This window comes from Rhododendron vialii, chromosome 1a, assembly GCF_030253575.1.
Source record: "Rhododendron vialii isolate Sample 1 chromosome 1a, ASM3025357v1".
Classification (NCBI taxonomy): domain Eukaryota; kingdom Viridiplantae; phylum Streptophyta; class Magnoliopsida; order Ericales; family Ericaceae; genus Rhododendron; species Rhododendron vialii.
The window spans coordinates 13,152,981-13,216,815 of NC_080557.1; the positions used below are offsets into that span (position 1 = coordinate 13,152,981).

A 63,835-nucleotide genomic window follows, 5' to 3' on the forward strand; every position below is an offset into this window, starting at 1 on the left:
TAATGTAAAAATACACATGATTTGGGTCCCTGCTGAGTACAAATCCTGCATCCGCCACTGATGACTGGTGAGAGGAAAGATAAATTTCGTATAATGAAAATTTTGAGTTATATTCAGATTTTGAATTGGTTAAGAGAAAAAATATACTCCCTCCGTCCCTTTATAATAGTCCAGTATTTCATTTTAGGCTGTCCCTTAATAAGTGTCCATTTGGTAAAGTTAGTGGGTAAAAGTTGGTATATTGTCTATTTTGTCCCTAAAAGTAGATTCCATTTTGAAAAGTTAGTGAGTAAAAAGTGTAATGATGATGGGTAAGTAGGGAAAGTGGAGGAAAAAGTTGATGTGAAAGGTATAATGATGATGTTTTTTTAATAAGTTGGAGTTACGAAGTAGGACATTTAAAAAGGGACGGAGGGAGTAGTACATATGATAAGATAGAATTATCTTCGCCAAATTATTATTCATGTATAGCTAAACAAAATAGTATTATGTAGTTAACATATAAGCATGGTACTTTTTATGTAGTTAACGATACGAATCGTCATTTTGTAACTCCGACAAAAATATGCGGGCAAATCCGATTAGTGCAAAAAATAATGGATGGTTCGGGTAGATATTAACTTGGGGATTGCTCTTAATTTTTACACACGTGATTATTGAATCGGATGCTGAATCAATCATCAAGAGTTGTGTTAGTTCGAAGTACCCACCTTCTGATATCGAGGTTTCGGTTCATGATTGTTTATCTCTCAAGGAGTTTTTTTTTTATTTTATGTGAGTTTAGTTTTGTCAAACGAAACTGTAATAGGGCAGCGCATATTTGTGCTAAACAAGCCATTTCTTGTGGTTTGTCAAACATGTGGACTTCTATCTTGCCTCCGTGGGATTCGTCACTTTCTGATTTATAGGCGTTTCTGCCTGTCAGATTAATAAAATCTTAACACTTTTGTAATAAAATAAAAAAGGGAATCTTCCTCCGAGCCATCAGATCGGGCATCCGACTCCTCGGATCTCATCTCGATAATATGCAGCTCTCGATCATTGGTTGCCGATATGAGATCCGAGCCGTCGGATGCACGATCCGACGGCTCGAAGGTGCGCAGCATGGTACTGCACACATCATTGCACAACACCATCCCCAATTCAGTCCGAAACTGGACCGAACTAGATGAATGAAAAGTCTAGTCCAAAACTGGTTGGCGAAGGATTATCACGACAAAACATGATCAGAAAAAAAAAAGGATCGTGACCAAAAAAATAATTTTAACATCTCAAAAGAGTAAATATTATTAGGATCACAGCCAAACAGAGTTACAAGATCAATTGGGGATGGTGTTGTACAGTAGTGTGCGCAGTACAGTACTGCACACGTCCAAGTCGTCGGATCATGCATTCGACGGTTCGAATCTCATCTCGACAATAAACAGCTCTCGATCGTTGATTACCGATATGAGATTCGAGCCGTCAGATGCACGATCCGACGATTCGGAAGTGAACAGCACCTACCCGAAGGCCGGCCATACAAGATGGAGGATAAAAAGAAATAGAGTAGTTACAAGCCAATGATCTTTTGCTTTGGTTTCTGAACAAATGTATATAGAGTGGGATCCACAATCTCTTCACAAGATTCCCAACTTTTCAAGGCCCATAATCAAACAATTAGAATTTTTTTTTCCGAAGAGCAAGAAAAAATATTGATACTATTACAATTCACTGTGTGCATTTAATACAACTGCAAAAAGATTTATTGCACAAAAATGAGACAAAAATTACACATTCATAACAAATGAAGGATAAATACTAGTGATAAATTGAATAGACGGCAAGAAGTCGGAGATTGCATGCAAGTTGTCGATGATCAAACTGTTATAATCAGTGACAGATCCAAAAATTTTGGGCAGAGTGGTCACCTTTCGAGCATAAACTTAATAAAAATACTCACATTTTATTTCACTAAATCATTTATTACATTTTGAAGATTTTTTTTTTCCCCAAACGCAAATCAGTTAAAAAAAAAAACCAACCAAAGGGCGGTCCCGTATTTCAAACACACAATCACTCACGTGGGAAACAAAAACCTTACCACTTGATCTAGGCATCCATCGTGCTCTATTTTGGGTATTTTTATATATAATACTTCTTGTTTCGATTCACCCACACAAAAAAAATTGATAATTTGACCCTCTTATGCCTACATTGAATCCACCCTTAGTTACAATAGTTCTACTATCGACGAGGCTTCCTACAGAGACTAACCGATACCAACCAAATGACTGTAGCACCCCATGTAGAGAACTAGCACTATGTGCACAGGAAACACCTCATGCAACTAGATGGCCGAGAAACCAACTCCAATGCAAAAATCGATAGAAAAAAAATGCAGAAATGAATCGCAACCGTTGGACTCCGGAGTGTAAAAAAATTATGAGGGGATGATGTTAATTGGATGGTTGAGTATTCCAAGCTATTTGCATAAAAAATGATGGTTAGTTGGGAGTTAAATACTGTGGCTTCTTTTTAATACTCCATTAGGGCTTAAAATAGTAATTAGGGCTCCTGATCATACAGATTTGGTTTATATATTTAAAACGTAGGGTTCTTCCAGTGTTTGTCCGTTTCCTACTAGCTAAGGATAGATTTATAAATCTAACTGGAATAGGAGTATTTGATTTGGTTAGGTGGGTTATTTGGATTGATTATTACTAATAGTAGTATTTATCAAGGTTAGATAGATAGTACAGGTATATATTCTGAATTAAATAGGTGACAGGTTTGAAACCAAAACCTGTTTGGAATATTGGTTCAAGAAACTAATTTTTTTCATGGATGAATATTAGTGTTACGAAATCTACAAAACTACAGGTTTCAATCGCTATTGTAGTCGACCCGGAAAGGGTTTCAAAACTGAACCGAACTAATTAAATGAATAAATCGCTATTGGCGAAGGATTACGACTAGAAAAAAAAATACTTTTAATGTCCCGAAGCGCAGAAGATTATTAGTATCACACCCTGAATAGAGTTGCAAGTCAATGATGTTTTTTGCTTTGTTTTCTGATCAACTGTATGTGGGAGTGGGATTAACAAGATTTTATAACTTCAAGGCTAATAATCAAATACTAGTAAGTTCGATTTTAAGAGTGTAACAAGATTCGGAGAGAGATATAATTTTATTTAGCAAAAAACAGAAAACCAAGATTCGGAGAGATGGGGATTGATGCTTATTCGATTTTTAAAATGATGGTTATTCAATTGGGATTAGTTATTAGGGTTTTAACAATTCCAGATTTTAAGGCCTTGGGTTTGGCTTAATAGGCCAGTTGGCTTACTCCTACTTTTTTTTTGTCTTTATTTAGTAATTCTTTTCCGCAGTTGTTAGTTACGCATCAATTTTTTGTGAATTATTAGTTCATCTCGACTAAAGGAATTGAAAAAGTAAAAAAACATGATCCAAACTCCATTTTTTTTAGTAAAGACAAAATAAGATAAAAAAAGACACATTTTTTGACTTATTTTTGTCTTTATTCAAAAAAAATTAAGTTTCGATCATATTTTTTCACTTTTTTCGTTACTTTCGTCGACAAAAATCAATAATTTGAAGAAAAAAAATTAACACCAAAATAATAAATAATAAATAATAAATTAATAAATAAGACACACAAAAAAAAAAGGGGCGGGGGGGGGGGGGTGGTTGTGGAAAGTGGCTTATTTAAACCAAACCAGGCTTATTTGGTTCCATTTGTTAATATTTAAAACATAGGGTTCTTCAAGTGTTTGTCGTTTTCCCACTAGGATAACTTATAAATCTTCATGGAACATTTGATTTGGTTAGGTGGGTATTTAGATTTATTTACTACTAGTATTATTTATCAAGGTTAGACTGGTATAAATTATGTCTCTATACAGAGAACTTATTATTGTACCTGCATGCATAAATGAGTTACAGGTTTGAAACCAAAATCATCTAAGCCCTGCCAATTATGTTAATTTTTGAATCTATTACTACCATCTAAACATTTTAATTTTTGAATCTATTACTACAATCTAAACATTTTCCAAATTGGCAATGGAAAATAAAACTAGGTCAGAGATGTTGCCGAGCAGCTCCTTGCCAAGCGGGTGCAGAGCCGTCGATTCGGCCGTTCATATCGGCACAAACGGCTCAAATCTAATCTGAGCGCATAGAAATCTAAACCGTCCATCGATTGCCGAGATAAGCGGCCAGATTAGTCGCTCCGTACCGCTCTACAGGGAGATCCCCCATTCCGTTAGGGTACAGTACTTTCAATTTTATGTCAACCAACCATTAAACTGGTTTACACAAAACTTTCCTACTTATAACAAAGGTCTCAAATTCGAAACTTCGTACGTGCTATCAACTCATTTGGAGTCGACCAGTCCATTCAAGGTTGCTCGGTGATTCGTCGGATAAATAAGGCCAGTTTAGCTTATTAGCCGAACGGGACAACCGGCCAAGTAAATCATCATTTTGAAAGGAAATTTTTTAAAAAGCATTTGATTGGTCAATAATCACATGATTGGACGACATTTGTCATCATCGGCAAATTTGTTGGTTTAGGCTCGATTTGATACTTGTTGTCCGTTATTTTGTAGACAAATGTGATCCGTGACTATGATTTTTAATTAAAAATGTAATGTCGTGCATGGATGATCTCTTTTGCGCTCCGGCCGCAGGAGTGAACAATTCGACAACGAATTCAACTCGGGGTAAGCCATAGAAGCCTGCAGTATCTCTCCTACTAGATCAACAATCGAAGAAAAGTTACTCCCTCAAGTTCTATTTGTTTGTCTCCTTTCACTATTTCGGACACTTTACAAAGTTGTCTATGTTTTTCAATTTATTACGCTTTTCACATTATTTTTCTTAGCAGAACGGAACCTGAATGTAACAGATCTGCCGGTACAAAAAAATTTAATCTGCCACCCCAAGTAAAGGTCAATGTACGGCCAGTAATTGCAAAGCAAAGCCAAAATGATAGAGTGTATCTCTCAATTAGTGCAGTCACAGGACTCTTGTTGCCTTTTGCTTGAGTTTTCCCTCTTTTTGTGCACATATTGATTGTCTACCTGATTCTCACAACCCCTTGCTTTTTCTAGTACCTTTTTAACCAGCTGCTAAGATAAAATTAATGTGACGTTGGAGTGTCATTGTTTCTCTGAAATCCCCACCTGCATCTTTTACTCTGGAAAAAGTTTAAAATTTTGAAAGAAATACTGTATGAGCCAAACTCAGAGGTAATGAAATTGAATTACCTTCGGTGATAACTCAGGTGTTTGGGTCAATTTATGTGCACATCAATTAATTTTGGGAACCCAATCTCACTGCCCACTTGCAGGAAACCCAATCTCACGCCTTGACCACTAGTACTGAAATTTGAAGTACCTGTGACTCTATGAGCTTTTTTTTTTTTTTTGAGCAACTATATGACTCAAGCAAATAATGCACTCCAAGTGATTATTGTAATTGATATTCACACCGTAGGTTCTTATAATTGTACTTTTTTGAGTCCTACTGTAATGCAATTTTCAATCTTGCCCTTCCAATTGTAACCAAAAAAAAAAAAAAAACCCCCCATAAATGAAGACTAATATTGTAAATTCGCTCATAAAAGATCCTAAAGAAGAACGTGGTTATAAAAATAGGAAAATGCCAAAATCAGTGTCCTTAAAAGGAATTGCATTCTATCCGATCCTTAATTTGTATTGGAGAAGGCAGTCCAAATCTGGATTGTTAGTTGATGCAAACAATGATTTGGATTTGCTCAAAGAATCTTATCGATAAAAGGTTCAAATTTGCTCAAAGTCTCTTGGCAAATTCGAACTTTTTACCTAAAAGTGTCTTTGCACAAATCTGACCCATTAATTATACCAAAATTTGATCCAGGTTTGGACTCTACGTGGATTGGGAAAAAACAACCCTTCTTATAATTACACTTGCAATTTTGTCCTCTATAACTTTTTTTTCTAATCCGCATCCTTAGTATTTTTCTTTGCCAATATTGTATACATTAACGGGGAATAATGGGGAGTTAGTAAGTTAGTCCATAGCCCTAAACCCCAACCAACTGACCCTCATGAAGCTCGGACCTAGACCTCCACTAAAAAAGACGGTGGGTGATGCCAACTGAGCTAAGAGTTCATTGGCGCGTCCTCTATAGCTTGTAATGTGTAAAACGTTAAAACTGATAATAAGGCCCCGTTTTCACTAACAAAAAATTATTAAAAACTTCACATTTTACCATCTCGTTTTCACTGATAAAAAAGTTTTAGCATTTTACCATCTCGTTTCCACTAACAAAAAAGTTGTCAACAAAAACTATTTTTATATCAGTAACCCTACTCACAAACCTATCAACAACTTATTCACGGCTGGAAACAACGTAACTTGACATTTCTCAACAACTATTCACTCCCGGAAACACCTAACAACTTCTCAACCACAAATACAAATCTACAATTTTTCACTACCGAAAACACCTCCTAAGTGGTCCCACTTTCGTACCGTCAAGTCCACGTCATCTTTTATGTAAATAGGTGTAGTACTTTATTACTACTATTATAGACTCTAAACAAATTCAAAACCTCTACTGGTAAGAGTATCTGAGTAAATTTGAACTATTAATTATATCAATATTTGATTTACTTTCAATCCAAAACTTGGACTATCTTTTCCAATTCAAAATTAAACTTCAACCGGAGAAAATCTGAACCATTCTTATAATTATAATTACACTTGCAATTTTGTCCTCTATAGCTTGTACGTAAAACATTAAAATTGACAATAAGGTAGCTTTCGTACCCCAAGTGGTCACACTTTCGGACCGCAAGTCCGCATCATCTTTTATGTCAGTAGGTTGGTATGGCTGGGATCGATGATGGGGTATCACGTTTGTGGTATCCGCCTAATGCCCAAAAGCTTCTCATTTGGGAGAGTTGTGTGGTATCTGCCTGACGTACAAAAGCTTCTCATTTAGGAGAGTTGCAAAGCTATATTCTAGAAAAGTTAAAAAAAATTGAAGGAAATATGAGCCAAACTCAAGGGTGATGAAATTGAATTACCTTCGGTGATAACTCAGGTGTTTGGATCAATTTATGCGCACATCAACTAATTTTGGAAGCCCAATTTCACTGCCCACTTGCAGGGAACCCAATTAAAGTTGGAGCAAAACATCATATAGAGTCATAGACTAACCCCAAGAGAGTTGACAATGGCTGTGGGGTTTCAACTTGAGATCTTAGGAGAGAGCAAATTATTAAGTCTCACACCTTGACCACTAATTGTGAAACCTGTGACTCTATGAGCTCTTCTTTTCTTTTTTTCTCGAGCTTTTTTTTCGAGCAACTAGAAGACTCAAGCAAATAATGCACACCAAGTGATTATTGTAATCAATTTTCACACCCTGGGTTCTTATAATTGTACTTTTTTGAGTCCTATTGTAATGCGAATTTTCAATCTTGCCCTTCCAATTGTAACGACAACAAAAAAAAACCCTATAAATGAAGACTAATCTTGTAAATTCGCGCATAAAAGTACTAAAGAAAGAACATGTTTATAAAAATGGGAAAATGCTAAAATCAGTGTCCTTACTTATAAGGAATTGTATTCTCTCCGGTGCTTAATTTGTATTGAGAAGGCAGTCCAAATCTGGATAGTTAGTTGATTCAATCAATGATTTGGATTTGCTCAAAGACTCTTATCGGTAAAAGGTTCAAATTTGCTTAGAGTCTGTTGGCAAATTCGAACTTTTTACCTAAAAGAGTCTCTGCGCAAATCTGACCCATTAATTATACCAAAATTTGATCCTGGTTTGGACTCTACGTGGATTGGGAAAAAACAACCTTCTTATAATTACACTTGCAATTTTGTCCTCTATAGCTTTTTTTTTTAATCCGCGTCCTTAGTATTTTTCTTTGCCAATATTGTATACATCAACGGAGAATAATGGGGAGTTAGTAAGTTAGTCCATAGCCCTGAATCCCAACCAACCCTCCATCATGAAGCTCGGACCTAGATCTCCACTAAAACAGACGGTGGGTGATGCCTACTGAGCTAAGAGCTCATTGGCCCGTCCTCTATAGCTTGTAATGTGTAAAACGTTAAATTTGACAATAAGGCCCCGTTTTCACTAACAAAAAATTATTAAAAACTTACTCCCTTCGTCCCTTTTTAAGTGTTCTGCTTCGTAACTCCAATTTATTAAAAAGACATCATCATTACACCTTTCACATCAAATTTTTCCTCCACTTTCCCTACTTACCCATCATCATTACACTTTTACTCACTAACTTTTCAAAATAAAATCTACTTTTAGGGACAAAATAGATAATATATCAACTTTTACCCCCCTAACTTTACAAAATAGACACTTATTAAGGGACAGCCCAAAATGGAATACTGGACACAAAAAAAGGGACGGAGGAAGTAACACATTTTACCATCTCATTTTCACTAATAAAAAAGTTTCAGCATTTTACTATCTCGTTTCCACTAACAAAAAAGTTATCAACAAAAACTGTTTTTACCTCGGCAACTCTACTCACAAACTTATCAACAACTTATTTACTACCGGAAACACCTAACAACTTCTCAACCACAAATACAAATCTACAAAATTTTCACTACGGAAAACATCTCCTAAGTGGTCCCACTTTCGTACCGTCAAGTCCACGTCATCTTTTATGTGGGTAGGTTTAGTACTTTATTACTACTATTATAGACTCTAGACAAATTCGAAACCTCTACTGGTAAGAGTATCTGAGTAAATTTGAACTATTAATTACTCCATATCAATATTTGATTTACTTCCAATCCAAAACTTGGATTATCTTTTCCAATTCAAAACTTCGACCGGAGAAAATCTGAACCATTCTTATAAGTATAATTACACTTGCAATTTTGTCCTCTATAGCTTGTACGTAAAACATTAAAATTGACAATAAGGTAGCTTTCGTACCCGAAGTGGTCACACTTTTGGACCCCAAGTCCGCATCATCTTTTATGTTGGTAGGTTTTGATACTACTATCATATCATACTAAAATGTAGCTTTGCAACTCTCCCAAATGAGAAGCTTTTGGGCGTTAGGCGGATACCACACACGTGGTACCTCATCGGTGATCCCAACCATCCCAACATGTTTTGGTCGGTCTGAATTTTAGAGGAAAAAAAAGAGGAGAGAGAGCAGTCGGGTGAGGAGAGATAGAGAGGGAATAAATGTGAACCGTCCAAAATACGTTTGGATGACTGAAATTGCCCACAGGTACTGCCACGTGGTATCCACTCGGCACCCAAAAATTTCTCCTCCCACATGAGCTCGTGAAGGGATGTCATTTGGTAAACCAGAAAAAAGTCAATCCGGGCCTGTTCGTCATTGGACTAGGCCAGGCTGATAAAAAAAGACCCGTGAATATTCCGGCTATGGGCCTAACCTCTCAGCCCAACTTTTTATGGGTATGTACTAGCCTATTGCTGGCTCAGCTAAAGCCCGGGCGGGCTAGGCTGTGACGGGCTTAAACAGACCGTGGGTTGGTGGGCCATTTGCACCCCTTCATTTGGGGTTTCATTGCACACCTAGCCTACATTTTGGATTTTTTCCCCACACACCCATTCAAAGAACTAGGGCTACAAACAAGCCGAGCTTTGTCAAGCTCGAGCTCGGCTCGTTTACTAAATGAGCTAAAAATTTGAGTTTGAGCTCGGCTTGAGCCTTAACAAGCCGAGCTTAGTCATTTACTAAACAAGCCTCTTTAATCGAGTCGAGTCTCCCTTAACGAACCGAGCTAAACTCGCGAGCTGCTTGGTTCATTTGCAACCTTACAAATAACCCCATAGAATGGGCCTAGTGGTTAAGATCTAAAACTTAGGAGTATTGTCACTTATTTACAGAGATAGTTCATGAGGAGCTTTTCCTTGACTTTAATTGAATCCCTTGCTAGAGGATATTGGAATAGGTCTCCTCGAGATTAATCTTTGATATGCATTTAAGTTGTTTGGACAACTTTATTATAAATAACCAAAAAAAAAAAAAACAGAAACATATCCGTGCAAACTTTCGATGTGGCCCAACAAGACAGATTAGGTGTGTCAGACAACCAAAGTGCCAAAATCATTAAAAAAAATGCCAAAACTATTTGGTCTTGAGCCAATGCCCCGAAATCAAGGTGCCAAAATTACTTTGGATTAGAAAGGAAAAAAGTTCCATGCATACCTGGAAAATTTGACTTTCCAGAAGAGAATGACCAACAATATTGTGCCTTTATCCTTTTGTGTAATCTCTAACTTGAGGCTTAAAATTGTTGGAAGTGTCTTACTTTTAGGGTAAATTTCACTGACCTCTCCGCTCAGGTTTCTGACAAATGCAAGAACCTCTCTTGAGATTCTAACTATTGCAATGATCTCCCTTACTTTACAAACTATTGTCTACACCCCCTCCCTTCCCTGTTAAGTAGACACTAACGCCATTAGATTTTTGCTACTAAATGAGCAAAATGCCCTTCAATATTAGGTAAAATAATTTAACTATTAAAATAATTGGATATTAGATAAAATAATTAATTAACTAAATGGATACATTTGAATTTTTTTCTTATAATGGGAGACTGTAATTTAAAAATAAAATTAACTAATCATATTTCATCAAATATGGGTAGTTACTAATAAATCTTTTTTTTTTAAATTATGTTTTACAAACCTAATATTTTTTGCTTCATGTATCTCGTTCTTCTTCGTTTCTTTATATTTTCTAGCGAAAATGCACTTGTATCTTCCTAACTCATGATTTTGCAAAACAAGAAAAATATTTTTGTTGGTTTCTATGTATTTTTTACGGAAAAAAGTAAATGTTATTTATCATTCAACTATTTTTAAGACTTTTTTGTTATTTTTTTATTTGCAATTAATGTTCAAACAAAATTAGACTCGAGTTATACATACTTTGCTTGACCTTGTATAATACTTATGCATTTTAGATTTATAATCATGGTCCATTGTTTATCTCTCCTATGTGTATTTTGAAAAATAAAAGGCCTCTGTTATAAAATAGAGGTCTAAGTTTTTTCGATGTTTAAAACTCCAATTATAATAGAAAAAGAAGAAAAAGACTTGGTTGTTAGTTCACCAAATATCTAAGGGCATTCCAGTCATTTAGTAGCAAAATCTAACAGTGTTTGTATCTAGTTAACGGAATGGAGAATGATAGACAATAATCTGTAAAGTAAGAGCGGCCAGTGCAATTGTCAGAATCTCAAGCGAGGTTCGTGCATTTTTCAAAAACCTCAGGGGAGGTCAGTGAAATTTACCCTTAATTAGTTTTATAAGGAGAAAAGCTAGGGGGATAGGAAAAGTTAGTTACTTGTCCAAGAGAAAAAAAACAGTTATTTTTTTTATAGAGAGATATAGTTGTCATTGTATGTCTTTCCCAGACTTTTCAGCAAGCATTGCAAAAATCCAACCATTCATTTCCAAAAACAAATCCAATAAAAACTCCATCTGCTTTGTTTATCCTTTTTTCCTCACACAAACCTCACATTCCATAGCTAAAAGAAAGGGAAAAAAAACCAGGAAAAACTCAAGAGAAATCCAGAAAAACCCTTGTCCATTTTCACCTCCAGCCTTTCATTCCTGAAAAGGGGTTCCCCCATTTTCCCTTTTCTCTTTCAGAAACATTAGATTTGAGGTATTATTATTGTTGAGCAAATTTGCCATTGCCCATGTTCATATGTTGCTACATTCTTGATACGTAAAAGTAGTATAATGGTTAGAGAAGAAAGCAGTGTCCAGAAAGCGAGGTCTTTTCGATTAAAAAAGATGTTTGAGATTCCAGGAAGACAAGCGCATAGTTATGTGCTCGATGGAAAAACCGGCGGAGAAGCCATTGACGATAAGCAATTTAGGAGCCACGGCGCAAGGGTTGCGCCGATAGAGTTAATAGGATCTGTGTTCAATCCATGGGGGGAGAAGGGTCCGGTTTCGCGGTTGAGCAAGGAGGGGGGAAGGGGATTGAGTCCCCATAGCAAGGACCAACAGCCTTCAGGTATGCCTTTTGGCAATCCAAATGTTTCCTTCAAACTTTATATCCGCATTTGGTACCTTTTTCAATCTTTATCCAATGTTTTTGTTCCATTTAAGCGTTGATACCTCTCGATGAGAAACCTATAGTTTTCACACAATGCATTGAACACTTTTCCTGCTTTGATGTTTGAATATATTTGATTGGAAATGTTGTGGCCTTGGATTACATCTTCTTCAAAATTTTGTTTTGGCTTAGACATGGAATTGATGAAGGAAAGGTTTTCTAAGCTGCTTTTGGGAGAAGACATGTCAGGTGGTGGGAAGGGAGTTTCATCAGCTTTGGCTTTGTCCAATGCCATCACTAATCTCGCCGGTAATTACGTTTAGCTCCTAATTCACCGGTAAAAAGTCTGTCAATTTGTTCTTCAAATGTTTCCTTGATGGGGGATTTTTCCAAAATCATGTGAGATTCAGATTCTAATTCATGCCACTTTCTCTGGCCTTTTTTTGGATGGGTTGCAGCTTCTGTTTTTGGAGAGCAAAGGAAGTTGGAGCCAATGTCTCCCGATAGGAAAGCAAGGTGGAGAAAAGAAATAGATTGGCTTTTGTCAGTAACAGATTACATTGTTGAGTTTGTTCCTTCTCAACAAAAAGCAAAGGATGGCACAAATATGGAGGTGGACTCTCTCTCTCTCTCTCTCTCTCTCTCTCTCTCTCTCTCTCTCTCTCTCATGTGTGTGTGTGTTTGTCCCCCTTATCTAAATACCAAAAATTGTAGAATCTTATAGTTCCTTAATCTGGTTCATGTTGTTGACAGATAATGGTGACACAACAAAGAAGAGATCTGCTCATGAATATCCCAGCCTTGCGCAAGCTCGACGCGATGCTCCTTGTAAGAATAAGAAATAGTGCTAAGAGCTTATCCAAAAAAAAAAAGAAATAGTGCTAAGCTCTGTATGGTGATTGTTTTCGGATTCAGTTTTCGGAATATATTTCTAGAAGAAGTTTGTTTGACTGTTTTCTAACCAGGAAATAACCCATTTTTTCAAAAATCATTTAAAACAGTATCCTCTTCAAATTATGTGTTGCCATTCAGTTTTGAAAAGTTCCTACAAAATTGATTCTGAAAACAGTAACCGCTAACCATGCAGGGTTTCCTTTCGTATCTTTCCTGCTAGAAAGGATTATTGTTTCTTCGGTACTAGTTTTTTCTATCTATCTGATCAAAAGAAAATGAACAGGACTGCCTAGATAACTTCAGAGACCAGAATGAGTTCTGGTATGTATCAAGCGATGCTGATGAATCAGAGAAGGGCAACGACAAATGGTGGCTACCGACGGTTAAAGTTCCACAGGATGGACTGTCAGATGTATCACGAAAATGGCTGAAATTTCAGAAGGAATCTGTAAATCAAGTCCTCAAAGCATCAATGGCCATAAATGCTCAAATTTTATCAGAAATGGAGATCCCTGAGAACTACATTGAGTCCCTCCCTAAGGTAAAAGAAGAAAATGAAGTAAAATGATATGTACAAGAAGAAGTCTACAGAAACATAATAACGCAAGGCTAGTTTGGATGGTAGGAACTAAGAAGCATGGACACGTCTTCAAACGTGTCGCACATGCCTAAATACATATCTAATTTTTTATTATATTTTTTTAGACGGACACTATGAGGACACATTAAGGACATAGGTTAAAGTACAATTTTTAAAAGTTGATCCAGAGTCAAAACTTCCATGTATGTTGAGTTTGTGAACTTTTGCAGGGGTTGCTGATTCGTACCCTTGTAAGTTGATACATAATACAACGGCGTTTTCTATTCTAATTTGGTAGAGAGAATGTTTCTTTCTTCTACTTGAATTCCTAAAATAACTCTATAATATGAATATATGTTATATTCCACATGTCCGTGTCCTAATTTTTACGGAAATGAAGTATTTGCATGTCTGTGTTGTGTCACGTCTGTATCGTGCTTCTCAGGGTAGGAATCCTGGAAAAAGTAATTTGATTGCAAGTCCTCGTAGTTCCGAGGTATGGATGAGTTGGGAATAGGAAAGTTAATCCCACATATCCAAGCCGGAATAAGAGCTTGAATCTGATTCCCACACTTCCTCCTAGTAGTCTCATATCGCAGCTCAATCCATGACACAACTCTACACAGAGAGCTAAACTGTGATAAATTTTCTGGAGAATTGTTTCTTCTCTGAGAAATCTGAATGAACACAAAATAAGAAATCCACTAGACCAACCACTCCATAATGCTATATTCTGCATCGGTATACTGATAGTTGTGAGTAAGCGTAACAAAATCAGGCTGATTTCCTCAATTTTTTGCTTGGCAGAATGGGAGATCGTGCCTCGGTGATTTGGTGTACAAGAGCATAACAGTTGAGTACTTCAATCCAGTTGAATTCCTCTCAAACATGGACTTATCAACGGAGCACAAAGTTCTTGACCTTAAGAACAGGATTGAGGGTTCTATCGTGATTTGGAAGAGGAAGATGCACCTTAAGGATGGAAAATCGTATTGGGGTTCGGGAGTCAGCATGGAGAAGAGGGAGCTATTCGAAGAGAGAGCAGAGACCATCTTGCTCCTGCTTAAACAACTGTTTCCTGGACTTCCTCAATCCGCGCTTGACATTAGTAAAATCCAATATAACAGGGTACGTCAAACATTTATAAGCCTTCTATATGTTTTATCTGCATGACATTTATCGGAGGGTTGATGTTTCTTTTCGAGAATGAAAATGCCGTGGAAACCTTAACAAAATAATGGTAGCACAAACCATAAACAGCTTAAGTATCTCTAAATCACTCAATTTGATTAAACAGAAGTGTCGATGCTTCTAAAACAGTAAAACACAAACCAAATAACCAAACCAAAATACAAACCAAATAAGGTTTCATATTTCTTTTGACAGTATTCATTCTATGGTTTCGTACGACTTACAACGTGGCTGTACTGAGCTATGTTCTAGGGTGTTTCACTACATTTTCCAATATGTTTTGATGGAAATAGTAGAATTTCACATTCTGTTAGTGTTCGTTTTCTATTACGTGGGAATGCAAATATTTCTATCGTTCTTCTGGAAATAATTGGAAACTTTCTACCTTGCATGCAACTGTCCAAGCTAAACTAATTAGTCTTTTTCTGCATTTCCTGCCATAGGATGTTGGACATGCTATCCTAGAGAGTTATTCAAGGGTACTAGAAAGCCTAGCCAACACGGTCAAGTCTCGTATTGAAGATGTCCTCTACGCAGACTCAGGGAGTCGTTCCCCTAGCCCCATGGAAGATTCAACCAAGCCAAACGCAGCAGAGACGCCCACTTCAATGACACTATCAGATTTCATGGGGTGGAAATTGGACAAAGGAGATCCAGAGACGAAGAAGAATAACACAACGGGAAATTTAGACAATTCTTTCAAGGATGAAAATGAGAAGATGAGCAAACCTCCTAAAGTTGTGACAGATAAGAAGTTTTCCCACATGGATAAGCTTGAGGCCCTGGCAGGTTTAAGTCCGATGCGGATCTAATGGCAGTAACTGTGGAAACGAAGCTGGAACAGAAACCGAAAGTGAAAGAGAGGAAGTGTTGAACAAGGAAAAAAGCAAAGGACCTTTAGTTTTTATACTTGTGGGTGTAGATAGCTCGGACCCGGTAAGGAGTCTAGGGAGGGGGAATTCCTTTTGTTGTTCTTCCATCCAGTTAGGGATAGGGAAGTACGAGGAATGAATCACCCCTTGGTGTTAGATACATTTCAGAAGTATGCATATTTATTTTTTTTTTTACATTTTTTTGGGGTAGTTTTGAATCATTTATTCCCTGTTCTTTGATTCCCTTTCCTTCCATGTACCTAAAGAAACAGTTTAACTGCAATACCGGAAGGTGAGAGTTCAAGAAAAAGCAAGTAACATCTGCATCTGCACAGTCTTTTTTTCGTTTGCCAATAAAAAAGGGATGGAGGAGGGGCATCTGCCTTAGGTACCTCCCTGGGCGTTATCGAGTTCAGACTCACGGCAGATCCCTAATGGATCAGTCACCCCTAGGTTTCTACCGCAGCACCAAGGTGGGATCAAAAGAAAGCCTCTCTCACGCGTCATCTGGTTCACAGGACTACTACCGCAATGCAAGGAAAAACTTAATTTTTTCCAGCAACCGGTTGGACCTCTGCTTATTTGACAAAATTCATGTAAAAAGGATTACATTTCCATTTCTGTGGTCTCCGTAACTGTCAAAACCAAATCATATATTAGAATGCGAGAAGGTAAATTTTGGTCGAAAATAACTACAAGATTCAGTGAGACAAAAGCACATTCGAAAACTAAAAATGCAAAGCATCGACTATGTAAAGCAGGGGCTTAGATAACTGGACCGTTGTAAAGATTTCCATTTCCTCTTTTGCATAAAAAATTTAAACCCGAAAAGAATGGCAATTTAAGAACATCTAACTCCATCTACATTTACCGAACACAAACTGGATTCACATACACTACAAGCATGCTTCATTATATCAAAGGAAGTTCATCTCCTTCAACAAACTTTCTACTTACACGGTGCCTGATTATCTTTACCTAAGGTAATTTTCATGAAGGGAGAGAGAACCTGAAAACGTCCATTTGGAAAAAAGCAGTATTCCAAGCCTCCATATATCATCTACATTGCTCGTTTAGTTTTCCGAATGAGTGTCGCAATGTCGCTGTTCTGCACTGATTTCCAATTTAGAGTGTTGCGTTTGGGCTTACGCTGGAATTTGGGGAATTGGCCTTCTTGTGGGGCCACACCAGTCGACGAGGAAGAGGGGGCCGGCTTGGTTGGCTTGCTCTGAAAAAAAGAAGAAGAAGCTGCGTATTAATATAGCTAGAAACAAAAAGAAAATTGGTTCTATAATGAATTCAGAGGGCTAAAGGGAAGGAAGAGGAAAGTAAGTTTTACCTCAAAATGAAACAAAGGATTCGAAGCTTTTGGCAGTGCAGACAGGCCATCGCGAACAGGCAATACTGAATATAGCCATACATATTAAGAGGCATTCAATATTAGATGGAGTAGATCAAGGTTTAAATCATTCTTTCATAGGTAAATCTCATGTTACCTGATGTTGAACTTTGGTTATCTGTTTCTGTACTTGAATCCTTAACTAGAGATGGCTTCCGGTTGCTTGTGTATAAGAAAAGAGGCACCTCCTCTTCTGCCACAAATTCATGCTTACTAATAGTTTTAGCAGCAACTGGAGACCCGCCTTTCCTGCACGATATTATCAGAACAATAAACATGCTGTAGGAGTTTTTTTTACTTATTTATTGGAATTTTGTAGTTTCTGAAAGAAATTGGTGAAATACAGTTCTTTTAAGACAATGCATGAGGACGGGGTTTTCGAATGAGTTTTGTAGCTATCAATTACTATCAGAATCTTAACGAAATCTGTACTTTGTTGTCGTTGAAACGTTCTTTGAAGATACTTCAGTGAACGTAGGATGAAACTATCAAACATTTATACATGCCATCGATAAAGTCACAGCATAACTTAATTCACACTACGTTTGAACATACATCAGTAATCTTAGTGGTATTACATCAAACGCACAATGATGCAAAGTTGCAAACTAACAAAGACCTACATGTCCTCATCAACCATGTGGTAATTAGACTGATATTTCTGGTTTGAAAGAACTTTGTTGCGCTCATTGTCTGTTACTTGTCTTCCGCTCACGCCTGCATATTTGTGGCAAGTTGTAGCACATAACAGCGACGCACATTAACAATCTGTTGTTCTCCTTCTCAATCCTCTTCATTGCTTGTTCATAGTCGGTTACTTTATCCCTACCTATTGCTAGTGCTCATGTGGAATTCTAACACTAGGTTATGCAGGTCGTCAACCAATCTCTCATGTTGCTCCGCCGTGAACTTCCACTCCAGCCAGAGACTAGCATTATAATCCTTAGAGATGAGTACATTTCAGATCAGTAATCGTCCTTGAACTCATGAAGTATCCAAACTCGGGGATGTTGTCGACCGCCTACCTGCGGTCAACATCCTCCAGGTGCCATTTCGGAGAACTCCACTATCGATATACATTGTCTCAATTGCCTATTTAAAGTCAATAAATAGAACGCTCGCAGTCTTGAACTGTGTCAATTCACACGTCCACTGTGACCATGCGCCACTTAGCACTTCAGCCGTCAAAGGGGCTACATGTAGGTGTCCACGATGGCAGGTTTGCCACGGTAGACCACAAAAGGTCAGAACCGGTACACACTCTTCTTGCATGGCTAATTTGCAAGTTCTTTGCAACCGTGATTTTATAATGAGTTTCAAAAGACGTTACTTTGCCAAATTCTTTCAAAAACTACAATGATCCAACCAGAAGGCCTCGTGGTTTAGGTGTTTGGGTACATCACACAGTTCATTTTCAGATGGACTAATCCAAAAATAAAGTTTTCATTTTCTTGGTCCTCAAAGAATTATTACATAGCCACATAGGTAACATGTAAATTTAACCAAAAGAAAAGATTTTATTTTTCGCAACACAACACTTGCTACTACTTGAAAGTTTTTCATGAATCATAAGCCAAAACCTCCCTTGTTTTAACTCTAACTCAAGGGGTTGGCTTGAGGCCAAGGCCTGACACTCGAGGTTGCTTCCTCTTAGATCTCTACTTCAAACCTCATAGCTGCTATCAATACTTGCGGGGTCAACCAAAGGGGAATTTCTTTTGGCGTTAAATGGTTCCCCAGCTAGTGACACGGCTAGTGATAGTGGGATTCGTCCAAGGATTAGTCAAGGTGCACCTAAGTTGTCCGAAGATCCAAAGTTATTAAAAAAACCAAAATGGATTGGATAAAAAATAAAAGAAAATTTACCTCAAAAGTTCCATTGATATCTGGCGATTTACCATTGCTGATCAAGAGAGACAAATAGGTTTATCAAGAAAAGGTAAATGAGTGCACTAAATCAATTTGTTTTCGGTTATTCGAATAAAATCTCAACCAGAATAGAGAAATGAGGCAATATTCTTACGAGGAAATATGTAACGGGGGTTATATCTGGGAAAGCTTGCGTTCCAGCTTACTTTGGTGAAACCAAGTTGGTGACTGTATTGTTGGCAAGCGACGAGTCTCTGTTAAACACCAAAAATACAAAACACCCCAGTTCAGTAAACAACTGCTCAACTAGGGCTGATTGAACGAACCAAATTGCTCATGTTCGCTCATTAGAGCTCAATTGACATCAGTCTCTTCCGTAAACAAACCAAGCATGAGCATTTTTATGAGCATTTTTTGAAGCGTGTTAAGCTCGCATATCAAGCTCAACAAGCTACTGCTCAGCTCATTTGACATATGAGTGGTAAAATATTCTAGCTAGTTGAGGTCGATGCATGATTGATAATAACAACATTGTGTTAATACTAACTTGTTTCAGTCCATTAATTCTGAACTCTGTTTCTGAAAATGCGCAGTCGTTTGAAAGCCGGTAATCTAGATTAGCTGAGACGCTTCCAAGATGATCAACGACTGTGACCACTGCCCTGCATAAGTACTCTTTGGTGTTTTGCACCACACTGGACATAAAAAGAATCGAAATCTAAACATGTCACCAATTTTGTTGTAATGGGAAAAGATAAGAACACAAGAAAATGCAAGAAAAATGAGACAGAAAAAAACTTGGGGTTCCATATTTAAACTGGTGAAGTGGGTACTTGTTAGTTTTAAATCGCGGTATCGGGAAACAAAACGGTACCGGTTATACGACCATATACGTAAGTAAATAACAGTATCAGAAGTCTGAAATCCCATTACAGGCCAGCTTAAGAGCACATCAGCTCTTAGTGTAGCTTAATCATAATTTCAACGATATGGTAAACATGTTTATCTTATTCTACTAAAATCTAGAATTTGCAGCACAATTTGATACTAGAATCTTAAATTGGTATTCACAGCAATCGCAAACACGCTAAAAAAATCCACATATGGAAGGGTATGTATGCAAAATAGAAGAGGAGAATCACAATCCAAAAAATGCAATGAGATTATGAGAGAGATTTTAAGAATACAAGAAAGACAATAAAAAATAAAATGATTTTCGCACTCACTTTTTTTATTAGTGCACTCATTTTCTTGTATTTTAATTAAAAAATACACATGAAACTTTCACTTTCACTAAAAGACAAAAAATGAGGTGCCTTTATAAAAAATAAAAAATAAAAGTGTGAAAATTATTTTCCAAAAAACATGAACTAACCTTTTTTTGTGTGCATGGTCAGCACTGACGAATGATGTTTCGCAGTAATCGGCGGCGTAGTGAAGCTGAGAACACAAATCCTTGAGCTCCTAAATACATCCAGAAGCAAAGAAAGCTACAATGAAACAACTGAAACAGAGGGAGAGAAAACAGAGCACACAAAGGAAAGGAAAAGTTGGAAAAGTTGAACACATTTACACTGACCTGGAGAGATTTGCTAAAGCGTGTGGGATCATCTTCCAATTTGGCTTCTGGGTTTTCATTTTCTGATGATTTGGATGAGTCCTCCATTCTCTCCCCCTCCTCTCTCTCTCTCTCTCTCTCTCTCTCTCTCTCTGTGGCAAGGTAGAAGCAGAAATGAATAGAAAATAAACAAGAAAACTGTCCGTATTTGTATATCTTATATTAAACTAGTGACTTCTATTGGGTTGACTGCCAGTGGATTTATTATTTTCTGAAGTAACAGAGTAACATGGTTTACATATAGTACTATCATATAACTATCATATGTATGCTAGAGATGGGGAAGGAATGAGTGATTATTCAGTGCGCTTGGAGCACCTGTGTGTTGCTGAAAGGCTTCTCCATCGTACATTTACGTGGAGTTCATCGTAAATCTATATAGAGTCGATAAGCTTAGTTACGAAATCTGCGTGAATTTGTGGTGGTAAATGTTTGGTGGTGGTGGTCCTTGTAGCACCACTTTGGTGATGCGTGATGCTCCAAGAACAACTAATAATTTTAACTCTAAAGGGGTTTGGCTAAATTTATGAGAAAGCAAAAGGAGCTTGTTCTCCAAAAAGTCAGAAATTCGAATCCCATGAAGGATAAACATCCCAAATCTTGGAGCTACTGGAGGTTTGCCCGGTCGTTAACTTTAAGGTTTCGAAAACTAGCCTAGATGCCGGCAAGCTGGCCAGGACATCGGCTTTTAAAAAAAAATTAACAATTTTTGCAAGAAGTGATTAATCAGTGGTGTTCATGGAGCACTTTCACACAAAGAACTCTGCCGAGAATCCCAAGGGGTTTGGCTTGGGACTTAAAAGGACTTAGAAGTTTACTTGCTCTTTTTTAAGGTTACATGTTCGATTCTTCTTGTCAGCAATTCTTAGGACCACTTCACTTCCACAGCTTGTGAAACTGTTATGGGAGAGGTGGTATGAACTGAAGTGTGCGCAAATTAGGCCAGAACACCCTACATAATAAAAAAAACTCTACCGAAACACATTCACGTGAAGCATCCTATTTAAAGAATAAAACCATTTGAAAAAGCATGTTCTGTACATCCAATTTTCTCCTTACAACAATTATTAGTAGTTGTTTGGTAAGTAATAGATAAAAATAAAAAAAACTCTCCCCCTCCCATGTTTCTCTCTCTCTTGAAAAATCTACACTCATATTTCTCTCTCCCCCTCCCCCACTTCTCTCTCTCTCTCTCTCTCTCTCTCTCTCTCTCTCTCTCCAACATGGAGGCACAAACACATTTGCATAAAATATATATTGACTGATACACTTAGAGCACCTCCAACACTATTCTCTACTTTACCAAGTAAAAAGAATATAAAAAAAAAAGACAATATCTATTAACGAATTCAACACTACTCTCTATCCAAATAATTATTTTATCATCTACCCATAGAATTGAGTGACAAGAGAGAGACAGAGAGTAGCTAGTGGAAGTAGACAATGGCAAAGTGTCTAGCAAAAAAGAGAGCCTCTTGGAACATTGAAATTTGAGTTTGATTAGATATAGTAAGCCAACAATGCCCAAGTATTAGAGCCTTTATTTACAAAAAAAAAGTATTAGAGCCTTTTGGATATGCTCGGGCTAGGTTTTTCCTATTTTCTAAATGAACAGAATAGACTAAAAATCTCACAAAGACAAAAAATTTTAGACAAGTCATTCTCCCCACTTACATGAATTAAAAGTCCATTTAGCAGAAACAACTTATCTAAATTCTTACGCTATAGATAATCTTTTTAGGAGAAAAACCCACATTTTGTAGAGAATTTACAAAGAGGGATGCTGTAAAGCATCTCCCTGCAAAGTGGTATCGAGCGGCCGATCAGGCCGTTCGTCTCAGCACAAATAGCTTAGATTGAATTTGAGCGCATACAAATTTGAACCTTTCATTCTTCGGTTAAAATTCAAGCCGTCGATTGCCAAGATGAATACCTCGACGTCCGCTTTGCATGGAGATGCTCCGCAGCATCCTCATTCCCAGCAGTCAAGTAGTAGTAATAATTTTTCGAAACGAATGGGGCCAGGTGAATGGAGTCCCGTGATTCTCCGTACTCTGTTTTCTGTGAAAACGAATAGAGGAGGAGAAGTAGGATTTGATAACACATTACTGAAAAGATGAAAGAAACCAACGAAACAAATTAAAGAGATATTTATTCTCTTTTTTATGGCACATGTACAAGACCAAGACAAAAGTGTCTCAGAATTGCTTCCCAGCGCCCCGTGAGTCTTTGTTGGTTCCTTCCCTCTACAGTTTATTAGGATCCGTCGACCCTCTAGTGAGCAAAGTCTAAAAGCATTGACAATGCTCGAACAAAATTTGGATAGTCAAAAGTTGTCGTAATACCTTTCGATTATTCATTTAAGGGATTGCGAAAGTTAATGATATAAAGGTTCAAAATGATATAATCAAAATTGAATAACAAAAATTTGCCGTATCACATTTTCAAGTCACAAGAAACTAAAAGCTGTGAACAAAGAAAATATTTTTTTTGTAAAAAAAATAGTTTTCAAACTAATGAAAACATTTCAAAATCGTTTAAAAAAAAAAACACTTTTTCGATATGAGTTTTTAAGACAGAGAAGAAGATGTTGTGGTTGGAAGCATAATTTTCAAAAGGATTGTGATTTTGGCACTTCAAAAATTGATGGAGAGGCTCTAAAACTGAACTGTGTTGATACACAAAACGACGTCGTTTTGGAGCCCCTCCATCAATTTTTGGAGTGCTAAAATCAATTTCCTTTTCAAAATTGTGACACCTTGGGACGCAGTAAATTGGAGGGCGGGATGGTGCAGAGCTCATTTTCACCATCCAAAAGTGTTTGGAACGGTCTGGATTTTAAAAGAACTCTTCCAGACTGAAAGAGTTATTTTAAATTCTAGATCATTGATTATCGAGACAGACGATCCGGATGACGCATGCTTGGGGCGCTACATGGTCCCAAAGTCCCAGTAAATTTTAGTGCTTTTAATTAATTAGCTCTCAATCCCAAAAAGAAAGTTGACACACACAGAAAGGACAAAAGAAAAGCCAAAAGAAATCATTAAGTTTGAGCCAAAAAAATTGAGCACATGACGGCTTTGTAGTTCCTAGGACAAATTTTCTTCTACAGCTCTCTAACTAATATAAAGTGTAAAATAAGAAGTCTTTTGGTCTTTATTTTGAGAAGCCATGAATAAGTTTTACGGTGTTCAATTTTGGCCGTCCAAATTGTACGGTCCGAATTAAAAACAATCTATTAACATTATAAATTATCTATTAACGTAATAGATTATTTTTAATACGGACCGTCCAAAACACTTTTGGAGGGTTAAGATTGCACAAAACCGTAAATAACTTATTTCTCTCCTTTATTTTATTAATGTTATAAAAAGACAACTTACAGTTGGTACACCGACAAATTAGTTTAGATAATATATTAGACTCCATTTGTTTGACTTCAATGACAATGAGAAGATCTAAATTTAATATATGTAAGCATAAATTTTATCATGGTAATGCCGATGGAATTGAATCTTGATAACATCACCTTCCTTACGGCTCCAAACGAGCCAAGTCGAGCTTTGAAGTGTTTGAAATAGGCTCATTCAAAACGAGTCTAACTTGAGCTCGGCTCGAGTGAATCCAAATAATGGAGCTCCAGCTCACATCGTTTAGTATCAAGGTGTTTGAGCTAGGCTTGTTCACCAAACAAGGCTCTTTTTTATGAGCCTCTGAAGAAGAGTCGAGCTTTGCATACAAGACGAGTTACAACTAACTCAAACTTGATTTGATTACTAAACAAGTTTAAAACCCGAGCTCGCGTATCGATCTGAGCTAAGTCAAGCCCATAAAAGAGTTGAGCATCGAGCTGCTCGCGAACAGCTCGGTTCGATTCGGTTGCTCCCTATAATCCAGTGTAGTACATATCCCATGCTTTTGGATATCTCATCCCACAGGTATAGTTAAGTCATGACTTGTAGTATAATTTTAAGAATAAAATGTACGACAAACGCGTGTCCATGAATACATATGTCTTTTGTCTTTTGTACTAAAATCCAATTGATCCAAACAGTAAGATAACTTAGCATTTGAAAAACCCTATTTTGTTAGGAATCAAATGACTTAAAGTAGATTACACGTTAGATAAAATTAATTTAAGGAATTGGATCATCTCTCGTTCTTAATTTGGACAATAGGAGTTTATGTACAAATTCAAACAATAAATTATATATCAATTTATTTATTTTTTAATTTTATTTTTTTTAAGATTATCAATGTATGATTCATTTAAACTACCACATCAAGTCCAAAACTTAGACGGAGAGAATTGGAACCCTTAGAATAAATGGCAAAGTTCTTAAATACTATACACACCCCTTGTGCATTCAGGACGCAAGCTACAAACAACCCATGGTATAGAGGTGCCACCTCCAGCCAGTTATTCATGAGTCTTCAAAGGGGACACAAGCTTAGTCACATTATGCGAGAGCAAGAGTGTGAAAGCGCCTCTTGTAAGCATTCTATAGTTCTAATATTCGCAAGTGCGAGGATAAGTGCGCAGTGCGAAGATTGAGCGTGGGTGCCTGAGCAGTTTAGAAGGATTATGTGAGTTCGGGACAAAGGGGAGGCATTTGGGGGTTGGTGCAAATCCAACATGGGGATAATTATTAGAACGCGGGAGATGGAAAAAGGCTTCATGTTGTTTTCATCCATCTCTAGCTACATATTTTTCTGTAAGAAAATACAAGTCTTGCTGCATCTAGGTAAAATCTTAGGAGAGGTTGAACTATTCAGTTGGTAAGATCTTTCAAAAGTGCAACGTGCAATCGGTCATCTGTTCAGGGGTGGAGCTAGGATCATCGGGTGGTGGGGTGACGGTCAAAAACCTAGGCAGTATTTGTGAAATTTTGCAAGTGAGTGCGGCCACTCGCCACTATGTGGCTCCGCCCTGTGTCGATTTGGACGATGCATCAAACTTGAAGAAATATTTAAAAACAAAAAAACAAAACCAATGTATGACCCAATAGAAACAAAGAAAAAAGTAGTAGTAAATAAATAAACAAAAGGAAAACAAGGAAAAATAACAACAAAAAAATAACAAAAAGGAGGAAGAAGAAAGAAACAATAGGAAGATTAAAAAAAAGACAAAAAAAAAAAAAGGTACAAGAGTACTCAAACTTGTTCATCTGGTCTAGTGCATATAATGTGTATTCCCCATAGATCAAACTTCTTCAATCTTTTCCCTGTTAGTTACCTCAGATCATCAACTAACATTAAGCTTCTATGTGCTTGTACAGAAACATTTTGGTCAGACAACAGACTCAGAGCATCCCTCTCTTTCCTTGAGAAAAAAATACTCACCAAATCATTGACCAACCACAGCAATTGGTAAACTGCATTAAGAACCTATTAGTCTTTGATTCAACTAAGCAAAAGTAACCATGAGTTACACCAGAGCCCAGGACCGGCCCTAGGCATAGGCCCACCAAGCAACTGCCTAGGGCCTCCCGTTTTGGGCCCAAAAATTGGACCCCGAAATAGTAGAATATATTAAATATTATGTATGTGAAGAAAATTAAAACTAGGTTATTGTGGCATAATGGTTTGGTGCGCGTGTAATTCGTGTAAGGTCATGAGATCAATACTTGGCATCTCTGCTTTTTTAACCACAACATTAATTTGCTTCTTTTGTTGAACAACTAAATAATATAGTAACATATTAGAGACCCCATTTTCAAATACCGCCTAAAGCCTCGAAACACTCAGGGCCGGGCTTGCCAGAGCCTCCTTGACGATGTCAACATGTTGCAGTAAGTATCACAATACTATCGAAGCGAATGAATGTAAAGATCAGTCTGCAGACAAGAATATACGCAATGAAGATGCAGGAATACTCAACTGAGAAATAGTTACCGGCCTTGTTCGCTCCCACTCGGGCATAGATGGGGGAAAGGAAAGGCAAAGGCAAAGGCAAGGCAAGGCAAATAAATAGACGAAACATTTATGTTTCCTAGTTAACCGAATCGAAGAAGTAGTGGAATCCTTAAATTCCAATGTTCCCACCAACATATACATAAAGCACACCAAAACATCTTGAAGTATTTACTAGTAATAAACAACCCTAATCATAAATTGTTACAACCCCTGTGGGAAATCCCCATAATCACATTTTCATACACTCTCAACCACTTTTGACATTCCTATTCTGATCCGGATACGTTTTTGGTACGTTGTTTCCAAAAAAAATTCCAAAATGTTTTAGAAGCTTTTCCTCTTCCTAGCTAACTGACACAACAGACTGAACAAATTTTGATCCCTAGGAGAGGGAGAAACAAACTCCAACCTCCAAACTTAGATGGCCAAATTGAATTTTATCTAACTATACCTATCAATCAAACCCTAACACTGAGGGAGAAAAACTTGATCTGCATCTGAAATCCTCATGAGTTTCAACTGCTAATTTGGCATTGAGGATGCTTCATGAGCTTCACAACTCTCAATGTCCAGTGTCATTCAAGCTCCTGACATGTTAGTTGTATAGTTTATATTTCAAAATCAATCACACAGCCTCCGAGCTTCTCAGCAGCCTCAATTTGTGGCAGGATTGTTGGATCCTTTCGGATTGAGGGCAAGGGTGTTGATAATATATTTTTGATATTCTCGTAAAATTCATCAAACTGCTGTTTAGAGTCGCCGTCTTTATTTTTGTTGCCATCATTAGATAGTATTGGCATTGCCTCAGTTTTGGTTGGAGTGTCTGAGCTTTCACTTCCTTTATTGTAGACTGGAGATTGCGATTCTGTATTAAGCATTTGAATTCACAATATCAATGCATTTACTCAATCTGGCTACAAGAAGAGATTAAAAGGTAAATGCGGGCGTAAGTTGTAACAATTCATATACATCAAAGCAAAGCAAGTCTGATGTCCTAATCTGTGTGATGTGCTTCAACATGAAAGATGAGACTTGTTAATGACACATTAATCCTACGTAGCGTCAAAAAGACTATATATTCAATAGCTTAAAAGGTCAATGCATCAACCAAATAGTAATTGCAGTCAATTAAAACTAGTAAAATAGATAATAAATCCGTTAAGAGGAAATATTCCTACCAATCCATACATACACAACATACATAATCCAACACAAGGTTTAAAAAATAAGCGAGTCTAGAGGACGAGGGATGAATAGGTGAAGATCTACATGGTTCTACGTTTATCAGTGTATCATGAGTGTTTTTTCCCTGACTAGTAATGTGTTTTTAAACAGTAATATGAATGGGTAGCAATGATAGAAATTTCTGTCTCCCACGTAGCCGCTTCCTAACAAATAAAGAAATCACAAACTTGCTCGGATAATTTTCTGACTAGGACTCCTATGAATCTCGGACATGACGTGCCTCCAACTTATAAGAGTCAGTGCTTCTTAGACAAATTAGAGTACAAAAACTAAAGATTAAATGTGCTATAGTGTACTGACCCAATGTTATATGATATACTTATTGATGGCATTCGATCATATTTAATCATGTGACATTGTTATTGAGAGTTCCACAATTTTTAATCAATCAAGTTTTCAGAGCTGCATTCTGTCATGGAAGTAAAGGTTCTCCTTGTTCTTTCTTGTTTTTACACCCAAATGAGGGGGTTAGGTTGGTCTAACGTCTCTCACCTTTTTTTGCTATGAGCATGCTTGGCAAAGATGGATTGAAGGAAAGAAAAGGAGCACACTTGAGGCAAGATGAAGTAAATTGTTTTGAAGATACGTCATTGAGGATGGATGCATGACAAAACAAAAAATATGATCTAGTCATAGCCAATTATGAGAGAAACCAACATGCATAATTAGAATAACCATTATGACAAATTTTGGCAGAAGAGAAGATTTTGAGTTGCCAACGCTAATAGTAAAATGCAGATCTTTCCTTACTGAACTTGATGATTACCTTCATGTAAGGTAGCAGTTGCTTGTGTTGCTTCAGGCGAGTGGTTACCTTCGTGTATGGTAGCAGTTGCTTGCGTTGCCTCAGGCGAGTGATTACGTTCATGCATGGAAGCAGTTACTTGTGTTGCCCCAAGTGAGTGATTGTCTTCATGTATGGCAGCAGTTACAAGTGTTGCACCAGGTGAGTGATTGTCTTCATGTATGGTAGCAGTTACAAGCATTGCACCAGGTGAGTGATTATCTTCATGCATGGTAGCAGTTACTTGTGTTGACCCAGGTGACTTACCACGTGTAATACATAACCATGTTCTTTCCCCTTCATTGTCATGCTCTGAAGCAATTGGAATATGCCAGTGACCTTTCTCTGACTCCTGTTAAGCTAGAATATTACTCCACAAGTAAAGGTATGTATGATTTGGTTAGCTCTTGAGCACAGAACACACAATCGTATCCACTAACCCATAAACATGCTTACACAGATAACAAGAACTAATTCACAAATAGCAGAATAGAGGATCCGGACCTGAATTACAATAGAGTAAGGAGGCGGCATGTGGATCACCAGACCATTATCAGAAAAACTGAAGCGCACCTTCCAGTAAGAAAGAAGCAATTCTTTGTTAGAAAACTGCATAAGTTAGATTAAAAAATAATAATTCAAATGTCAGTTTGGTAACACTGCCAACTTTCTAGTTTCTGTTTTCAGCTTTTTCTATACAAAAACTCAAAAACCAAAACTATGCTTGGCGCACACTAGTTCAAAAAGTTGCTTCAAGGGAGTAGCCAGAGTTGGTGGCTGGATGGACGAGAGGTCATTGGAAGCTTGCCAGGTGGGGGAATGGGTGGAGGCAGGAGAGGTCATAGGAGATGATGGCCAGAGTTTCGCCATGAGACAGTGGCCAGTGGTTAAAGGTGGGGGCTCAGGTGGTAGGTGGTGGAGGGGGAGGAGAAAATGAATAGTGGCTCTTCCAAGCAGCATAAACATCTTTTTCTACTCCCCATATATTTTTCAAAAGATCTTGACAGTGAAACCATATACCAAACACACTACTGTCACAATTTCAGAGCATGAACATAGAAGACAGAAAATAGAAGGTTTTCCAAACATAGACATTGTATTCAGGTTAAAAGATCCTTCAGAAACAGAGCTGGCGAATACAAGTTAGGGAGAAGACAGCCATAGGAGCAATCTATTTATCCTCCTTTTTGTTTAATTTTTTTTGTGTTTTTGTTAGGGAGGGGGTGAACATAGGCAGAGCATCAGTCAAGAAAATGGTGATCCTATAAACATCTTGGACGTACTCAGTCATATTTGAACTCTTAAGAGGCAATGATAGTAATTTTTTTTTTTATCAGTACAGTCATAGTAGTTTTTTTTTGTTTTGAACAGACAGTCATTGTAGTCGGATTAAGCAAATTAGGAAGCAAAATATGGTCCTATTGCCTGAGTAAAAATTGCCTACTTATGAGATTTGTTTTTTGAAGATAAGTACTTACTTGATGCCTTTCTTTCCATCTGGGGAAGAAATCATTTCCCAGAAGGAGAAATAAATGATCTCTCATCTCATCGTTGGTCACAATTAAGCATTTACTCTTTATAGCTGCATACAGCCAGTACCTGAAGTAAAGGTTATTAACCATGGAACTTTAAATGATGAATCATCAAGAAATATGTTCAAAGATGTACAATCAGAAACAAAATTGCTAAATAAAAAAGAAGACCACGACTATCTCACATATATGTAATAGGTGTATCTCACCAATCATCATTTGACCCTGTCGGAGTGGCATACAGTGCATCAACAGTTTTCCATTTGTCAATCAGTTCCACACATACTGGTTTATCCAACTGATAACCAGTGAGACGTCTATGATAAAACACAATGAGTGGCCACTTTTTCGAAGGAAGCAGCGGAAGAACTCCATTCACAACAGCATTTACCTAAAGGCCCATCATGAAAAGTATACCAATTACTCAATGAGAGGAATCCAACCAAAAATTCTATATGCACTTAAGAAACTTTCCTTACATGTAGTGTCTGCTCCAGAATTTTTAATAGGTTCATCATTTAAAATTTTCATTGGAAAACCATAAATATAAACTGAGATTTGATGTAAAAGGTTATAAAAAAATAAACATGTAAATGCATACAATACGACAATTTCTGTCGCGAGTTTTCATATGTTGTCATCAATGCTATCAAACATAATGTACCTAACCAATCAATCATTCATCCACTGATCTTCTTATTCAATTATGCAGTTTAACCTTCTATATTTTAATACTGAAAAGCTTCTTTCCAGTGTTAAGACTTGTGATAGTTAGCTCAACGGTACTCCCAAAAATTTGCATCACTTAGTAGATATATCACTTGCTTCTCTGGGTTACACAAGGAGAGAGCCTAAGAAATATAGTATGGGGGATTGGGCCTAAAAATGATTACATTATGGATTGGTCGAAGTCAAAGTGGTGTTTGGAGTAACGAAATGGGTTATGATTGTGAAGCGAAGTCCCACATCGCCTAGGTACCAAAGAAATATGAAATAAATAAGCGTAAGGGCATATCCTCGCTTCACTAGCTAGCTTTTGGGGTTGAGTTCTACCCAAGACCTTGTAACATAATATCAGAGCTAGGTACCAGAGAAGGGTAGGGTGTGTGTCTCTGGCCTGCACGTGGTAGGTGCTGCAGAGTGAGCACGCTACGCTTGAGGGAGGGTGTGAAGCGAAGTCCTAGATTGGCTGGGTACCAAAGTAATATGAAGTAGAGAAGCGTGAGGGCATTCTCACTTCAACAGCTAGCTTTTGGGATTGAGTTCTACCCAAGACCGAGTAACAATGATATCAACGGAAAATACTTCTATGACACTTGAAATGGATTAGCAGAAACTATAAACCTACAATGCAGGAGTAATTTTTTTTTTTTTTTTTTTTTTGAGTTTTCATTTTTCATTTGAGAATGTTCAAGTGAATACCCTGGTCAACATTTCCACCAGCCCCTGCTTCGATGATTTGGATTTCCTTTTACCAAGAGTGCCAACATTCGCTCCATCTACAACTGCTTCAAAAGGTCCACATCGGTCAAGCCATTTCTACAAAAAAAAAAACCCACAAAGTTTCCATATTAGTTTACCAGACCAAGTTATAACCCCACACTAAGTATAGTAACGATATCGCAGGCTTCTGATACCTGAAACTGCCGGAAGCTTGAGTTTTTCTCTCTCTGTGCAGCTAGAGATGCGACCGACTTGGCAAATTTTTCAGTTTCTACAGGATCAAGATCTACTGTTGCCAACTTCTGCCCACAACACCTGCACAAGCCATCCGTCCCAACAGACGTGCGGAAAAAATTCCATTTCCCTTTACCTAACCAACCTTGTCCATGCCACCCCCCACCTCCATTTTTAATTGCTTCCCGTATGAAATTTTCATCCACTTTCCTTTTCCCTACTTTTGAAGCTACCTTGCTTGTGAACCATTTCTCAAGCAAAACCGCTATAGAGGGTGAAACTTTCCGAACAATTTTTCGAAACCTATGTAACAAATAATAAACTTTATCATTTCTGCCTGCTTCTATACTTACTTTTAAGAGAGCCCCCAGTTCTGGCTCTTCTGGGTATACACCATGCTCCAACATGTGTTGTTCAACAGAAAACGCTTTGTCAACATCTCCACAGTTACAGAAAGCAGACAGAGCCGGATCATACGATCTCAATCGAGGGTTTACTCCACGCGGCTTCATTTGCTTTACTATAAAAAAGGCCATGTCACCGTCACCCAATGCCATACAGAGTCTAGCAGCAGATGTAAAACTTGCTTCATTCATCGGGACCTCGTTGCAGCACATTCTATTACAAATTTCGAATCCTCTCAAAAGTGCATACTCCTTGATCATGGTACTACTCGCCCCAATGTCTAATTTTTTTGTGTTATCGCCGTCTTTGATATCTCCACTTTCTGAATCACCAATTCCCATATCGTTTCTCCCATCCTTAACCTGAGGATTTGGCTTCCCATTGTCAACCATTCCAATTTCCTTCAAACGGAAAAGTATATCATAATTCTCGTTTCCTACTTCAGTTAGAACCCAAAAATAGTCCATTTCCATGGCACCCGAATCGATCCATTGGTCAAGGGATACAACGAATTTACCCAAAACTTCTGTATCCGAAGTAGAAACCTTACCAATAGGGTCCAAAGTACTCGAACTACGACCACCACTCCCACTCTTCGCAGTTTGAACACCACCAGTAGCTGCAGAAGAACAAAGATACAGCAGAATAGTATAATGGGACTGGTCCATTCTTACACCTTCTCTCCGAGCTGAATCGTACAGTATAAGTGCACCCAATACATCTCCCATCTTGGAGCACCTATCCAACCCATGCTTCAACATAACCTCCGGCGGATTTCCCTTACCTTTTTTACCCTTACCTTTCTTATCCCCTTTCTTCCTCCTATTCACTCCCAACTGCTTACCAAAACCCTTCTCAATCTTTCCATTACTCTCCCCATTACTTCCAGTCAAATTTTTCTCAAAATATTTCCTTATACTCTCAAAAAACAGATTAGAAAACTCAAAACAGATTCCCCTTTTTTCACTAGAATCCAATCTTTTCGCCGTATCCCCGTCCCTTGTGGCACCAGTCAGTTCAGGGTTTTCCACCTCTACTGAACTAACACTCTTTCTACGGGTTTTTCTGCCTACCCTTTTCCCATTAGCACTAGATTGAGAAAACCCAGATGAAGTTGCTATATTATTGCTATCATTCGAGGTTTCACATGGGATTTCTTGGCGTTTCTCGGTCAGCGTGGCGTCAATGCGGGCACAGGGTGTTCGAAGTGTAAGAAGGGGTGAGAAGCGTGGTTGGAGTGGAGGGCGTTGTTTAGGTGGTGAGAGAGTGAGGGGAGAAGGAGAGGGAAAGTGGAATTTGAAGGAATTGTTGAAAGTCCATGGAGACTTACAGAGAGTGCTGGAGTAGGGTTGCGTCTGGCGCTGTAGAGGGTTGGAGGTGGAGAAGGCCATGCGTGGCCGTTGAGGGGGTGAGAGCTTTATCGCGTTAAAACCAGTGCAATATACGAAGTGGAAAGTTCGATGGACGGTCATACGGTCATGTATAAGGGGTTAATTTTAAATTTTTGACAGAATCAGACTGAGCATTTTATAATACAGTAGTATTGATGTCTAATTAAGTTAATTTTTGTATGGATATGCTAACATTTTTTTTTTTTTTTTGACACGATGGATATGCTAACAATTTTGAACCATTGGGATTGACACTATAAGTTGAACAATTTAGATTCTAACAATAAATGCATGGTTAAACCTACAATGGTGGTGGCAGAACCCGTGCTTGTTCCCTTTCGGGCAAAACCCATGGGTACACTCCCAAAAAAAAATACTAAAAATTTTGATCATCGAAAAAATGGGTGGTTAATAGTACCAAACAAAATATGTAACTAATACAAATATATATATATATATATATATATATATATATATATATATATTGGTATGTGTGTGCGTAATTAAAATGAAAATGTGTAATTATATTGGTATTTATCTCACACTTCTTCGTTAAAAAGCAATGCATAACTGATACAATAAATAAATATGCATGGCGTAAACCAAAAAAAAAAAGAGCTCCATGCACCAAAAATATGCACATCATCCTCCAACTTTAGGAGACTAGGAGTAACATACACTTTTAAGGTACACGGTACATCCGTGCGTAACTAGTCAAATAAATTCATGATATATACCAAAACTATGCATACACCATAATAACATGTAGTAACATTTTTGTGATAGCTTTCTCCTAAATTTAGAGGCAACTTTTGTCACTTTTTTTTTCACAGTATCTTCAAATTAAATTCGTGTCAAAAATAAAATATTGCTAGAAATGAAAAAAGTTCAAACTTTCAATGTATTTTGGTTCATCGTATGATTCATATAGGAACTTTTTACAATATCGGTATATATTTCTGCTATACTTTATCGATTTCTTCCGTCAAGACGAACGATTAATTTCAAAAAATTTGACAATTTCTTTTTCTCAATGAACACCAATAATCCAGCTGTATGTAGGAACAATGAATTTGTCAACACTTTTATCCTTAAACCATTCAAGCTTTGCTTTTATTTATACTTTACTTTCAATTGCACCTGCCAACCATTTGCTTCCTCACTCTCAAATTTGAATTTTGAACTTATCTTTACATTATCTCCAAAATATATATATACGGAGTATTAACTTTTACACATAACCAACAACATCAATCCAAATCAAAAGACGGAAATCATTCAGTGATCGAGGCCCTGAGAGGGTTTTGGCTTCCATGAATAGTAAAACACAAGTCATACCATCTAGAATTCTGGCCAAAGCCACCCAGGTTTCTTCGGCATTGGTCGACCATCCCCATGTTGAAAGTACAAGAATACTCAACTCATAAGTAGTTAGGGACTTCGGGCGTGTTTGATAGGAGGTTTGGGAGGGAAGGATTGGATTAATAATCCCATGGGGCTATTAATTCCTTGTTTGGTTAGGTTTTTGGAGGGGGGACTAGTTGTCCCATGGGATTGTTAATCCTCCAAAATGGGGGTATTAGCAATACCATGGGGGGGGTGTTACTAGTAATCCCATCCCCATGGGATTGAGCAATACATGTTTAAAAACACACTTCAATCCTAATCCCAATCCTAATCCTAACCAAAACAAACATGTTATTTACAATCCCTTCCCATTCTCAATCCGAATCCCAATCCTAATCCCGTGCAAAACAAACATGAATAAATAATTCATCTTCTCATTAATAATCCCACCTCATTCTCAATCCCAATCCTAATCCCACGTCATTACGAATCCCCTCAAAACGAAATCTGCAATCAAACACGCCCAGGGTAAGGCAAAGGAAAATGTAAGGAATAAATAGACGACACATTTATGTTTCCTAGTTAACCGAATCGAAAAAGTAGCGGAATCCTTAAATTCCAATGTTTCCACCAATATATACAGAAAGCACACCAGAACATCTTGACAAATTTACTAAATAAACCAAAACATTGAGTTGTTACGACCTTCCCATGATCACATTTTCATACATTCTCAATCTCTTTTGACATTTCTATTCTGATCCGACTACGTTTTCTGCACTTTGTTTCCGAAATGTTTCCAAAATGTATTATAAGCTTTTCCTCTTCCTAGCTAACTGACACAACAGACTGAAAATAAATTTTTATCCGTAGGAGAGGGAGAAAAAAATTCCAAACTTCAAAATTAGATGGCCAATTTTGTCTATAATTTACACCTCACAATCAAACCCTAACACCGGGGAGGGAAATTTGATCTGCATCCGAGGTTCTCATGAGTTTCAACTGTTAATTTGGCATTGAGGATGCTTCATGAGCTGCACAACTCTACAATGTCCAGCAAGTGTCATTCAAGCTCCTGACATGTTAATTGTATACTTCATATTTCAAAATCAATCACACAGCCACCGAGCTTCTCAGCAGCCTCAATTTGTGACAGGATTGTTGGATCCTTTGAGATTGAGGGCATGAGTGGTGATAATATATTTCTGATACTCTTGTAAAATTCGTCATTCTGCTGTTTAGAGTCGCCGTCTGTATTTTTGTTGCCATCATTCAATAGTATCGGCATTGCCTCAGTTTTGGTTTGATCGACTGAGCTTTCACTTCCTTTATTGTAGACTGGAGATTGCGATTCTGCATATAGCATTTGAATTCACAATATCAATGCATTTACTCAATCTGACTACAAGAAGAGATCAATACGCAAATGCAGGTGTGAGTTATAGCAATTCATATGCGTCAAAGCAAAGCCAGTCTGATGTCCTAATCTGTGTGGTATGCTTCATTCAACATAAAAGATGAGACTTGTCAACAAATGTCCGAGAATATTGTATAGCAGTTTTAGAGTTGTGTGGTATACTGTTGATGATATAAATAAAAAAGTAGGTCACGTTACCACAACTCAACACTTTTAAATGAGTTATAGTAAACAATTCAAGATATTTATACCTAATAAGATGTATACGCACATAGAGCTGTACACAGTAATAGTAGCATAGATTGATCCGCAATTGCGTTACTGGTTTGGAACAGTAAAAAGTCTTACCCACATGGTGGATAGATAATAAACAAGTCTTAACTCGATTGCTGGAGGGTAAATCATGAAGTAAATATTGATCTGTGGAGTTGTGGTTTTACTCAGTTCAAAGATGAGCGTAACCGATCGTTGAATAACCATTAGGTTAATTTTGAGTTGTTTGGCCGAACTTCAAGTCGTTCGGGTTAAGCCGAGGCAAAAACCCCAATTTGGGTTTAAGCTCGGGGGGACCGAAGGTCTGGATGGGCTTTTTGATGGCTGTCGGTAGGGCCTAAGCGATGGCCAAATGGCCGAACCATGTGACTGAAATCGCTTGTTTAAAAAGTTAAAGATACAAGTTAAAGGAATTTGCTCATAGGATAGACAACAGAGTTTTCTCATTAACTTTTAACTTTGGAATCGATTAAAAGCTTTTCGTAAAAAAAAAAAAGAAAGGATAAGGCCGAGATGAACTCAAGCCGAGCTAATGTCCCCATGGACTTCTTGAAAAACTGGAAATAGCATAGATATGAGCGAAAGGTGTGTCTTTGGGTTCTTTAGAGATAGGCTTTCCTCAGGTTCTAGGCATTCCACGGATTTTCAATCTCTCGGCCATCCTTATCTTCCAATTTATAAGAGCCCCCGCAGATGTCTTTCACCACTCTGTAGGGTCCCTCCCAGTTGGATTTAAACTTTGTCTTCTGGTTAGCGTGGACCACTTTTCTCCAAACCCAATCGTCCGGCATGAACTTTTTGATACGGTCATTGCGGTCGTAGCCTCGAGCGACCTCTTGCTGGTAGCTGGCTAACTTAAGCTGTGCTTCATCATCCCTTTTCTCTTCGGCCAGGATGAGCTCAGCTTCGACTGCTTTGTCGTTTGTCTGTCGGTCAAACATTTCAGTGCGGAGAGTCGGGAATCGTGATTTAAGGGGTATGACTGCTTCCATGCCAAAGGCCATGGCAAACGGAGTCTGACCGGTGGAGCACCTTGGAGTGGAGCGATAGGCCCAAAGGACGCGAGGAAGTTCTTCAGCCCACCGACCACGTTTGGAGTTGAGTCTGCGTTTAATGCCCGCACAGACGGTCTTGTTGGTTGTTTCGGCTTGGCCGTTCCCTTGTGGATAGGACGGCGTGGAGTTGAAGAATCTAACACCAAACTCTTCACACAAACCCGTGAGCTCTTTGCCGACAAACTGAGAGCCATTGTCAAAACAATTGTGTAGGGAACTCCAAACCGTGTGACTATGTTTCGCCATACGAATCTTCGAACGTCTGCTTCTGTAGTGGTTACCAACGGTTCGGCTTCAACCCATTTCGAAAAGTAATCTGTTGCCGTGATGAGAAACTTGAATCCTCTTGGAGCTGTAGGGAGTTTTCCAACAATGTCAAGGCCCCATTGTGCGAATGGCCATGGGCTCATGATTAGGGTTGTAATTGAGCTAAGTAGCTCGCGAGTTCGGCTCGGTAAGGGCTCAATTCGGCTCGGTTCGAAGGATAAATGAGCGAGCTCGAGCTTGATTTTGCGGCTCGTTTGATAAACGAGAAAAGCTCAAACCTAGCAGGGCTCGGGCTCGAACAGGTTCGTCTCAGCTCGAAATATACAGGTTCGGCTCGGCTCGGCTCGGCTCGAAAATGTAAAAATACACAAAAATTTGGTCTTTTATATTATGCATAAAGCCCCCACCGTTTGATATCACCATGAAGCCCCCACCGTTGGATCATAGGGGAATGGTCTAGAAGACTTGTAAGGGGGATTGATTGAGATCATTCTCCAAGAAGAAAAAAAAAGGAGACCATTTGGGTTTTCTATAGCATCTACCAGAGTGTAGAGAGAGAGAGGCGACAGCGCCGTGAGCTCCACCTCCGCCCAGCACCACAGCTTTCATCCACCGTCACTTTATGGAAACTCCGTCTTGAAAATCTCTAGCTCACTCACCGGCGCTTGAGATCTGTTCACATTCAATCCTCCGGTGACATTTCCGCCGGTCTATGATGCACCGACACGGACACCGACACCGACACGGACACCGAAACCGACACCGGGACATAGGAATTCTAAAAAAATGGCGACACGGACACGGCGGGGGACACGCCACGTGTATATTTATTTATTTATTTATTTTTATATATATATATAATTAATTATAGTTTGGCACCCAAAAAAATTTTAAAAATTACAATTTGACCCCCAATTTTTTGAAAAATTACAATTTGGTCCCCAATTTTTTAAAAAAAATTGCAGTTTGGCCCCTACTGTGTCTCCATCGATGTCCCCGCGGTGTCCCCAGCCGTGTCCCCGCAGTGTCCCTGCGGTGTCCCCGTGAAAAATTCAAATTAAATTATGGGACACGCCACGTGGCGTGTCCCGTAGGTGTCCCCGCGGTGTCCCCGTGTCCGACACTGCGATACCTCGACCTTTAGAGATGTCAGTGCTTCATAGCCACCGGTACATCAAACTCCGAACTCTTTCATGTTTTCTTTTCCTCTGATTTCTCTTCACATTGTTTATTAAGTAAATCTGGGAATTTTTGCTTAGAATTTGTAATTCCTGAGATGTTTGGTTGGTTGTTGACGAATTCAAGCTCGAGTTCGAGCCGAGCCGGCTCATTTATTCCAGACCGAATACTAACGAGCCGAGCTTGAGCCATACGAATTCTGATCGAGCCGAGCTCGAACATGTCAATATTCGGTTCGACTCCGCTCGTTTACACGCCTACTCGTGATTAGCTTAAGTGCTTGAGCAGGTTGCTTTGGGATGGGTGAGAAAAGTTGGCACGGTCGGCACTTTTTCACAACCTCTTTATAGTCCTTCTTCATGCCTTTCCAGAAATAACCTTGACTAAGGGCCCTTTGGCAGAGCGAGGAGCCACCGGAGTGACAACTGCAGCTCCTGAATGTAGTTTTGTCAAGATGGCTGGCACTTTGGTGGGATGTATGACGCGGAGGTATGGCCCAGTGAAGCTCTTTCGGTAAAGCTGGCCGTTATCTGAGATCTAGTAGTATGCTGCCTTGCTCCGAATACGATGGGCCTCCTTTTTGTCCTTTGGAATTGTCTCATTTTTCAAGAACACTACTATTTCACCGAGCTCGATGCTAAGTATTTCTCCCATGGCTTCAAAGTTTGGCGTGTCGATTTCTCCTAGGTTGATGGTTCTATATTCTAAGGCTTTACTTGCCGAAGCGAGGCCTGCCAGTGCGTCGGCATGAGCGTTTTTCTCTCTATTGATCTACTCAATGTGGAACCCCTTGAAGTGTTGTGTCAACTCTAAAGCCGTAGCTTGGTATTTCAGCATTCTGGAATCCCGAGCTTCATACTCTCCCTTGACCTGGTTGACGATCAACTACGAATCGCAAAAAACGTGCAAATCTTCGACCTGTAGGCGGGCAGCAGCACGGAGCCCGGCCAAAAGAGCTTCATATTTGGCTTCGTTGTTCGTAGCCGAAAAGTCGATCGTGATTGCACTCTCGTGGAGGACGTCACAGGGGGAGACAAGGACGACCCCTGCGCCGGCCCTGTTGCTTTTTGATGCTCCGTCCACGTGTAACCTCCATACGTCGCCGCTGAAGAGATGCCATGTCTTTCGTGCTTCACTCTGTTCAAGCATATCGTAAGTCGGCCTGATTAGAGCTTCTTCATCAGGATTGCCTGGTGTGAATTCCGCAATAAATCTGCCAGCACTTGGGTTTTGATAGCTGTCCGTGGTTCAAACCGAATATCGAAGTTAGAGAGCTCAACAGCTCATTGCGAAACTCAATTGGACAGGTCAGCTTTTCTCAGAAGATTCTTCAAAGGGAACTTGGTCAAGACGATGAAAGAATTGCAGAAGCTTGCGAGCAGCTGTTACCAAAGCGAGGACTATTTTTTCCAAAGGGAGGTACCTTGTTTGGGCTGGCAACAGAGTTCGGATAGAGAAGTTCGGCTAGAGAAGTAGATTGGCTGGTCATCCGAGCCCTATCGTTGGACCAAGGCCGAGCTGACTGCGTGAGGTGAGACCGCCAAATAGAGGTACAGATCTTTGGATGGCTTTGGTTTTACCAGCAGTGGAATCGAGCCAAAGATAGTTTTTCAGTTCAGCAAGAGCAGCGTCGCACTCTTCCATCCATTTGAAACTTCGTCGGCTTTGCTTTTTGAGTGCCTGGAAAAAAGCATGGCACTTGTCCGAAGAGCGGCTGATAAATCTGTTAAAGGCGGCCGCCATCCTGGTCAACTTCTGGATTTCCCTAGGGGTGGTTAGTGCCTTGAGCTGCTGCACAGCTGCAATTTGATTAGGATCGGCCTCGATGCCTCTCCTTGTAGGTAGGTATCCCAAGAATTTCCCCAAACCGATGCCAAAGGCGCACTTCTCGACATTCAATCGAAGCATGTACTTCTTCAAAATGGCGAATGCTTCAGCCAAATGAGCGAGATGATTCTCGGCCTTGAGACTTTTTACCACCATGTCATCAATGTACGCTTATCTCTCCAATTAGCATACCGAATAACAGATAGACCATCCTTTGGAAGGTAGCCCCAGCGTTCTTCAGTCCGAACGGCATAACACAATAGCAATAGAGCCCCTTTGGAGTGATAAGCCATCTTTTCCATATCGTCGGGATCCATGGCGATTTGATGATACCCTCGATAGGCATCCATAAAGCTAAGCCAAGCATGGCCGGCTATTGAATCTACCAATTGATCAATTTTGGGAAGGGGGAGACAGTCTTTTGGACATGCGTCATTCAAGATGGTGTAGTCCACGCAAACCCTCCATTTTCCATTCTTTTTCTATACCACAACTGTATTTGCAAGCCAAGTTAGGTACTATACTTCTTGGATTGCTCCTGCTTCAAGGAGTCGGTCAACTTCTTCGTTCACTGCTTCAGCATGTATGGTTGCCGACCTTCTTGGCTTCTGGATGACTGGTTTAGCATACTTGGAGACGTTGAGGGAATGACGAATGAACTACGGGTCGATGTCGGGCATTTCATACGGTGTCCATGCGAACACCTCAATGTTATCTTTTAAGCTACTCACGCTCGAAATCCGTCAAGCTAGATCCGAGCATGAAGAAGCGTGGCCCGTCCTCATTGATTGGAACCTTGATAAGATCTTCAACGGATTTTTGTTCAGCTGGGGCCCCGACGTCTTCTAGGACAGGCTTGTCTGAGACCTCCACCCAATGTACCCTTTTGGAGCTTGGCGCCTTTTTGACTGCGGAGACGTAACATTGTTTGGCTTGCACTTGGTCACCATATAAGTCCTCTCGTCTACCGTGTGCCCCAATGTACCGAACCACCTGATGGTAAGTTGAAGCAATGGCCTTCAAGGCATGGAGCCAGTTTCATCTAAGGATTGCGTTATAGGGGCTCGGCTCGTCTACGACGATAAACTCCATTTTCGCCACAACCGAGCCCGTTACGACAAGTAAGATGATCTTGCCGATAGGCCAAACCGGTGCTCCACTGAAGCCGATCAAGGGAACGTCGACTGGTAGAAGGGAGGATGCTGGGATCTGAAGTTCTTTGAATAGAGAATGGTACATTACTTCGGCTGTACTGTCTTGGTCAACCAGGACCCTTTTGATTGTATGCGAGGAGATTTGGACCATCACGACAAGTGTGTCGTGCGGGGCTTGAACCCTCTGGAGATCCCTTTCGGTGAATGTGATTGACGAAGGACACTCGGCCGTCTTTGGACGTTTTGTTGCGTTTCCGATTGAAAAAATTTGGTTGGAATTTTTGGCTCGGTCGAGCTCGAACCAAAGCTTTTGGGCCGTCTCCTTGTTTACCGGTCCATGAATGACGTTGATGACTCCTACCGAACATGGGACGGGATTGGGGCCTCCCGCGTTCGGATGGCGCCTTGGTGTCTTTGTCCAATCAATGTGGTCGTCAAGAAGTCCTTGGGCTGCCAAGTTTTCTAGAAGGGCCTTGTAGGGAGCGCACACCGTCGTGTAGTGACCGAGCTTGTAATGGTACGAGCACCGTTTTTTGATGTCGTTGTTCCCTGCCTCTGTGTTGAGCTTTGGCAGGTTCAGCCAAACAAAGAACGGCTCGCGCTCCAAGGTCCTGAGGAGGAAGTAAATCAGTTCCTTAAATACTGTGGTCTCAGCAACATAGTCATGAGCCTTCGGGGCTTTCTTGTTTCCTGTCTTTACGGTATTCACCTACTTCTTCAGCTGGGACGGAATCACAGGCTTTGGAGCCGCGAGTTGAGGGGTAGGAACGTGGAGGCTTTGGGGGACGGCAGAAGGTTGCCCTCCTTGAAGTTCCCGCTCGGCAAGGAACTCTTCGTAAGAAAAAAATTGCTCGACCATCCTCATGAGCTCATTCATCCCGTGAGAAGCCCGAATTGCCAGTTCGTCTAGGATCTTGCTTCCAGTTTCCAAACCATTCTTGAAGTTTCTCGCCGCTCAATATTGGTTGACGCCAGGTATTTCGTTAAACAGTTGCCAGTAATGCTCGGCGTACTTTCGGAGCGTCTCTCCTGGCCTCTTCTTCATCTGAGCCAAAGCGTCCTCTTCTTTGGCCTCTCGTTGCTAGTGATAAAATGATAGTTAAAGGCTCAAGCTCTTTGAAACTATGGATCGATCCGGCCTCCAACTGGTTGAACCATAACAACCCAAGGCGCCCGAGGCTTGAGGGGAACGCCTTACACATGATGGCGTCATCGTCGGTGACGCAAGAGATTGTGCTTCGGTAACTGATCAGATGAGTGTAAGCCTCAATTGTACTAGGATCGAATTTGGGGAACTTCGGTCTGAGTAAACCAAGCTTCGGCAAGGTCGCCTAAATCTTGGCCGAGAATGGGGACTCTGTTAGTTTTTTGAGCCGATACTCGTGGATCGGTCTGGGCGGATGGCCGCCGCAATCACCCTGAGATCTTTTGGAGGCCAGGCGTACCGACGCTGATTTGTCTGCTCCCTTTTTTCCGTGGGTACTTTCTGCTGGTCCTCTTCGGGAAGATTTTCAATTTGATAGACTCTGTGATGGCTCGGTTGATCATCGTGCCGAACGACCATGCTAACACTCCTCTCCCGAGGGATTCGACGCGCGTTCCTTGAGTCGGTGGTGCATCCGGGGTTGGCAGTTTCTCGAGGGATGTCCTCATGTTCAGGAGGGTACCCCTTAAGATCCTTTTCGTTCCACCGGGACGTCCGACCCTTACGCCCTCCCGTCTCATAAGGGATGATGGCCTGGTGATTGTCCTGCAGCTCCACGGTATTGTAGCTTTACGAACCTTGAAAGTATTCATCGCCAGCGGATGAACCCGAGTAGACAGTATGTGGGCTGCCTTCGCGTCTTCCACTGCCGCCACCTGTACCGCCGCCGAGACGCTGATGGACCGGAGAACGTTGCTGCCTGAAGCGAGCGCTGTCCCCGGCCCGATTGTCCGTCATGGGCGGATCAAGTCAATCGTGAACTGAGATACAACGGTGCTCTCCGTTACCAGTTGGGTGTAGCGGTGGTCCGCCTCGTCGTTGGCGCCTTCCTTGCGAGTCGGAGTGAGAGGTGGCCGGACAGTCCTTCGCCTTCATTCTAGCAATTTCCATTTTCAGGATAGCTATGTCGGCGCTCGTATGTTCCTGTTGCTGCTCCAGTATTTGAATGTAAGCGAGAGTGTCTTCTCCCATGACCGCCGGTTGTGGGACTACGGAGCTGGTGGGTCCGGGAGGGGTGAACCTAGGAGGGTGAGGGAGAGAGGTGGCGTTTCCACCAGTTTCGGAGAGGATCTGTATGGAGGGATTTGGGGGTGGAAGGGGAGGTGGTGGGCCGCCCATTTTCTTGGATGGAGATTGAAAAGGAGGGGTTTCAAAAGTAGAAAGTCGAAGGGAACTACGGAGGAGCCACCGTGGATCCGAAAAGGATTCACGTCGAGTTCACCAAATTGTGGGGCTCTGATGAATCTGATTTGTCTCTTTCAGACTGTGGTTAGGTTGAGAGTGGCCCTTAGCTCCCACCTAGCCTGCACAAGGAAGCACGACTAAAAGACCACACCGAAGGATCTCCGGAATGGCCCTCCGGTGCAAGGATAAGTGCATTGTAAAGAGATGAAAGCCAAGGACTAGGGTTTGAGTAAGAGAATGTACCTCTCTAGGGTTGCTATCAAGGGGTATTTATAGGGCCTCCTTAGCTTGGCCTCCAAGATTTTACATGTGCATGTCATGCATCGGCTGACGTCACCCCATCGTCAGTTTAGGGTTGCGTAACCGCTAAAGGGGTGAGCTGGCGCCTTCACGTGCCTTTATCCTTATCCAAGTGTGTAACTGCTCGGATGACGTCACAGTCGTCATCATGGTCAAGGCGGTTGTACCCACGTGGGTGAGTTGGCAGCATGGTCTCCACTTCCGTTCAAGGCCGAACGTGGAGTCCGATCGTCAAATGATCGGCATGCTCGGCTGACGATTCTTTCTGACTTTTGGGGAGGTTCCGACGAACGTTGACAAGCTGAGCCGAACCATCAACGAGGTTCGGACCGACACGAATCGTCTGCGAGAAGTTCGATATTCACTCGACATGGACACGAGCCATTATTTTCGGCCTGCTACACAACCCTTGGTTGGCAAAGCAATATATTAGCTCAAGTAAGTGAAAGAAAGGTCGTTGATATTTCTTTTCACAATAACTTTGATGGAGGAAACTACCAACTCAAAATCACATGGATGCAAAATAAAAGGTAGAATTTGCAAGCCCAATTCCAATCTATCAAGTGCTAAGTCTTTTACATAACTGATACAGCCTAATGCAGTTTTTAGGAAATGGATGCTACATTTCTAAGTAACCAGTAAGTACTTGGAGAGCACATTCATCACTTTGTGTTTTTTCCCTGACTAGTAAGCAGTGTTCTAAAAGTCGGCCACGTAGGCCGATTAGTCCCCTCCTAGGCACTAGGTGGTGGTCCAACGCCTAGATTAGGATACCGACTAATCAATGCCAAATCCCCGCCTAGGCGCTAGGCGGATGACTAGTCGGCGCCTAGGCGCTCCTTTTGTGCCCGACTAACGCCTAGCGATTTTTAGAACATTGCTAGTACTGTGTTTTTTACCAGTAATGTGAATGGGTAGCAATGATAGAAATGTGTGTCTTCCACAAGTCCGCTTCCTAACAAAAAAAGAAATAACAAACTTGCTTGGATGATTTTCTGACTAGGCCTCCGATGAATGTCTACTTATAAGAGTCTGCTTCTTAGATATATTAAAGATCAAATGTGCTCTAGCGTACTGACTCAATTTTATGTGATATAATTATCAATGGTAATTCAATCATATTTAATCACGTGACACTGTTTTCGAGAGTTCCACAATTTTTAATCAATCAAGTTTCCAGAGCTGCATTCTGTCACGGAAGTACAGGTTCTCCTTGTTCTTTTTTGTTTTCACACCCAAATGGGCTGGGGGTGGGGTTTGAGGTTGGTCTAACGTCTCTAACCTTTTTTCGCTATGAGCATGCTTGGCAAAGATGGATTGAAGGAAAGAAAGATGAAGTAAATTATTTTGATGGAATTGATAAGTCTTCCAGGATGGATGGATGACAAAACAAAAAATATAATCTACTCATAGTCAATTATGAAAGAAACCAATTAACTACGGAATCGCCTGTATTCAGTCTTGTTTATATTAGAATAAATAGAACAGACAAAAAATGAACCAAATACAAGAACAATTATCAAGAATTTGCCCGGAAGAGAAGATTTTAAGTTGCCAACCCTAATATTTAAAATGTGGATCTTTCCTAACAGAAGTTGATGATTACCTTTGTGTATGGTAGCAGTTGCTTGCGTTGCCTCAGGCGAGTGATTACGTTCATGTATGGTAGCAGTTGCTTGCGTTGCCTGAGGCGAGTGATTACGTTCCTGTATGGTAGCACTTACTTGTGTTGCCTCAGGTGACTGAGTGTCTTCATGTATGGTAGCAGTTACTTGGGTTGCACCAGGTGAGCGATTATCTTCATGCATGGTAGCAGTTACTTGTGTTGACCGAGGTGACTTACCACGTGTAATACACAACCATGTTCTTTCCCCTTCATTGTCGGACTCTGATGCAATTGGAATATGCCAGTGACCTTTCTCTGACTCCTGTTAAGCTAGAATATTACTCAACAAGTATAGGTATGTATGATTTGGTTAGCTGTCATGCACAGAACACACATTTGTATCCACCAACCCCATAAACATGCTTACACAGATAAGAAGAACTAATTCAAAAAAAGCAGAATACAGGATCCGGACCTGAATTACAATAGAGTAAGGAGGCGGCATGTGGATCACCGGACCAATATCAGAAAAACTGAACCGCACCTTCCAATAAGAAAGAAGCAATTCTTTGTTAGAAAACTGCATAAGTTAGATTAAAATACAGATGTCTGTTTGGTAACACTGCCAACTTTCTGGTTTCCATTTTCAGCTTTTTCTACACAAGTTTTAACCTTGTTTTGAAGCTCAAAAACCAAAACTATGTTTGGCAGACACTTGTTCAAAAAGTTGTTTTGAGGGAGTAGCCGGAGGTGGTGTCTGACAGACAAGAGGTTGTTGGAACGGGTGTAGGCAGGAGAGATCATAGGAGATGATGGCCAGAATTTGCCCTGACACAGTGGCCAGTGGTTACAGGTAGGGGCTCGAAGGTGGTGGAGGGAGGAGAAAATGAAAAGGTGGTTCTTAAAGCCAACATAAACGTCTTTTTCTACTCCCTACAAATTTTCAAAATCTTGAAAGTGAAAGCATATACCAAACACACTTTCAGTATTTTCAATTTTTCAGAACATGAGCATAGAAAACAGAAAATAGAAGGGTTACCAAACATAGACAATGGTATTCTGGTTTAAAAAAACCTTCAGAAACAGAGCTGGCAAATATAGGTCAGGGAGAAGACAGCCATAGGAGCCATCTTTTTCTCCTCCTTTTTGGTTAAATTTTTTCTGTGTGATTGTTTGGGAGGGGGGTGAACATATGTTAAATAGCAGTCCATGTTTTTGATAGAGCGTCAGTCAAGAAAATGGTGATCGTATAAACGGCTTGAACGCACTCAACCATATTTGAATTTTTAGAGGCAGTCATAGTATTTTTTTTTTGTTTGATCAGTGCAATCATAGTAGTTGGACAGAGCAAATTAGGAATCAACATATGGTCCTATTGCCCGAGTCTAAATTGCCTACTTACTAGATTTGTTTCTTGAAGATAATTACTTACTTGATGCCTTTCTTTCCATCTGGGGAAGAAATCATTTCCTAGAAGGTGAAATATATTATCTTTCATCTCATCATTGGACACGATTAAGCATTTACACTTTATAGCTGCATACAACCAGTACCTGAAGTAAAGGTTATCAACCATGGAACATTAAATGCAGATGAAACATCAAAAAACATGTTAAAAGATGTACAATCAGAAACAAAATTACTAAATACAGTAACAAATAAGAAGAAGACTATAGGTGTATCTTACCAATCAACATTTGATACTGTGGGAGGGGCATAAAGTGCGTCGGCAGTTTTCCATTTGTCAATCAGTTCCTTACATGCTGGTTTATCCAAATTATAACCAGTGAGACGTCTATGATACAACACAATGAGTGGCCACTTTTTGGAAGGAAGCAGCGGAAGAATTCCATTCACAACAACGTTTACCTAAAGGCTTGTCATGAAAAGTATACCAATAACTCGCACAAACAATATCAATTAGAAGAATCCAAACAATAATTCTAAAAGCACTTAAGAAACTTTCCTTACACATAGTGTCTGCTCCAGAATTTTTAATAGGTTAGTCATTTAAAATTTCTTTGAAAAAATAAATAAAAACTCTGAAATTGAATGTAAACAGTTTGAAAAAAATAAACACGTAAATGCATACAATTCAACAATTTCCGTCACGAGTTTGTAAATGAAACAGAATGATACCCTTATAATCAATGCTATCAAACATAATGTACCTAACCAATCAATCATTCATCCACTGATCTACCTTTTCAGTTATGCAGTTTAACCATGTATCTTTTACTACCAAAAAGCTTATTTCCAGTGTTAGACTTGCGAGTTAGCTCAAGTGTAATCCCGCAAATTTGAGTCACTTAGTAGATAAATCACTTGCTTCCTTGGCTTACAATGAGAGAGCCTAAGAATAATGATATTGAAGGTTGGGCCTAAAAATGATTATCCTGTGGAGTATGGACTGATCGACGTTAAAGTAGTGTTTGGAGTAGCAAAATGGGTTATGATATCAACAGGAAACATTCCTATGACACTTGAAATCCATTAGCAGGTACAAGAAACTAAAAACCTACAATTGAGGAGTAATTCAAGTGAGTATGTTCAAGTGACTACCTTGGTCAACATTACCACCAGCCCCTGCTTCGATGATCTGAATGTCGTTCTAGCAAGAGCGCCAACATTCATTCCATCTACAACTGCTTCAAAAGGTCCACAGAAGTCAAGCCATCCCTGCGAAACACCCCCCCCACAAAATTTCCCTATTACTTTACCAGACCAACTTATAAACCCTCACTAAATAAGTATATTAGCTGTTGGAAATTGTCCCACATCGGTTAATTATCACCTCGAAAACTAGTAGAAGACTTCTCATACCTGAAACTGCTGGAAGCTTGAGTTTTTCTCTCTCTCTGCAGCTAGAGATGCGACCAACTCAGCAAATTTTTCAGTTTCTACCGGATCAAGGTCTTCTGTTGCCAACTTTTGACCACAACACTTGCACAAGCCATCTGTCCCAACAGACGTGCGGAAAACATTCCACTTCCCTTTACCCAACCAACCTTGTCCATGCCACCCCCCACCTCCATTTTCAATTGCTTCCCGTATAAACTTTTCATCCAGTTTCCTTTTCCCTACTTTTGAAGCTACCTTGCTTGTAAACCATTTCTCAAGCAAAACTGCTATAGAAGGCGACACTTTCCTGAAGTGTGTTCTAAGTCTATGTAACAAATAATAAACTTTATCAGTTCTGCCTGCTTCTATACTTACTTTTAAGAGAGCCTCCAGTTCTGGCTCTTCTGAACATACACCATGCTCCAACATGTGTTGTTCAACAGTAAACGCTTTGTCGACATCTCCACAGGTACAGAAAGCAGACAGAGCCGGACCATACGATCTCAATCTAGGGTCTATTCCACGAAGCTTCATTTGCTTTACCATAAAAAAGGCCATGTCACCGTCACCCAATGCCATACACAGTCTAGCAACAGATGTCAAGCTTGCTTCATTCATTGGGACCTCTTCGCGGCACATTCTATGAAAAATTTCGAATCCCCTCACAAGTGCATACTCCTTGATCTTGGTACTACTCACCCCACTCGTTGATCTTGGCACTTCAATATCTAACTTTTTGGGGTAATCACCGTCTTCAATAACTTCGGTTTCTGAACCAACAATTCCTATGTCAATTGTTCCATCCTTAACCCGAGGATTGGACTTCCCATTGTCTACTGTTGCCAATTCCTCCAAATAGGAATTGCTATACAAATTGTTTTTCCCTTCTTCTGTTAAAACATAGTCCAGTTCCAAGGGACCTGAATGTTTCCACTGGCGTAAGGATTCCAACAGTTTACGCATAACGTCAGAATTCAAAGAAGAAGCCTCACTAATAGGGTCCAAATTACTCAAACTCCGACCACTACTCCCACTCTTCACGCGTTCAAAACCACCAGTAGCTGCAGAAGTACAAATATACAGTATAACAGTGTAAATCCACTGGTCCACTTTTACACCTTTTACCCGAGCCGAATCGTACGCAATAAGTGCACTCAAGAAATCTCCATTCTTGGACCATCTATCAAGCCCAACCTTCAACTTACCCCCCGGCGGATAATTTACCTTGCTTTTCTTACCAAAACCCTTCCCAATCTTTCCATCCCTCTCCCTATTACTTTCTCCACTGCCAACACTTCCTGTCACATTTTTCTCTAAATATTTCCTTATACTTTCCAAAAACAGGTTACAAAACACATAATACACTCCCTTTTCTTCACTAGAATCCAATCTTTTTCGGGCGTCCCCATCTCTTGTGGCACTAGTCATCTCAGGGTTTTCCACCTCTACTGAACTAACACTCCTTTTACTGTTTTTTCTGCCTACCCTTTTCCCATTAGCACTAGATTGAGAAAACCCAGATGAAGTTGTTACATCATTGCTATGATTTGAGGTTTCATTTGGGATTTCTTGTTGTTTGGAGGTCAGCGTGGCGTCAACGTGGACGCAGGGTGTGCGAACTATAAGAAGAGGTGAGAAGCGTGGTTGGAGTGGAGGGGGGTGTTTGGGTGGTGAGAAAATGGGGAGAAAAGAAGAGGGAAAGTGGAATTTGAAGGAATTGTTAAGATTCCATGGAAACTTACAGAGAGTGATTGAGTGGAGTTGTGGGTTGGAGGTGAAGAAGGCCATGTCTGGCCGTTGAGGAGGAGAGCGCTCTATCGCGTTGAAACCAGAGCAACATACAAAGAGCACCAAGGGGGCAGAGGGCACCCAAATAGAGCAAGGGCCGCTCCGTAACACCGAACTTATTTCATATTTTTAAATTTAAAAATAATTAAATAAAATTTAATTTTTAATTTTTTTTACACCATATAAAAGATTTCAATGAAATTTATCAAATAAAATTTATATTGATAAAAAAAATTATTTGCATAAGCACATGATTTTTGAGTTTAAAATTGCATTCTTAAAAAATAAATACTTATTTTCCTTTGGGGAATAAGTCACACAAATCCGTATGTGGGGCTCACTCCAGATCCCACACAAATGATCTAAGCCGTTCGTTAAATGTAAAACATTTTTTCTAGTATTCACTAGAAAAATAAGTTCAATCAGATAGCTATAAATGCTCCATTCAATTATTTAACTTTTCATTATCCTAAAATCCAAATGAAAAGTTAGATAATTAAATCGAATACCTATAAGTATCGGATTAAGCTGATTTTTTGCGAGGACTCTTAAAAAAATATTTTACATATAATGAACGGCTCGGATCGTTTGTGTGGGATCCGTAGTGAGTCCCACACAACAACCTGTGGGTAATCTGTGTGGAATTCTCTATGTGGGTAGGGTGAGAATCGCCAAATATTTCAAACCTTGAAGCCCGAAATTTATTGGGTATTTAATTTTAGAATGCTAGTCTAGGTACATACAAATTGGCTCATACATATGCTTTCATAATGAGAAATTCAATTTATTCGGGAAGGGATATGTGCACTTCCAACTAGGGATGAAAGTTTTTAGTCAAAACCAAATCGATCATCTATCAAACCGAACCGAACCCTTTTTTTTAAAAAAAATCAGGCAGTTTTATTATTGCCTTGGTTTGGTTTGATTTGGTTCGATTCGGTTTGATTTTGATTTTTATAATAAAATTGTCTATGGATTTGGTTTCGGTTTTCGGGCAACCGTTTGAACCTAACCAAAACGAATTAAATTTAACAGAGCCACAGGGGTGCTATTGGCATAGGGGAAAATGTGTACCAGCGAGTACATATCCTTTTTAACCTGTTACGGGTCAAAAAAAATGATCAGAACCATTCATTTTATATAAAAACTTTGTTTACGGTCTTTACAAAAAATAAGCTCAATACAGTATCAAAAGGGCATTTAAGAAACGTCCAACTTTTTTCCATAATTCAGGCTCGAATTCTAAAGCGAAGTTGGACGTTTTGTAAATACATTTACTGATACCGGATTGAGCTTTTTTTTCATGAGGACCGTAAACAAAGTATTTTAAACAAAATGAGCGGTTTCGATTAACTTTTTGTGACCCGAAATGGGCCCAAAAAGGGTATGTACACACTAGTACAATTTTTCTATATGTAACATTATCATTTTTTTTTTTGCTTCTGTAGTTAACATTTAGAAATTCATAAATTTTGAATTTATCGTACACTTCCATCCATAACTTTGCCGAAATGAGTAATTGGTAACATTGAATCCGTAACTAATGAGCCAAAAAATATGCGTAGATATGCACCAAAATATATGCATCATGTTCTAAATTTTTAAGTAAAATAAACTTCCAATATACGCCCCTATGTAACTAATCAAAATACTGCCCAACGTACACCAAAAAATGTAGAGTATAACATTTCTATGATAGTTTTCTCCTGTCTTGAGAAGCTGTTTTGGCAAACTTTTTGTTACTTTCTTTGTGTTAAATTTGTGTCAAAAGAATGTAATCTGCATTTGAGAAGAAATAGAATCTACATTGTTCCATTTGAACGATTCGAACAATTTATTTTTTTTAAGTTACAATTTGCAAATTATCCATGCAGAATAACAACATGTTTAGTCAAATCATATTGATCTCAAGAGAAATGGATGATCAAAATTGGAATGAAACCTTCAGAATCCTTCATTCATTCCTCTCAGCACAATATGATATTCCAGATAGCTACACTATCGATGTTCAACTTAATTTTCTGAATAAACGTTTTGCGCGCCACGACTTTCAAAATTAACGTACGAATCGATGAAATTTGACCATGACGAGTTCCATTCTCCTCCGATAATGATCACATGAAAGGATGCAATCTCTTCCAGATTCACATGTTAAATAGCCAAATTATCAATCGTTTACAATCGCGATAGTTAAACATTGGCTGAACCAACATAATCAACATTGTTACCATTTTGGCCTTCGTCAAGAATAGTCCCAGAGAAAGACAGGAGGATCAAATTCATGGTTGTGCGTAGCTCAAAATGAATCAAGATCCTCTCATGCGATAATTCCTCATATGTTCCATAAGGGGGCCAATGCAATTGAAGATTCAAGCTATTAATTTTGTAAGTACTTATGAGTTTATCGTCTACGCGAAAAATCAAGTTAATTAGACATCAATATCCATCCGATTGAAGTCTATTTGTCTCAAGAGAATGGACGGTAAAACTTTGAGTTTATTTGTAACAAGAGAATGGAAAGTAAAACTTTGATCATCCATTTCTATTCTCTTCAATATGATTCGATCAAGTCTACAAGATATCCAATTAACCTGATTTTTTGCATGATAAACACATCAAGACCTACATAGTGAACGACTTTGATCGTCAAGTGAAACCGTGATGACTTTCATTTTGTGTCACACAAGGATCGTTACGGAGACGATCTTGACTCATCTCAAAGAATACATAAAAGTAAGAGCAGTGAAACTAGAGAACTTATGTGCCAACTATCTTAAGATGTCATACATTGAATTTAACAGTTGTTGATTTGTTTGCATCATTGAATGAAATTTTCTTCGCTGTGCAAACAAAAGAACATTGAACCCTTGAAGATCAACTAATCATGCAAGGGGTCAGTCAGAGAGAAGGGAGACTAAAGATCTGGGAAAAAAACTGGAGAAATTAACCTAGCAGAAACGCGCATCATTGTTCCGTTTGGTTACAGAAATTGAAACAGTTTGATTTCATTATCTGTTGACATAAGAAAAAAGACGTGAGTCTTACATTCCTATCTGAAACAAAGTCACCCCTGTGATGTCTTTCTGGAAATAGGCCGTCATAAAGGCATCGAGATGCCTGCAACATGAAGGAGAGGAAATTTTCAGAAAGACTTGTGATCTCACGTCAAACATTACACATTGCCATTGTAATCTCGACAGAATGTAAGATCATGCATTTCTCTTTCCGTAGCCAAAAAAAAAAACTGGGGAGGGGGCGTTAGCAAAACCAAACCCAGACTATATTCCACGTGAAGTAAATATAAATGTTCAAGCCAGAAAAAATCATGATCCATTCGCACAATAATATATGTCACATTACTTATAACTTATTTATTACTATAGGTCAAGATCATTCACACAAAATATGGGCAATAATCACAAAGTACAAGTGATCCAAATTCAAGCAATTTTTAGGATGAAGAGGCACATTAGCAAAGCGTAAGGCCATCAGTTGAATTGGGCAAATCACAAATTAACTATGGCTGCACCATTCGACAAGCGATTGATCTCCATTTGTAAAACCATGTCTTATGGGATGTTAAGAAGCTATGAATAGCCCTAAGAAAGATGTTCAAAACAGGACATAGCCCTAATGAGTCTGTTGTTACAGCTTTCAAATATGGAGTAACAATAAATGAGATATAGCATCGAGTGAGATAAATGAGAACCCAACTAACGAAGGTGTTCCCTTTCTAGAAACTGGCACCACTAAACAGATTGAGGCGGATGATAGGAAAAACCAAGGTTATCAAAACGGCGTATATGTCATGTACCGTTTTTGTTCGTTTTATGTATCGTATCGGGATACATATCACGTATTATATGATACGTTAACAAGAGTAACTATATTTTAGAAAAATGGTTATACCCTATAATGAAATGCAAAATCTATTATTTAAAAATACTTTGACAGTACAAAATTTCACGTCTTCAGCTACGTAACATGTTCTAATGATACAACATATCATGTATCCTCTCATAGATTGAGTGGGTATCGCAAGAATAATTCAACACAAGATACTCATAGAGATATGTATCAATTTTACTTCTAAACATATTGATTCATTACACATGCATCACATTATATGCATCTCGGAAGATTTATTTAAAGATTGGATTAGTTTGGAGATACATATCAATTTTACATCTAAACATAGGAATTGCAAGATACATATGGTGAATCATCTGATTTTCATCACAACACTGGGAAAAACGATTACATGAAAACTAACGACGTCAAGATGGTATAATGATGGGCATTGGTTTGAAAACACCTCACCAGTCATAACTGACTTTGTTAACCAATTACAAGATGCCCAATCTCTATTGATAGGAGTCACTCAATACCAGTACATTTCTAATTTTGTCCCCACTCTTTTGTTCTTGTCAATCTCTCATTTCTACATATCTGTCACACGAATTCAAGCCATTTGTTGCCAAACCACACTCTAATGGACTTCCTTTCCAATCAAATGGGATGCCACATGGAAACCCCCACACACATTTTCATTTATGAACCAATTGAAATCAAATAGGACACAACACAGAAATATGAAGAGCAAGGACCAGGAAATTTGTTCCCACAACAAAAATCACTTCTATTTCTTGCATGAGAAACCTCACCTGTAACTCTCTCTTTTCTCTCAGCGAGTGCGTTTGTCTCTAGGTAACAAATTTATACTCGAGTAGAAACATAACTAACTGCAATTTCCTAGTCCTAATTCATCTTAAACCTGACCAAGAATAGGATTTTCAAGATAATGAATAGCATTCAAGGCTAACACTCAAGAGTCAAGATCAATACTTTCATAAGCGTCGATTTGGAATAAGATGTATCCCAACACCACCCCTTTTTCAGCAGTCTTTCAACTCAATACTTGGTAACCTCCTTATTGGATTGGATCATATCAGAACTTCTGGATATAGACAGAATCCACTCTTAGGCCTTTTCTTTTGCTGATTGGAAAATGGTAAGAGAATAGGAAAACTAAATACGATAAATCAAACTATTTTCCAAAATAAGGAGAAACTTATTCCTTCAAGTTTACTTTTATCTATTTCCAGAAATCACAAACCAAACAGACCATCACATCTGGAAGAAAATAACCACAAAACTTGACCAAGCAACACAATGTTAAAATAAAGAGCAAACAATACATCCAAGTTAGTCCCCATTCATGACGATTCGAAACCGTAGGTTGAATATAGACCTAAAAATTTAGCATTAAATATACAAAGGGATTGTTCTCGGGTTTGAAGTAAATTAAGTAATAACCTTAAGGTTAATGGGAGGATGTTAATAACCCCAAGGGGTCGGCCAGGTTTAGGTTAATGGGAGGACATTAATAACCCCAAGGGGTCGGCCAGGTTTGCTCCCTCCTAAGGTCTCGGGTTCAAAACCTCTCAAGTGCTGTCAACTCCTTTTTGGGCCAGTCGATACAAAGCTTTGCTCCGACTTTAATTGGGCTCCCAGCAAGTGAGCGATGGGATTGGGCCCCCAAGATTAGTCGAGGTGCGCGTAACCTGGCTCGGACACCTGAGTTATAATGGGAGGACGGTAAATCACAACCCCTAGCCTCACACCCATAATCTTGGTGATGCTTAAATCTAACCAATACCATGTTCGAAATTACAGAAGCAGACAATTTGTGAAACCACATTTCAAACATCAAGGACAACAACAAAAAAGAAGCTAAAATCAACAGGAAATGGTTTTAAACAAGAAGTTTAAAGCACACCTTGAGGAATTAACCCCCAGCAACTAGACTCTAAGGGCAAGCTTGATGTCAACCGAGCTGAAGCTATTGCGCTGTGCAATGGCATCATTGATTCCAAGCAGCTCAGCTCCACTGGTAACCTAAAACCCCAGCAAAAATAAAGACGTTGTCCACACATATACACAATATTGACATATGTATATAAACATGACTGCCATTATAACCAGTTCTAATCATCACTTCATTTCACCACTGACTCCTCATAAAATTTTCTTGACGTACTCCCTTCATCCCGTATCAATTTGACTTTCTTTTAAACCTCGCGTCATTATTTAGATACTCCCTTCGTCCCAATTTATTTTCCCATCGTCCATATTAATGTCATTTTATAATTGCTTATATGTTTTAATCTACAATGTTTTTTCATGATTTTGAAAACTTTGTAAAATATAACTACTCGAGAACTATCAAACAAGACAAGATCCATATTGCATATTTTTTTAGATTCATATTAAATGATATAAGCAATAAAGAAATTGAAAACTGGCACCAACATCGAAAATGGACATACAGGACGGACGGAGTAAAAAACAAAGCGCTAGTGCATAATTATTCAGTCTTTTCGCAAACTTAATTAATTGAGACGATTAAATTAACGGAAAAAATCGAAAACTTATGCAAGTGCTCCATTTGCTGATCCGAAAATAGCCCCTGGCTTTTTAAGAAAATACAAAGAGTATAGAAGTGAGGGAGTATGAGTTCCTCAACATAGAATCAATAACCAGCCTAGGTGGCAGTGTTCTTAAAATCAGAATTAATTGGCGATTAATCGCTGGCAGGGCCTATCCGACTAATTGCTATGCGCCAATTAATCGCTGATTGCTAGGCCTCGAAGCTCGAAGGTGGCCGACCTCTAGCACTTAATGACTTTTAGAACATTGTACTAGGTGGTGAGGAACACATATAACTGTATATGTTGTGTTTGAGTGTGTGTGTGTGTGTGAAGAGACAGAGAGAGAGAGAGAGAGAGATGATATTACCTTGAGGAGCGAGAAATGCGGCGGGCGGCGGAGGAACGAGAGGGAGAGACGGATTTGAGGAGTGGGGCGTCCAACGAGAGTGAATTTCCTTTGTGGAGTTTGAGGAGGGCGATTGGTCGAAGGCGAGAAGATAACCTAGACGCTACCATTGACGACGCCATTGATGAACCATTCGCTCGCTAGCTAGCTAGCTCCAAAACCTGCCGCAGTTCAAATCAGAACAGAAGGGTTTATCGGTCGACACGAGTGTAAACGTCGTCGTGTAGTCTCCCGTTATCATACGACGACACGTGTCGGTTTTTGGGGAAATGTCGAATGTCCTTTTATTTTTGTCTTGGTGGATCGGACTCAATAGTTATGGGCCGTTTACTTGACCTGATATGTTTTTTCGTTATTAATCCCATTAAACAAACGGACCTAATATATCTTGATAGATCCGTTCCGCTAAGGAAAATAAGTATTTATTTTTTAAATTAAAGGTAATGTATTGTGAGATAATTATTTGTATTGTAGAACAGAAAATAAGTATTTAAAAAATAAGAACCTTAGTTAAACGGACGGCCGAAATTGCGCAGAAATAGGAGTATCCATTGCTATGTTGTACTCATATTACGACAAGTTGTGCTCTTTTTTTCCCAAGAAAAATTGCCAATAAATACTTTGTGAAAAAACTTAATAAAGGAGAAGAAAGTTATGGTGGAATCGAGGAAGAATTTAGCTTTTTTTTTAATTAATTTGGTTTTGTTTAATAAATTTCTAAAAAATTTAATAATTAGATACATCCTGAAATAATCTCAATAGTACTAGCCTATTTTGGCCTAATAAGCAAAATGGTTTAATCTGTTGTCTTTATTCAAAATTTTCCCGCATTTGTTAGTTTTTCGTCTATTTTTGGTGGATTATTGCTTCGTCATGAAAAGAAGAATCCAAAAGTAAAAAAATTCGATCAAAACTCAATCTTTTAAATAAAGACAAAAATAAGCCAATAAATTAATTTTTTCGTCTTTATTAAAAATTTGGGCTTTGATCGTAAGTTTTTTTTTAAAATTTCTCTCGTCGTAACGAAGTAATAATTCACAAAAAAAAATCAACGTAAAACTAACAGATGCGAAAAAAAAATTAGATAAAGACAAAAAATAAGCCTGACTTATTTATTTGGCCAAACAACTAACAACAATGGAGATACTTTCTGAAAAAGCTCTTGAATACCACAATATGGCAATGGATATTTTTCGCAGTCAACCGGCCAATAAACAGCCAGTCAAAAAAATAGTCATTGAAAAAATGCATGAATTGATGGTGATATATTTTGCTACTATTGTTGTTGGTACCTCTTTTCCAAACAACAAAGACCCAAAAAAATGCCAATTGGGAAAATGTTCTTAGCAGGTATTAATTATCAAAACAATTCAAAAAAATGCCAATTGGGAAAATGTTCTTAGCGGGTATTAATTATCAAAACACGTCATTGACCGTCATTTTCCCTAAAGGGGGGAGCTTTCTGAAAGTTGTTTTATATGGAAAGTCTGTGGACACAACAAATTGTACACAGATCGTGCACAAATTGGGTTGTAGAGCTCATTACGGGCCCCCAAAAATGATCCGATCCGTTCATTACGTTTAAAATATTTTTTCAAGGGCTCTCGCTTAAAATCAGCTCCATCCGATACCTATAAGTACTTGATCTAATCATCTAACTTTTCATGATCCAAAAACCAAAAAGAAAAGTTAGACTATTAGATCAAGTACTTATAGGTATCGGATTGAGTTGATTTTCTTGAAGGCCTTAGAAAGAATGTTTTAAACGTAATGTATGGATCGGATCATTTGTGTGGGGCTCATAATGAGTCCCACGATGCAATTTGTGCACAATTTTGTTATATCAGTAGCAAGGTTCTTATGTTTTATATGATAATAATTACCCATATGATAAAAAGTTATGATAATAATTACCCATATGATAAAAAGTGATAATGACCTTTTATAGGTTCCCACGTCAATACCAATTGACTTTAAAAAAAAACACACACAACGAATTAGTTAGTTTTGCTCTCTCCCACTTGTGGACACAACCAAATCTAAAACTACCCCCATTTTTTTAATAAAAAAAAAAAAACTCCAGCTACCCAACTTTTGTAGTCTACCACTTCTACAGTAAAAACTCGGAATAATTTACTAATGACAAAAATAAACCAAAACATAAGGCTCTGTTTGGTAAAGTTGCCAGTTTTTTAGTTTTTCGTTTATGGAAAACAAGAAATGAGTTTTCGTTTATTTATGTTTATTTATTAAAAAATAAAAACAAAAACACAAGTTTGGTGACCACAATAGTTTTTTTTTTTTTGGTTTTTTTTTTAGCTGCCGAAAGTGTTTTCAAAACAAATGAAAACGCAATTTTTGTGCTTCTAAAATTTCGGTAAACTAATGAAACTGATTATTTATTTTGTAAACAAAAACAATAACACGGACATGTTTATGTTACCTGTTTCAAAAATATTGAAAAAAAAAACCAGAAATAAAAACATTTTCCAGAGTAAAACATCCCACTCACTGAAGCAGTGCTCCTCCCTTTTTTCTCTCTTGAAAGTCATAGCAAATTCCACCATACTTTGGAGAAACTTCCTAACAATATTTTCCTAAACAACTAAGGCAATTTTGTTTAAAAACGGATAAATTTCCAAGCAGGTGCTAATGGAATTGCCAGCGTGTTTCGTGCATATAAATTGATCTTAGGCTCCGTTTGTTTCGATGTAAAATGATTTAAAATGTTTTTTCAGAAAACAAACTTCAAATTTTTTTTTTTTTTGGTGTTTGGTTAGCAGTTGAAAATATTTTCAAAAATCAACAAAATAGTGTAGAGAGAGAAGGGAAGGCTTAAATGGTGGAGAGATATGAGATTATTGAAATTGAACGTGAGTTTGGACTGATAATCGAGAAAACTGAGCAGTGAGAATTGCAGTAGAAGACAACAGGTTCTTCATTTTGGAAAATAACTTACAGAAGATTTAAAAGTAAGTTATTTTCGAAACAGTGCCTACCCATTATACGAGGAGAAAGTCATGGCGGAATCAAGGAAGAATTTAGCTTTTGTTTAATAAATTTTTCAAAAATTTAATAATTAGATACATCCTGAAATAATCTCAATAGTAGTATAGTACTAGTCTATTTTGGCCTAATAAGCAAAATGGTTTAATTTGTTGTCTTTATTTAAATTTTTTCCGCATTTGTTAGTTTTCCGTCTATTTTGGTGGATTATTGCTTCTTCATGACGAGAGAAATCTAAAAAGAAAAAATTACGATCAAAACTCATTTTTCTTGAATAAAGACAAAAATAAACCAATAAATCAATTTTTCATCTTTATTCAAAAAATTTAATTTCGATCATAATTTTTTACTTTTTAGATTTCTCTCGTCATGACAAAGTATTAACTCACAAAAAAAAAAAAGACACAAAATTAATGATTGTGAAAAAAAAATTAAATAAGGACAAAAAAATAAGTCTGACTTATTTATTTGGCCAAACAACTCAGAACAATGGCGATACTTTCTGAAAAAGCTGTTGAATACCACAATATAGCAATGGATATTATTCGCATTCAACAGGCCAATAAACAGCCAGTCAAAAAAATAATCATTTAAACATGCATGAATTGATGGTGATATATTTTACTACTATTGTTGTTGGTGGACCCGGGGTGCTATAGCACACACTCACTGCATATGTAGTGCGATCAATCCGATCTTCTATTTTAATAATGGACGGTTCGAATTTTCATTCGAACAATGGATAATTAGAATTTATAGAAGCTTGGATTATATTCAAGCTATCCATGCCGAAATAGACCGTCGGATCGACCGTGGTGCACTAGAACCCCTCCCCTTCCTCTTTCCAAGCAGCAAAGACTCAAAAAGATGTCAATTGGGGAACCAGTAGATGATAAAGTGAAACAAAGGAGGGAGCTTTCTGAGAGCTGTTTTGTAACGACCCTGATTTTTGGTAAATAAAAATTTCGTTAAATATTTAAATTTTATTTTAATTACTTGGATTTGCTACTAAAAATTTCTTTTTAATTTTAATAATCCGTCATAATTAGATTTGAGATTTATAAAATTATATCTTTTCACACCGGACAATCTAGTCATTTTATAAAGACAAGTATGCTTGTAGAAGCACTTGTACTTTTTCCTAATGAGTTATATAAAATCTTTAAATCATATTTCTTGGCTGGAAATCCTACTTGGCAAGTAAAGTTAGTTTTCAACCGATTAGTTGGAGGAACCGGACCACTGATTCACCTAGTTACATTACTCTAACCCTAATTAGACCTTTTAGACCATCTTTGAACCTTATGAACTCCCCCGAACCCTAATTGAACCCTTAGACTTTTAGGGGTAATCATTATGCCCTATGACAAGTCATTTCAAACCCTAATTATTACCAATATTCCTTTACCCCTTGGTCCATAATTGTTAGGGAAATTTTTATCCCTTGAATATTAGACCTTTGACTTGCCAATAAGCATGATGAGACAAGTCATACAAAGAATCCCACCATTTTGCTTCCAAAAGAAGCAAGACTAGCCATGCATGCATGCACACCTATGTCCTAGCCTTAAGCCTAACTATCTTAGGTTTTACTTTCTTAGATGAATATATACATGTACTTATATACCTATATATGTCTATACATAGAACAAGAGAGAGAGAGAGAGAGAGAGAGAGAGAGAGAGAGAGAGGAGGGAGGCCGAATGGGGAGAGGGAGGGATAGTGTGTGTGTGCAAATTTTGGACACTTACACAAGCTACATATTGTACACTCAACCTAGATTCTACTTGACAACCCATGACTAGACCACTTTAAGTATGATCCTAGCCAATGATGTTATTCTTTCTTACAAGCCAACCCATTCTAGGATTTGACAAGCCATAGAACCTTCATTATAACCTAGGATTTGGCCTATTATTGGATTGACAAGTGAGGAAGGGCTAGGACTTTGACTAAAGTCTTGAAATGACAAGACTATGGAGCAAAATCCATGGGGAAAAGAGAGGAGAGGGAGGCCGGCCATATGGAGGGGGAGGGAGCCAAGACTATTGCCTATAAATAGCAAGCTCACTTCAAGTTTCAACTCACACCTTCACTCCTTTGCTCTCACTCCTCTCTAGAAACCATTTCCATTTCCAGACAGCCTACTGCCCTTCACGAATCTCCATTTTTCTCCTTCTTAAAGTAGTTTTTAGAACCAACTCCCTTCGAGAAAGTTGTAGAGCACTTCGAGACCTTCAAGTTAGACCCAAGAACCACCCCAATCGGTGAAGAAATGACAAAGATATTGGCATCCGAAGTTCAGTAAAAGTCTCGGATTTCCATTTCCATACTGTCTCCTCCTTTATCACCATTTTTCTCCTACCTAAAATAGTTTCTAGGATCAACTTCCTTGACAAAAGTTGTAGAGCACTTCGAAAGCTTCAATTTCGACCCAAGAACGATCATATTCGGCCAAATATTGACCGAGTTACTGCCATCTAAAGTTTGGTCCAGATTTGCAAGTTTCACCGCCCGTAGAAATCTTTCAACTAGCTTATTCGGCCCCGACTAGTTTCGGATCAAGGTAGATAAATCTCTACTCATTCTCCCTAGTATAACTTTAGTTATTTTTGTTTATGATAAGTCAAGTTAAAGTATTAGGAATAATTAGCAAGCTCGTTTTACAAAATCTTGAATTGACATTACGATCATGTAGATTTTCTCCACTCACTTTCCTAAGTATAAGTAGAACCCCTTGTCCCCTAAACTCTACGTATAGCATAAAATCGTACATTAGAAAGTAGAATGTTCTTGATTCAAAGTATCAATATCCTTATTATTTTCCTTAAGTAGATAAGGTTATCTATTGTTTAGTTTCAAGTAAATAAGGTTATCTATCGTTTACAATGCATGATTGTCAATAAGTTTATCTCGCTAATGGAAGTACGAACATGTTAGATAAATGACTTTTTCTTAAATAAACATATGTTGTTTAAAACTTCCCTCAAAGAAAGAAAGAACGGTTTTCGAAAGATAGAATTTGACGCTTGACTTGAAATATTCATATTTTGATCTTTGAATGGTTATGAGCATGATTATTAA

The 63,835-nt window shown here is 38.7% G+C and overlaps 5 protein-coding genes across 12 annotated transcripts; 1 reads left to right on the plus strand and 4 right to left on the minus strand.

The window, feature by feature from the left end:
- The first annotated feature begins 11,441 nt into the window (after nucleotides 1-11,441).
- On the plus strand, nucleotides 11,442-16,321 carry LOC131333501 (rop guanine nucleotide exchange factor 9-like). The gene is made up of 7 exons (XM_058368065.1): nucleotides 11,442-12,050; nucleotides 12,285-12,401; nucleotides 12,551-12,705; nucleotides 12,846-12,920; nucleotides 13,270-13,527; nucleotides 14,374-14,694; nucleotides 15,201-16,321. The coding sequence occupies exons 1-7, from the start codon at nucleotides 11,771-11,773 to the stop codon at nucleotides 15,567-15,569; spliced, it is 1,575 nt and encodes a 524-aa protein (XP_058224048.1). The 5' UTR covers nucleotides 11,442-11,770; the 3' UTR covers nucleotides 15,570-16,321.
- A 148-nt stretch (nucleotides 16,322-16,469) lies between these two features.
- On the minus strand, nucleotides 16,470-20,727 carry LOC131333508 (protein ABIL4-like). Its single transcript, XM_058368074.1, has 8 exons — nucleotides 20,477-20,727; nucleotides 20,273-20,361; nucleotides 19,445-19,592; nucleotides 19,052-19,151; nucleotides 18,895-18,931; nucleotides 17,126-17,277; nucleotides 16,969-17,033; nucleotides 16,470-16,857 (listed from the first exon to the last, which is right to left on the minus strand). The coding sequence occupies exons 1-8, from the start codon at nucleotides 20,561-20,563 to the stop codon at nucleotides 16,690-16,692; spliced, it is 846 nt and encodes a 281-aa protein (XP_058224057.1). The 5' UTR covers nucleotides 20,564-20,727; the 3' UTR covers nucleotides 16,470-16,689.
- Nucleotides 20,728-25,670: 4,943 nt separating this feature from the next.
- LOC131323943 (proteinaceous RNase P 1, chloroplastic/mitochondrial-like) lies at nucleotides 25,671-33,542 on the minus strand. 4 transcript variants are annotated; one of them, XM_058355981.1, is made up of 7 exons: nucleotides 31,630-33,542; nucleotides 31,415-31,531; nucleotides 30,202-30,383; nucleotides 29,939-30,059; nucleotides 28,965-29,033; nucleotides 28,491-28,812; nucleotides 25,671-25,890 (listed from the first exon to the last, which is right to left on the minus strand). In XM_058355981.1, the coding sequence occupies exons 1-7, from the start codon at nucleotides 33,463-33,465 to the stop codon at nucleotides 25,748-25,750; spliced, it is 2,790 nt and encodes a 929-aa protein (XP_058211964.1). In that variant the 5' UTR covers nucleotides 33,466-33,542; the 3' UTR covers nucleotides 25,671-25,747. The 4 variants fall into 4 exon arrangements, with proteins under 4 accessions (XP_058211964.1, XP_058211895.1, XP_058211843.1 ...); XM_058355912.1 differs by having other exon boundaries at nucleotides 25,673-25,890; nucleotides 28,443-28,812; nucleotides 31,630-33,540; XM_058355860.1 differs by lacking the exon at nucleotides 25,671-25,890 and adding an exon at nucleotides 26,477-27,296 and having other exon boundaries at nucleotides 31,630-33,541.
- A 1,906-nt stretch (nucleotides 33,543-35,448) lies between these two features.
- LOC131324195 (uncharacterized) lies at nucleotides 35,449-50,995 on the minus strand. 3 transcript variants are annotated; one of them, XM_058356169.1, is made up of 7 exons: nucleotides 49,103-50,995; nucleotides 48,842-48,958; nucleotides 47,967-48,148; nucleotides 47,712-47,832; nucleotides 46,755-46,823; nucleotides 46,328-46,601; nucleotides 35,449-36,165 (listed from the first exon to the last, which is right to left on the minus strand). In XM_058356169.1, exons 1-7 carry the CDS (start codon nucleotides 50,906-50,908, stop codon nucleotides 35,909-35,911), a joined length of 2,826 nt encoding a protein of 941 aa, XP_058212152.1. In that variant the 5' UTR covers nucleotides 50,909-50,995; the 3' UTR covers nucleotides 35,449-35,908. The 3 variants fall into 3 exon arrangements, with proteins under 3 accessions (XP_058212152.1, XP_058212071.1, XP_058212227.1); XM_058356088.1 differs by having other exon boundaries at nucleotides 46,280-46,601; nucleotides 49,103-50,994; XM_058356244.1 differs by lacking the exon at nucleotides 46,755-46,823 and having other exon boundaries at nucleotides 46,280-46,601.
- Nucleotides 50,996-53,151: 2,156 nt separating this feature from the next.
- Nucleotides 53,152-57,942, minus strand: LOC131336396 (protein NUCLEAR FUSION DEFECTIVE 6, mitochondrial-like). Of its 3 annotated transcripts, XR_009202816.1 has the most exons (4): nucleotides 57,707-57,933; nucleotides 56,688-56,806; nucleotides 53,954-54,025; nucleotides 53,165-53,316 (listed from the first exon to the last, which is right to left on the minus strand). XR_009202816.1 is itself a non-coding variant. In XM_058372224.1 (3 exons), the coding sequence occupies exons 1-3, from the start codon at nucleotides 57,865-57,867 to the stop codon at nucleotides 53,310-53,312; spliced, it is 240 nt and encodes a 79-aa protein (XP_058228207.1). In that variant the 5' UTR covers nucleotides 57,868-57,942; the 3' UTR covers nucleotides 53,152-53,309. The 3 variants fall into 3 exon arrangements, 2 of the variants coding, with proteins under 2 accessions (XP_058228207.1, XP_058228193.1); XM_058372224.1 differs by lacking the exon at nucleotides 56,688-56,806 and having other exon boundaries at nucleotides 53,152-53,316; nucleotides 57,707-57,942; XM_058372210.1 differs by lacking the exon at nucleotides 53,165-53,316 and having other exon boundaries at nucleotides 53,658-54,025.
- Nucleotides 57,943-63,835: the final 5,893 nt, after the last annotated feature.

Coding starts and splice junctions, on each gene's coding strand:
- LOC131336396 (XM_058372210.1), bottom strand. CDS start 57,867: ATGGCGTCGTCAATGGTAGCGTCTAGGTTATCTTCTCGCCTTCGACCA. Junction 56,807..57,706: donor CGCATTTCTCGCTCCTCAAG/GTAATATCATCT, acceptor CTGGGGTTTTAG/GTTACCAGTGGAGCTGAGCT. Junction 54,026..56,687: donor CTGGGGGTTAATTCCTCAAG/GTGTGCTTTAAA, acceptor TTCATGTTGCAG/GCATCTCGATGCCTTTATGA.
- LOC131323943 (XM_058355800.1), bottom strand. CDS start 33,465: ATGGCCTTCTCCACCTCCAACCCTCTACAGCGCCAGACGCAACCCTAC. Junction 29,034..29,938: donor GATGGAAAGAAAGGCATCAA/GTAAGTACTTAT, acceptor TCTTACTGGAAG/GTGCGCTTCAGTTTTTCTGA. Junction 27,297..28,442: donor AACTGCTACCTTACATGAAG/GTAATCATCAAG, acceptor TGCTTAATACAG/AATCGCAATCTCCAGTCTAC.
- LOC131324195 (XM_058356088.1), bottom strand. CDS start 50,908: ATGGCCTTCTTCACCTCCAACCCACAACTCCACTCAATCACTCTCTGT. Junction 48,959..49,102: donor CAAGCTTCCAGCAGTTTCAG/GTATGAGAAGTC, acceptor GGTGTTTCGCAG/GGATGGCTTGACTTCTGTGG. Junction 36,166..46,279: donor AACTGCTACCATACACAAAG/GTAATCATCAAC, acceptor TGCTATATGCAG/AATCGCAATCTCCAGTCTAC.
- LOC131333501 (XM_058368065.1), top strand. CDS start 11,771: ATGGTTAGAGAAGAAAGCAGTGTCCAGAAAGCGAGGTCTTTTCGATTA. Junction 12,706..12,845: donor AGGATGGCACAAATATGGAG/GTGGACTCTCTC, acceptor TGTTGTTGACAG/ATAATGGTGACACAACAAAG. Junction 13,528..14,373: donor ACATTGAGTCCCTCCCTAAG/GTAAAAGAAGAA, acceptor TTTGCTTGGCAG/AATGGGAGATCGTGCCTCGG.
- LOC131333508 (XM_058368074.1), bottom strand. CDS start 20,563: ATGGAGGACTCATCCAAATCATCAGAAAATGAAAACCCAGAAGCCAAA. Junction 18,932..19,051: donor CCCCCGTTACATATTTCCTC/GTAAGAATATTG, acceptor TCTCTTGATCAG/CAATGGTAAATCGCCAGATA. Junction 16,858..16,968: donor ATCCTTTGTTTCATTTTGAG/GTAAAACTTACT, acceptor TCTTTTTTTCAG/AGCAAGCCAACCAAGCCGGC.